General features: G+C 41.5%; 2 protein-coding genes across 6 annotated transcripts; one reads left to right on the forward strand and one right to left on the reverse strand.

The window, feature by feature from the left end:
* Window positions 1-25,036: 25,036 nt before the first annotated feature.
* LOC121760436 lies at window positions 25,037-27,289 on the reverse strand. Its single transcript, XM_042156104.1, has one exon. The coding sequence runs from the start codon at window positions 27,287-27,289 to the stop codon at window positions 25,037-25,039; it is 2,253 nt and encodes a 750-aa protein (XP_042012038.1).
* A 38,270-nt stretch (window positions 27,290-65,559) lies between these two features.
* On the forward strand, window positions 65,560-69,351 carry LOC121760310 (probable myosin-binding protein 4). Of its 5 annotated transcripts, none has more exons than XM_042155981.1 (4): window positions 65,560-65,678; window positions 66,068-67,380; window positions 67,479-68,603; window positions 68,948-69,351. In XM_042155981.1, the coding sequence occupies exons 2-3, from the start codon at window positions 66,132-66,134 to the stop codon at window positions 68,294-68,296; spliced, it is 2,067 nt and encodes a 688-aa protein (XP_042011915.1). In that variant the 5' UTR covers window positions 65,560-65,678; window positions 66,068-66,131; the 3' UTR covers window positions 68,297-68,603; window positions 68,948-69,351. The 5 variants fall into 5 exon arrangements, with proteins under 5 accessions (XP_042011915.1, XP_042011918.1, XP_042011917.1 ...); XM_042155984.1 differs by lacking the exon at window positions 65,560-65,678 and having other exon boundaries at window positions 65,693-67,116; window positions 67,222-67,380; XM_042155983.1 differs by lacking the exon at window positions 65,560-65,678 and having other exon boundaries at window positions 65,693-66,431; window positions 66,510-67,380.
* The last annotated feature ends 2,738 nt before the right edge of the window (window positions 69,352-72,089 follow it).

A 72,089-nucleotide genomic window follows, 5' to 3' on the forward strand; every position in this document is an offset into this window, starting at 1 on the left:
TTTACTACTACACCTGGGAAATTAAAACTAATATATTCTATATACTGGATCCAGATAACTGAAGGTGCTTCAAATGTAATTGCAATCATGATTTGAAACTGAAAATTAACTTTAAATCATTCACCAAATTTCCTGGGTCAAGCAACATAAGTTTCCTAAAACAGCTAGACAACAGAGCTTAAGAAAAAAGTAACAGAACAGATTTCCCTAAATAACTACCGACAAAAAAAGCTGCAACTAACAAACTAAAGCAGATCTGATTCTAACTATCGATTATTTTCATCTTCTTCATCAAACAAACATGAACTAGAACGAAACAGTGCATAGAAACAGAGCATACTTCAAATCGAACATTAAACGAGACGATTAAGCTAAACATCACAAGATCTAATCTACCAGGTCAAGCAAACCAACAATAACAGAAAATTCCATACAGATCCAAAAGTACGTACTCAGATTTAAACATTAAAGGGGAAATCTACACTAGATCCATCAGATTCGACACCAACAAAACTAGATCTACAACTTCCAACTCCCGATTCAACTCCGAATCAAGCCAACAACCACAAATCAACTCAGATCTCTCCGATCTTAACTTCAAATGAAAATTCAATTGCGAAAAGCATCCAAATCAGTAAAGTAAACACAGAACATCACAAATCAGAGTGAAAGCGAGAAATTAAACTAGATTAACCATAAAAATGTCGAAGTTAGTCACAAAACAGTCGCCGAATTTCTAGCAAGGAAGTAAGGAAAGTACGGGCGGAAAAAGTAAATGATAGTTTCTTTGCCCTTATCAGGACGGTGTTACACTTCCAACAGAACGAACACACCACGCTACACTACCCTGAATCGCCCATGAAACCAAATGCGTGAGCTAAGTGAGTGAAGATGGAGAGTGAGTCGAAAACGGCTAAGGAATTTTCTAACTAAAAAGAGAGCTGCTTCTTCAATATTTTTCCTCGTATTTATAGGCGTGGCTCCAATCCCTAGGGCAACGGTCTTTGCGAATTGACGTTTGTGCTCCTGAGGATTTCGCTCATTTTCTTCACTTTTTTTGCTCCTTTTTCCTCTGCCCTGGTAATTGATACTCATTTCTGGGTCTGGCAGACAATTCACGCATCTGGACTTACAATTATACGTTAGCACCATGGAAAATACAAAATTTAGATCCAAAATAGATGCATGAAATGAGCCTTATCAAACTGCTCACACTTAAACCATACTTGTCCTCAAGTATGAAAGACAAGAAAAAAAAAGAAATAAGGCGAGTTTCAATGCATGCTCCCCGTTTAACCGACCTAAAAAAAGAAAAACACATAAACTCCTAGACTTAGACCAAGAAACAAATAACACAAGACAAAGAAAAGAAACACATAAGAGCATAAACTAGTATTTTTCCTAGCAGTCATCCCCACAATTTTAAGGTCAATCCAAGCGTTTACAACCTCAAATTCTTCCCTCTCCCTTCTTCTATCTAGTCAAGCTGTCAGTTTGTCAAGATAGCCTTAAATTTTACCTCCTGTTTGATTCACTCGATCCCTCATTCCTCACCAGGGATGTTAGGATCATTCACTCTTCATTTTGCCATACCACTGATGCCTTAAGATCGATGCAACAGAATAGTTCCTTAAGGTTTTTTACTGGTTGTAATGGGGCTAGGGGATTACACTGTATACTGGTGCGAATCCTAAGGGACCTAAGTTTAGAAATATAAGCAAAAACATGACTCAGACATGTGAACTGAGGGATAAAACTTGGTAACAACCTCCCCGTGTATGATTTAATCTTTCCCAATATTTTGGAGATGTTCCCTGGCTAATTAGCCTTATTTTCCCTACTTTATTTTCACTGGGCTAGATAAATATATTTTTTTTCTGCCCTTCTCTTTTTTCTATTTTTTTTATATATCTATTTTTTTCTTGGGTCAGGTCACAACTGTTCCTGCCCATTTTCTTTTCTAACTTCTTTTCTTTTTCCTGGGCCTGATGACATGTATATCCATTTTTTTTGCCCATATTTTAACTACTTTTTCCCGGGTCAAGTTACACTTTACTTGCCCGTTTATTATTTTTAACTTTTTCTTATTTTCCCTTGTTTCTCAATCTATCTTCTACCCTTACCATCGAACTACTCCATCTCTGCCCCCTTGTTCACATGGCATGAAGGCAAATGGTTCCAAAAAAATGGAAAAAATTTAGTACAGGCCCAAAGAGTTCACTAAGGGGTGCCCTTCCAATGAGGCAGGTTCAGCAAGTTCGAAAGAATTGAGCTCAAATGGTTATCCCTATTGCCTTTAGTCCTTACTATCTGTGTCACTTTCCCCTTAGCATCAATGACAGCCACTCTATTTTTTATGCGTTTAGTAGAAAGTGTTCTACTATAGCCTTATAACTCACCTTTTAAAGAGGGATTTACAGTAAGCTTAAATTTAGGCATTTTCTATCATTCTCACTTCTTCCAACTGACTTAGATTTATTAAGGAAAAAGGGTTTCACAAATTGACATGTATTTTCTCTTCAATTACTCTCCCTAAGGGGCTTTTGCTATTTATTATACCAGTTATGCATAAAAAAAAACTTCTACTGACTCTTAGACCTAACAGAGTATGTACATGACACTAACTGCACTAATTGCTCGCCCCCTTCCCACTTCATTTATGCTTGTCCCTTGGAGGGTCTACTACGATCTGGTAGTAGCGTGGTTTCACACGGAGTAAGCAAGTGTGCACAGAGAAAACTAATGCAAGTGCTTGGTCAAGACTCCACGCTCCTTAAATCCACTGGATCACCAGGTCCAGGAACTCAAGAGAACACAGAGTGTTTTTGCCGTTGGACACACTTGACTCCCCTTAAAAAATAAATCCCTCAACCGAATACTATAAATTAGCATAGGGAAGCGGGGTCGATCCCACGAAGATGGATTCGTGAAGTAGTGCTTAGAGACTCTGGAAACAAGCGGCTGCTGCCACGCAAAAGGGTTGAGAATTTTAACTACCTCTAGATCTAGGCACGAAATGTAAATGCTAGACCTAAGACACAGAAAATGTAATAAAATCAGACTTCAACACTGAGAGACACATTTTACTTCCTAGATTAAGTAAACGACTAACTAACTAAGACTAGACAGGGAAAATAAAACAGTGGGGACCATGGCTCCAAATATAGGTACGGCTAAAGCTGCAAATAACAAACTCATGCTCCAGCTAACAACGACATGCAATTTCCTAACCGATTCAAGCACGCAAATGGAGAAAACAGAGCATATATCTAGATTCGAAAAGAATATAGAAATTGGGATGCCGAAAACTTGCTATGAACCGGAAATACATCAGATCTACGTAAACTAGGCGAAATGAAATGAAGACACGTAAACTAGGCATAAGATTAAATAAATCTTGTTCAGATTCACGTCGGGTGCTTAATCCACTCCGGATCCAAGCGATCCGAACCCAACAACAGACACAATCGACTCCATAACTCCAGTTTTCACAGATCTGCTCCGATCAACTCCGAATTCAAACAATCACAGACAACTCCACAACTCCAGCGAACTCAACCCTCCGATTCATCCACAAACAGACTCCGATCACCCAGATCCAACCACAAACCTGCATAAATTCAGAAAACAACTGCGAAACGCACCCAGTTCGAACAATCCAACTCCAAAATTCTAGAAGTCAACATGACAGACGTAACAGAAAATCAAACTTGCATTAAAATAAGGGAATATTCGGCAAAAGCAAACAGAGGTCGAGCTTCAAACAGCGAAGCTCGGCAAAATCAACAAAGTATGAAAGAGGAAATTAAATTGTTTCTTCGCCCCCACTGAACGACGGTGTTACAACCCAATCAAAAATATATGAAAGCTCAAGTAAACCTCAGTGCATGACCCCCCTGAATCTCCCCACAAAAAAAACCCAAGTGTGTGAAAAGTGAACTAAGCTACCGGCTGTTAGCGAGGTCTCCAACCGAGAAGATCCCTCCAGCGTGCATGCTTCTGCATTTTATAGACGCGGACATAGCCTTCTAGAGTCTTCGTAGAAATCTCTATTCTACCCTTCAACTCCGAGGTTTCCTCCGTCAAGCAATTTTCCGCATAATGTCCACTCATTCGCCTATTTCCTAGGTCCACGCAACTGTCTTCCTCCTTTCCTGGACCTGGCGAAAATCTTCACACACCTGGCTTAAAACGTACGTTAGACCCATAAATTTTACGAATTAAAACCCTAGACCTATGCATGAAATTAGCCTTATCATCCCCAAGCAATCCTTATGAAGTGGAAAGCAGGACAGTTAGTGGCAACACAAACTAGAAAAGCAAAAACAACAAACTCAAACTTCTCACACTTAGACCGCATTGGACTAAGTGTAAGAAGATAAAACACAACAAGATATATACAAAACAGTCTCCTCATACTTAGGCCAAGCCATGGGCTAAGTGGGAAGAGAGACTCAAGAACACAGAAAGCAAAACATGCCAGACATATAAGCTTCTCACACTTAGGCCAAGTCATGGCCTAAGTGGGAGAAGGCATAGAACAAATAACAACCTAACATGCATATTAAAGAAAACTAAAAACTAAAACAAAACAGAAAGTAAAATTTACTTGGTTACTGGGGGGTGGTGGATCAATTCTGACCCTGGTCCCCACGGGGACCAGGCTTCCTGGCTATTCCTCTGGGCGATGGTGTTGGTGCATCCTTCCTGGCCTTTTGCTGGCTTAGCCTTGGGATCACTTTCCTGACAAGTACATTGGTGGTGGTGGTTCTTTCTTCTTTCTGTCTTTTGCTTGATGTGCCGGCAGATTCACTGGTATTGGATGGGGTGAGATCCTTTCTCTTCTTCACGGGCATGGTCGTTGGGGCAGTTTGGACGGACTTCTGTGGGATAGTGCCTAGGGGAGAGCTTTGTTGGGGTTGAGGTGTCCTCTGTTCCACGAAGTTGACCATCTTCATCATCAAGGTCAGGGCTTTGGTCATTCTGTCGGTGTGCACCCCCAATGGCTCTTTCAGCCCCAGAAGAGTGGAAGTCAACGTGGATAACTCAGTCTTGATATCCCGTATATCGGTCTACACTCCCTCCAACTCCTTCTTCCACTCCAGCGTGGCCAGATCCGTCACTGAACTCCCCTCCGATTTAATGGCTGCCTCAGTCTGTCCGACCTCGTAGAAATAGACTTCACCGTCTTTCGTGTACAACAGCCCCTTGTTGAAGAAGAAATCCACATTAAACTGCTCAGGGGGGTCGCACATTTCTAGAGATGGTACTGACTTCGCAATCTTCATCGTGATATTCCGCTGCAGATATGCTCCAAGAAGATAGCGTGTATAAAGATGTCGAGAAGTGTGGGTGGTCATCAGATGGCATGCCTGAGCTAGCCAGTACCCGAGATGGACTTTCACACCTTTCAACATACACCAGGAGAAATAAAGCTCAGGTGTTGTTAGGGTGGAGCTGACCGCCCCATCAAATTATAGCCGATGAAAATCTAGGCGAAACGGAGTAGGTGGTTGGTGATGTGAACTCCCCGTGATATACTGGTCTTGAAACGCCCTCCACGTTTGTGCGTGATGAGCTCCCAACCTGCTGCGTGTCAAATCTCGGAGTTTTCCTAGGGGGTAATTTGTCTTTCATCCCAACCCCCGCTGATGTCCTCCTCTATAGTCAGCAACCCCAATCTCAAGGACCACTCTCTAACGCTCATCGTGGTGTCAACATTGAACATGCAGAATGATATCGAGTCAGTTTCAGTGTCCGTGGTGGACTTGAACGATGTGAAGAATTCATTAGCAAGAGCCACCGGCACCTCCGTTGTGCTGTGACTCAGTAGCCAATCAAATCCGATGGCGCTGATGTAAGAAAGGAACTCTCCCTCTGACTCTATATCTTGAAGGGATTCAGGATGGTAGCTCTTCCCTGACTTAGCCTGCTTGCCCTTCGTTCCACGTTCTACGTAAGTTCGGGCCTTTTTAGGATCACTGAAATAGGCCATCTCTCCCAAGAGTTTCTTTGTGACCACCACTTCTGTTGGTAAATAAATGGGCTCCTCGAAACCGTCATTCTCGGAATCTCCATCATCATCCCCTACACCTGCTTCGGTATCTTCAGCGAAAGGCACTTTGATTGGCTCGGTAGTGGGTTTGCTCGACTTCTCGGAGCTCAATGGTCTCTTGGCTGTGGCTATCGCTGGTTGCTTCCCTTTGTGATTGCGCTGTGTGCCATAGCTCTTGTCTGCATCATCCTCTGCCTCGTCTTCTCTCGCCGGAGGGTCAGATCTCAATTTCCTCGTGGTAGCTATCACTTCATCCATCTGTCTGTTATGTTATCCCTTCGTTCACTGGACTACCCTCACTCTCAGGTTCCTCAGTCCATTCCTCATTTTCTGCTTCTTCGATCACTTCCTTTTCAGTCTCCCCACCTTCTGCAACGAATCCTCTGGCTTCCTCACTTTTCCTTGCAGCATCGACACCACTTTCGTTGTCACTCTCCACTAAACCCTCATCCTCTGCAAAATCATCTCATTCGTCATCTGGTTCACCTTCAACATCCGGGTTCCTCTCATCGTTGATCTCTTCTCCCTTGTCTTCCTCATGTTCTTCCATCTCGTCTGCATGTATCGAATCTGGAGCTGGGAGTAATATCGTCGCCTGAGGTTCAGCGTGCATCAAGGGGGGGGGGGAACTCCTCAACCGAAGTTATGGCCATAGGTGGTTGTACAGGTTCCCCCACCTCTGTATACTCGGTGTGGGGAGCGGATGTATCGCAGATAGGAGGCTGCAGGGAGGTTGGCTAAGATGGTGTAGTGGTTGTCTCTCTTGTTCTGCATACTTCTGCCAGACGGGCGTAGATCGCACTGGCCTTCGCCCCACGACCAAATTTTTGTAGGAATTCTCTCACGATTTGTTCCTGGTCGGCCTTAGCGGCAAGTGTGGCTGGTAGATCGGTAAGTTCGGGTTAAGATGTAGGTGGGCGTTTGGCAGTGGGGTCCACCGGTGGTTTCGCTTCTTCCTCCAAACGAATATGGTGCATGCAGAGGTCAGGACTAATTCCCACCAGGTCTGACAGAGTCCATCCTATGGCCTTCTTGTTCCTCCAGAGGACTTCCAATAATTCCGCTTCTTGCTCCCTGGTTAGGTTGCTGTTAACGATCACCGGGAACATCTCGTTCTCCTCCAAATAAGCATACCTTAGGCCTGGGGGCAATGTCTTCAGTTCCTTCTTTGTTGAACTTGTCTCCTGAGGTAATGGATTCTTCTTCGCCTCCTTGGTGATTAATACTTCAGGCCCAGACAAATTTTCCACGTTAGCTGCGTAGGCTGATCCCTTAGACTTGGCAGATTCAAGACCTTTGCAGAATTCCAGAATTGTTTCTACTAACTCTTCATCTTTCATTCCCAGTGTGTTTATTGTCTCGCACCAATTGGCCACCTCCTTGTCAATGGAGTGACTCAACTCCAAATTTTCCACCTGTTCCTGCATCAATTATGTCTCAAGAAATTCTTGGACCAGGGGATTAATTACATCTACAACAAGCATATTTTCTATATACAGTGGCTTTTTTCACGGCCTCATCAATGTTAAAAGTAAATTTCTCTCCACGATAATCTAAGCAAATAGTTCCATCAAAAACATCAATGATTGTCTTAGCGGTGCGTAAAAATGGTCTTCCTAAAAGCACTTTGCTAGACTCAGCAGACTAGTACTCACTCATCTTAATAACATGGAAATCAGCAGGGTATAGAAAATCGTGCACTTTGACTATTACATTCTCTAACACGCCCTATGGGCTGATGCACGACCTATCAGCTAATTGAATTACCACTTTCGTATCAACCATTCTTACTCCTTCCAGTTTCTTATAAAGGGAAAGCGGTAAAACATTTATTGATGCACCTAGGTCGCACATAGCATACTTGACTTTAATGTTCCCAATTGAAATGGGGAGAGTGAACATACCTGGGTCAGTACGCTTAGAGGGCATTCTTCTCTTCTGAATCACTGCCGACACGGTGTCTCCAATCACTGTTTTGCCTCTGGGTTTGGTCTTCCCGGCAATAAACTCCTTGATAAACTTGCTGAAGATGGGCAGCTTTAGAGCTTGGAGAAACGGCAGGTTAATTTCCAACTTCCCAAAAATTTCCATGAAGTCCGTTGGATCCTCCTTTTTCTTCTTGAGTTCTCATCTGTAGGGAAAAGGGTTTCACTTGCTTTTCGTTGTTGCTATCGTCTCCCTTGGAAGATTCTCCAACCTCTCTTCTGATTTCTTCTATCTCCACCTCAACTCCTGGGCCTGAGAAGTGTTGGTCAGCTTCTTGGGGTACTGGTTTTTCACCGTTTTTGCTCTGGTCATCATCCTCTGTTCTGACCTCCTCTGTTTCAACTTCCCTTGTTCCGGTTTCCTTTTCCAGTGGAGTTGGAGTAGACCCTTTATCTTTCTTCGTACTTGGACCATCATATTCCCGTCTAGATCTTAGGGTGATCTGGCTGATGTTAGCCCTATCTGGTGGTTTCACCGAGGCAGGGATCCTTCCTTCGTTCCCGTGCATCTCACTCAAAGAAGTCGCGATCTGGGAGAGCTGCTTCGCTAACATGTCCATAGCTGTCTTCTGCTCAGTTTGCGCATCTTGAAGCTTATGCACCACGTCATTGTTGGACTGCATGTTGTTCTGAATGTGCTGCTGCGAGTTCACCAAATCGTTCACCATGTCGTCAATAATTTTTTGCTGTCTGGAGCTCTGCTAGCTGGTATTTGGACCTTGAGAATGGTTCGGAACATGTCTCTGATTCGGACAAAAGTTTCCTTGTCCTCCAAAATTGTTGTTGTACTGATGGCTCGGCCCTTGATATCCTTGGTTTCCTTGGTAGTTGGGATGGGAGCTTTGGTTATTGCTTTGGTAGTTCCTCTGGTGTGGTGGCACGTAGGAGTTGGCTGGGTTGTTCTGATTCCTATTTACCCAATTAGATTGGTCGCCTTGCTGCCGACTGCCCCAATTGTTCCCCTCTTGATTTCTGGCCACCCAGTTCGGTTTTCGCTCCTGAGGGTTTGAATAGTTGGAGTTTTGTTGTTGGGGTGGCAGGTTTGGGTCATTGTCGGACCATCTGAAGTTTGGGTGATCCCTCCAGGGGGCATCCCTCTACTTGCCTAGGTTCCAACTTCCATTCGGGTTCCAGCTTCCCATTGCATTCGCATGAGCTTGGATTTCTCCATCGCCTTGTTGACCATAGCATGAGTATTCCTCCTCTGGACCTGGTATTTGCTTGATCTTCTCGGCTGGGTCTAGTGAATTGTTCTTCCTTAAGGCGATCAGAATTGCCTTCTCCAGCTTATCCAACCTAGCGTCCATCCGATCTTCACTTTGCACGCTCATTGCTTCCACACTCGCCCTCTTAAGAATGGTGCGAGGGGAGTCATACGCCTTCTTAGCATCGTTCATCCTTCATAAGATCTCTCTGGCTTCACTCACTCGTTTCTTTGTGAAATTCCCCCCGCTCGAAGAGTTCAGTAAATCCTTGGATTCTGGATTCGCCCCTTCATAGAAAATGTTGTAGACCTCTGCTTCACACATCCGATTGTTGGGACATGAATCGAGCAATCCTTTGAACCTCGACCAGTACTGGCTCAAGGACTCATCATAGTCCTGTTTGCTTGCCAGAATCTCCTTTTGATGGCATTGGTCTTGTTCGATGGAAAGAAATAATCCAACAATAGTAGCCTGAAGTCTGCCCATGAGCTGATGGAATTTTGGCAGGTAACCTCAGTAGCCATGTGTTGGCCTCCCCCTTCAGCGCAAATGGGAGAGCTCGCAACCTATAATCCTCTTCTGTCGAGTTTGGGGACCTCTTCTGGATACTGCAGTCTGCATAGCTTGCAGAACTCGTGTAGAAACTCATAAGGGCATTCTATCTTTCAACTGTAGAAGAGTGGCATTACGGCCAACACATTAGTCTTGATATCGATCAATCTTTGGGCTGGGGTAATCACTATGGCTTAGGCTGGCTAGCCGTTCAGATGGGCGTTCAGCGAGCCGATCTTGGGATCATTGTCTGGTTCAACCGCCATTTTAACGGCTCCTTCTTCTGAGCCTGCAGTCGACTCAACTTCGTCCTTGATTAGTGGGGCTAGGTCGTCGTCACTTTCCGAACTCAACTGGATTGGATCTCCTGTTGTCAACCCAGATCGGGTAGTAACAGGGGAGACTGTTTTCTTGATATGCCAACTAGCTTGAGCGTCTCTGCAACCAAATGAGCTATTCCAGTGTCCAGACCATGTGCCTCAGCTCATAAACTGAAAAGAAAGGAAAAAAAACAACAGATTAAAACTATATACACCAAAATCCCTAAATGCAAACACTAATAACGCCATCCATCGCCGGCAACGGCGCCATTTGAAGCCACGGGAAATTGATTGTTGCTACTGCTAAGTAAAAGTAAACTCTTAGGTCCAAAGGATTCATTAGAGCACAGGGTCTAGGAGATCATGAACTCTCAGAATTCAGTCGTTGTCACAGCAATCCCGCTTCAAAACCTCAACCCTCTATACTATTGGCTAGTATAGGGAAGTCGGGATCGAATCCACGAGGATGGAAGGGTTTCGAATGCATTAAGAGAACTTGAGAGGGTTTGGCTGCTGGCACGCAACAAGAGGGTTGAGTTTTACTACTAGACCTGGGAAATTAAAACTAATCTATTATATCTACTGGATCCAGAGAACTTAAGGTGCTTCAAATGTAATTGCAATCATGATTTGAAACTGAAAATTAACTTTAAATCATTCACCAAATTTCCTGGGTCAAGCAACATAAGTTTCCTAAAACAGCTAGACAACAGAGCATAAGAAAAAAGTATCAGAACAGATTTCCCTAAATAACTACCGACAGAAAAAACTGCAACTAACAAACTAAAGCAGATCCGATTCTAACTACCAATTATCTTCATCTTCTTCATCAAACAAACATGAACTAGAACAAAACAGAGCATAGAAACATAGCATACTTCAACAATAACAGAAAATTCCATGCAGATCCAAAAAGTACGTACTCAGATTTAAACATTAAACGGGAAATCTACACTAGATCCATCAGATTCGACTCCAACAAAACCAGATCTACAACTTCCAACTCCCGATTTAACTTCGAATCAAGCCAACAACCACAAATCAACTCAGATCTCTCTGATCTCAACTTCAAACGAACATTCAATTGAGAAAAGCATCCAAATCAGTAAAGTAAACACAGAACATCACAAATTAGAGTGAAAGCGAGAAATGGAACTAGATTAACCATAAAAACGTCGAAGTTAGTCACAAAATAGTAGCCGAACTTCCGGCAAGGAAGTCGGCGAGAGAAAGTACGTGTGGAAAAAGTAAATGCTAGTTTCTTCGCCCTTATCAGGATGGTGTTACACTTCCAACAGAAGAAACACACCACGCTACACTACCCCGAATCGGCCATGAAACCAAATTGGTGAGCTAAGTGAGTGAAGATGAAGAGTGAGTCCAAAATGGCTAAGGAATTTTCTAATTAAAAAGAGAGTTGCTTCTTCAATATTTTTCCTCGTATTTATAGGCGTGGCTCCAATCCCTAGGGCAACGGTCTTTGCGATTTGATGTTTGTGCCCCTGAGGATTTAGCTCATTTTCTTCACTTTATTTGCTCATTTTTCCTCTGCACTGGTAATTGATACTCGTTCCTGGGTCTGGCAAGATAATTAACGCATCTGAACTTACAATTATACGTTAGCACCATGGAAAACACAGAATTTAGATCCAAAATAGATGCATGAAACGAGTCTTATCAATATTCAACAGCCAAACTAATAGACCAGGTAAATAGATTTCCAAAAACAGCCGGGCAATACGTAACATGTAGTGGGGACCATTTTTCCGAATTGGTTATGACTACAAAAAGCTGCAAAAAGTAAAAAACCAGCAGAGATCTGATTCCTAACTAACTTCTAACTTCATATTCTCCAACAATCTAACTTAACAGAAATAAAACAGAGCATCAAGCATACGAAAATAGGGTAATCACAAATCCGACTTTAAATATTACGATCAAATAGGAAATGACTAGATCTAAACTACTAGGCCGAGCGAAACAAGCAGAAAAACAGTAAACATCCATAACCATGCAAAATTCAAAACATCACGACTCAGATCCACAACTCCGTTTAAGAATTCAACTCAGATCAACCAAAAAAACAACTCCAATATGTCAAACCCATACTCCTTAACTCCGATTCAACCGATTCAACGACAAATCAACTCCGATCAAACCGATCTCCACTCCAAATCGAACAACAATTACGAAAAGCTTCCAAAACCACAAATATCAATAATCAAACATCAGAATCGGCTAAACGGAAAACAGAAACTTCCATAACTACGATGATTAAAGTTCAACATGGAAATAAGAAACGGCGAGCTTCAAAAACGTCGAAGTCTCAGCTCAAACCAACAAAAAACAGTAAATTATATATTCTCCCTTCACAAGGACGGTGTTATACCACAGAATCAGACTAGGCTACCACGAAACTCCCAGAATTTTACCCCATAGTTGCTTAAGTGCGCAGAGAATGTGTGTGAAGTGAAGAGCTAAGAGCGAAAAGTGAATGTGTTGAGTGATGATGCCTCTCTTCATGTTTTGTCTCTATTTATAGCTGAGGCTTGAACTTCTAGGGTAATTTCTCTGTTGATTTGTCGATTTTGCCCTCCTAGAAAGTCCTTCAGAAAGATACTTTTCCGCTCACAGCTGCTTCCGCAATCTCCTGGGTCAAGTTGCAGCTGGCTTCTTTATTCCATTTTTCTTCAGTTTCCTCTGCCTGGTAGATTTATCCTTCCGTTTCCTTGACCCGGCAAATTCTATACGCACCTAAACTTGAAACATGTATTAGTTCACATAAATCTTAGAATTTAACCCCATAACCGGTGCATGAAATTGTCCTTATCAAAATGCACACACTTAAACCATACTTGCCCTCAAGTATGAAAGATAAAATAAAGAAATAAGGCAAATTTCGTGCATGGTTATTATTAACTAACTTAAAGAAAAAACTAACATAACTCCTAGACCTAGACACAAAAACACTTAGACAACAGACGCAAATAACCATAAGAGAAAATAATAAAAAAACAAAGAAAAACAGAGATAAGCACAGATGTATAAACTGGTTCAAGTTTTAACAATCGTCCCCACAAGTTTAAGGTCACTCCAATCATCTACAGTCTCAGATTCCCCCCCTTCCCTTCGTCTACCTAGTCAGTTTGTCAAGATAGCCTTTATCTTCTCTAATTGTTGGATTCACCCGATCACTCACTCCTCACCAGAAACGTTAGGACCATTCACTCATTTATGCTTTTGCCATACCACTAATGTCTTGGGTTCTACTGACATAGGAAAAGTTCCTTAAGGTCTTTCATTTGGTTATAACGGGGCCATGGGATCGTAATATGTTTAGGTGAGAATCCTAGGGGTCTAAATTAAAAAAGTTTAAGTGCAAATATGCGACGAACATGTGAACTTAGGGACAAAAGATGGAAACAACCTCCCTATTTATAAATCTGACTTCCCGAAAATTGGAGCTGTTCCTTGGCCATTTTAGCCTTATTGCCTAACTTCCTTCTACTAGGTCAGGTAACAATTTTTTTTCTTCCCATCTTTCCTTTTTTTTGAATTTTTTTTTCTGGGTCAGGCTATACGCTTCCCTGCCTATTTTCTAAGCATATATATTTTTTCTCTCAATTTTTACCGGGTCAGGTTACAATATTTACCGCCCGCTTTCTTTTCTCTCTCTCTTTTTTTCGTATATTTCCTGGGCTAAGCCGTGTGATTTTTTTTTCTGCCCATTTTCAAACTAACATTTCTACCGGGTCAGGTTACAGAATCTCCTGCCCGTTTTAGTTTCTAAATTTCTACTTTACTCTCCTCTGTTTCTCAACCTAACTTACTACCCCGAATGGTGAGTTGCCCCCACTCCGCCCCCTTGTTCACATGACAAGAAGGTTGAGGTGCCATTAGTCCTAGGTTCTCCTATTGCCTTTAGTCCTCACTCCCCTATGTCATTTTCCCCTAAGCATCAAGTGGCAACCTCTCTTCCCTATTCTAATAGTAGAAAGTGTTCTACTCTAGGATTTTAACTCACTTTTAGAAGGCTTCACAACTAGACCAAAACAAGGCATTTTCTATCGTTCTCACTTCGTCCAAACTGATTTTGATTTATTAAGGAAAAAGGTCTCAAAATTGACATGCATCCTTTATTCGATCACTCTCACTAAGGGAATCTTGCTTTTATTTTGCCAGTTTATACTTAAACACAGAATCCTAAGGAAAAAAACAAAAAAAACTAATACTCTATTGACTCAAAACTAACAACCTATATGCATGCTTGACTGACTGCACTAACTCCCCCCCCCTCCCACTTCAATCCTGCTTGTCCCCAAGCATATCAGTGAAGTGGAAAACATGGTAGTTAGTGGGAGAAGAAATACAAACTTCTCACACTTAGACCAAGAATTGGGCTAAGTGGGAGAAGTAACAGAACAACAACCAACAAACATATGCACGAAACAAACTTCTCACACTTAGGCCAAGCAATGGACTAAGTGGGAGAAGAAACAATTACAGAAATAACAAAACACAATTACGGGAATCAAAAGCATGCTATATCAGTAAAAACTTCTCACACTTAGACCAAGAATTGGGCTAAGTGGGAGAAGACACAGAACACAAATACGAATAGACACCTAAAACATGCAAGAAACCAGATAATCATGCTAAAAAAAACCGAAAAGAAAATCACTAAAAAGTAAAATTACTTGTTACTGGGGGGTCTTAATTCTGTGTTTGGCCCCGGTGGGATTGGTCACTACTTCCTTTCTCTTCTGGGTCGGGGTACTTGCTGGAGTACTGGCGGCTTTCTTGAGAGATGAGGTCCCTGGGCCTAGTTGTTTAGGCTCGCTGCTAGGTCTGGGAGGCATCATTTGCTGGGCTAGGGGGAATCATTTCTCCATTGAGGCAATCATCTTCATCATAACATTTATGGCCTCAGCCATCTGTCCATTCTGCACTTCTATGTTCCCCGTGAGCCCTGCGATATTTCTGCTCATCGCGCCCATCTCACTTCGGACCTCTCCGATCTCGCGCCTCCATTCCTCAAGCTTAACATTAGATGGACCTTCAGAATCCTCCAACTCCCTTTTCACAGTTACCACATCAGTCTTTCCCACTTCATAAAACACAATCTCTCCGTCCTTCATGTGTATGCCTTGTTGAAGAGGAACGCCACATTGAATAGCTCCGGGGCGTCACAGACCTGAAGGCTGGGTACTGACTTCGCCACTTTCATGCTCACATTCCTTTGCAGATAAGCACCAAGGAGGTCGCATGTGTTGAGATGGCGGACCGTGTGGCTAGTCATCGAGTTGCACGCATAGGCCAGCCAATAACCGAGGTGGACCTTTACACCCTTCAGCATATACCAAGTAAAATAGAGCTCCGAAGTTGTGAGGGCAGCGCCTGTCTGGCCTAGCAGATTGTACCCAAAGAAGACCTGCGCGAAGTGGAGTACCGGCTTGGCAATGTGGTATCCCTTAGACGAACTCGTCTTGAATTTCCCTCCGCGCTTCCGGGTTATGAGTTCCCAGGCCGCCTGCATATCAAAGCCCTTAGTCTTCTTCGAGGGCCCAATCTCTCTCTCATTCCAGATTACTTCATCATCGTCTTCCTGCGTAAACAACCCCATTCACAAAGACCACTCTCGGATGCTCATTACAATGTCTTCATTGAAGAGGCGGAAACTGCTAGAATCGGCGTCAGAGTCCATGGTGGACTTAAACTTGTAAGAGGTGAAGAATTCTTTGCCAACGCGATGGGCACCTCTGCCGTGCAGTGATCCAGCACCCATTCGAAACCGATGGTGTGGATATACAACAGAAATTCTTCCTCTGATTCTATTTCCTGGAGGGATGGGGGTCGTACATCTTCCCAAGCTTTGCGAGCTTTCCCTTTGAAGCGCGCCCATTACAAGTCTCTGCTAGCTTCGGGTCATCGAAGTGGACCATGGCCTGAAGTAGCCTCTTCGTCAGTAATACTTCCATTGGCTCGTACACCGGTTCCACCTCCTGGTTTATTTCCGCTTCCTCTTCTTCTCCATCCTCTTCTGTTGGTTCGACAAATGAGACACTAATTGGTTCCAGGGAGGCCTCTTTAATCTTTACGGTTGAGGAGGCTTGCCTTTGCTTCTTCTTTAGGGGTGTAGCCTCTTGCTTCCCCTTTTGTTTCCGCTCCTCTGTATACCATTTCTCCTCGGCCTCAGGAGTGAACTCCTTTGTTTCGATTGGGTTCTCCTGGGCTTGGGGATATCATCCCCTGTCTCCTCCTCGCTCTCCGAATCTATCAGATGCAAATGCCTAGCCCTTGTAGACGTCCGTGTCTCCTCCAGTTTCTTGCTACGACGGTTATTCCGTCGATTTGTCCTCGCAATGGCCGGCGTGTCCTCCGACTCTGGCCCCTCGTTCGGTACTATGATGAATTTGGCCGCCTCAATAAGTTCGGGTCTATCGGACAGTTCGGGTCCGTCTACATCCATATCAACCTTCTCAGTCCCATTATCTTCATCATCGTCTCCCTCGAAGATCTCCCCTCCTCTGTCATCGGTCTTCAATTCCTCCGGGATATCTCCCTCAACAAAACTTTCCCTTTCTGCACTTTCAATAACACCACCAGTAGGGATTTCTCCCTCTACACCCTCACCAGTAGGTACTTCTTCCTCAACATCCTCACTCTGTTTAACAACTTTAATTTTCTCTGCAACATCCTCACCAGTCCTATCACCGCTACCCTCATTCCCAACAACCCCTTCCCCGTCAGACTCTCCCTCTCCTTCATTCTCATTCCCTGCACCCTCTACTCCCTCATCCCCCTCCGTCTCCAAATCACCCTTTCCTTCTTCGCGCGCATCCCCCTCGCTCCCTACTCCTTCATCACCTGTACTAATGGGTGGAACTGTAGGCGTGACAAATTGGGGTTCGGGTTGGGTGGATGGTATTATCGGTTTAGTTTCAGAGATTAGGGTTTCAGACGGAATTTTGGGGGTCTCTTTCTGGGTGGAAAGGGACCCATGATATCCATTCCCCACACATCGAAAATCTCACAAACAATAATAGGATCCTGCGGTATTTCATCCTTCGCAGTAATCCCCCCGGTCTGTTGGCATCGAACGCAACTCTGGCAAAATTCAAAAGCATCTTTATTCAACGTGGGCCAGTAAAACCCGCTGTCTAAAACTTTCCGAGCTGTCTTTCTTGGCCCATAGTGACCACCACATTCCAATGCGTGATAATGATTCAAGACATCTTTTTGTTCCCACTCGGGGATACATCTCCTAATCACTTGATATGAACCCATCCTCCAAAGCTAATGGTCATCTCAAAAATAATACCTGGCTTCACTCTTGAGTTTCATCCTCTAGGCCCGGGAATTTTTTAGAGTACTAGGCAACTCTCCCGTGACCAAGTAATTTTCCAGGTCCGCAAACCAAGGTTCTGCATTCAGCTTACACTTCCCTTTGACCGAATCTCCTGGGCCAGTTAAGCTAACACTGCCTCCCAACTAATAGGTCTGGGAGATTTCAACTCGTAGTATAGATGTTCCTCTGGGAACGCATCTGGTATATTTTCTTCATTATCTCCTTAAAGTATCCTGCTTAGGTGATCAACCACCTTGTTCTCGGTACCTTTCTTGTCTCTGACCTCCCAATCGAACTCTTGAAGTAACAAGACCCAGCGAATCAGCCTCGGCTTGGACTCCTTCTTGGCTAACAAATATTTAATAGCTGTGTGATCCGTGAATACAATCACCCTGGACCCTAACAGATATGGTCAGAACTTCTCGAATGAATACACAACAACCAACATTTCTTTTTCTATAGTGTCGTAATTCTTCTGGGCCTGGTTGAGAATCTTCGAGGCATAGAAGATCACATAGCTCTTCCCGTCAATCCTTTGACCTAGCACCACTCCAACAGCGAAGTCGCTCGCGTCGCACATCACCTCGAATGGGTGATTCTAGTCTGGAGCTTTAATGATCGGGGCCGATACAAGCTTGTCTTTCAAAAGTTGGAAAGCCCTTGACATGCTTCGTCGAAGATGAAATCTACATCATTCTGCAAGAGACGAGTAAGCGATTGTACAATCTTCGCGAAATCTCTAATAAACCTTCGGTAAAAACCAGCATGGCCCAAGACCCTCTTACTTGTAGGGTAAGGTAACTTCGAGATCACATCCACTTTCGCTTTGTCTACTTGAATTCCTCTCTCGGATACAACATGGCCTAGGACAATGCCCTCAGGAACCATGAAGTGGCACTTCTCGAAGTTAAGGACGAGGTTCTTTTCCTGACACCTTCTTAACACAACGTCCAAATGACCTAGGCATGACTCAAATGAGTCCTCATAGACAGTGAAGTCGTCCATGAAAATTTCTATACACTATTCCAGTAGGTCAGAGAAAATGCTCATCATACACCTCTGGAAGGTTCCAGGTGCATTGCAGAGTCCAAAAGGCTTTCGCCGATAAGCATACGTGCCAAATAGACATGTGAAAGTGGTCTTGTCCTGGTCTTCTAGGTTCACGTAAATTTGGAAATAGTCACTGTAACCATCGAGAACTCAGAAATATTGTTTCCCAGCTAACCTTTCCAGCATCTGGTCAATGAAGGGTAGGGGAAAATGGTCTTTCCGCATGGTTGTGTTCAACTTTCTGTAATCGATACACATTCGCCATCCAATGACTAATCTCGTGGGCACTAGTTCGTTCTTCTTGTTTTTCACCACTTGTATTCCAGATTTCTTTGGTACCATGTGTACCAGACTTACCCACTCGCTGTCTGGAATAGAATAGATAATCCCCAGGGATACAAGTTTCAGCACTTCCTTCAGGACCTCTTCTCTCATGTTCGGCTTCAACTTTCTTTGTGGATCCCGATGGGCCTTTGCACCTTCCTCTAAGCGGATGTAATGTATGTAGAGATCGTGGCTAATGCCTACCAGGTCCGACAGAGTCCACCCTATGGCTTTCTTGTTCCTCCTGAGCACTTCCAATAATTCACTCTCCTGCTCCTGGGTCAAGTTGCTGTTGATAATAATGTCTCATGCTCTTCCAAATAGGCATACTTTAGCCCTGGTGTAAGTGTCGTCAATTCCTTCATTGATGGACTGTCTTCTTGGGGCAGTGGATTCTTTTCCATTTCATGTGTAGTCAACTCTTGAGTGTTCATTGCTAGATAGGCAGATCCCTTTGACCTGGCAGACTTCGGATTCTTACAGAACTCCACGATTGCCTCTGCTAACTCCTCATCCGTCAACTCTTGAGTGTTCATTGCTTCACACCATCCCGCTACTTCTCTATCAATGGAGTGACTCATTTTTGAATTATCAATATGTTCCTGCATGAGTTCAGTCTCAAGATATTCCTGGACCAAGGGGTTAATAATATCCACGACATGAAGATTTTCCACATCTAAAGGTTTTTCATAGCCTCATCAATGTTGAATTTATTGAGATATGAAAACAAGAGTTGGGGGAGTATAATTGAGAAAAAAGTTGGTTGAGTTTGTACTTAAAAAAAAGCGTGAATGAAAAAAAGAAAAAGAAAAAAAAAGAAAGAAAAAAATTGTATATAGAGAATAATTTGAGGTCTTTGGAAGTTGGGAAGAAATTAGACAAAGTCTAGTTATTATCGAGAAGTGCTTTAAGAATGGTTGAAGTTAAAAGTTGATTGTTGTGATTTCTTGGGATTTTACGTTTTGGAATTTCAGTCACTTTAGCCAAATATTTCCTCACCTTACCAAAGAGCCTACATTATAACCTAAATAAAAGACCTTTCGGACTCTTGATTTATTGTCACACGAGGTAGAGGAGAGGTTAGACATTGAGCAAGCTTATGGTAAACCATGCATTTTTGCTTGATTTGAGTGACTACTTGATATCTTATACACTTTTTAGTGAGGTGAATATACACACATATATATCCTGAGTGAAGCATGAATCCAAGGTGATATACGAGTTAGTAGTAAAAGTGCATTCGACAGCTTAACTTGATGGAATTTGTATTATGATATGTTTTTATTATTCCGTATTCTTTGAGACGATGATGATGTCTAAAACCCCTTTAAATCCAAGTCTTCTTTTAGTTCCTTTCTTCATTGCTAGAGGACTAGCAATTATGTAAGTTTGGGGGAGTAGACATACTTGGATTTTACATGGTTTTAGAGGGTGGTTTTGTATGAATTTGATCATATATCATCTAGTATTAGGCGTGTTTATATCTACTTCTCTATTATGTTGGTATGTTGACCATTTTGTTAAGAATGTGTAGAAAAAGGTGCAAAATAGGTCGATGTGCAATAGCCTTGGTTTGAGACAGTTTACTGGAGATTTTTAAGTCCAATCAACCCCCAATGCATATCATTCACTTCGTCTTCGAAAGAGCTTCGCGTGGGTATCTTAAACACCTCAATCGGAGCCCCGTAGAAGAAGTTATGGTCGTTTTACGAACACTGCGCTGTCCAGAAAATCCCACGCGGCCGGGTGGAATTATTACCCTGTAAATTCCACCCGGCCGGGTGTCGCAAATTGAGCGCTGGAAGGTCAGAATCTGGCCGAAAATCATCACCCGGCCGGGTGATATTTACCCTTTATAATTCCACCCGGCCGGGTACGTTGTTTTGACGTATTTTGATGCCAAAAACGCGATTTTTGATGGGGATTAAAAGGAGAAGAAGTCTAGGGTTCATTGGATTCTACATTTTTCCACCAAATACACATTCTCTCTCTCTCCGAAGAACTCTTGGAAGAAGATTGAAGATTCAAGCTTCAATTCCTCCGCCAACTGTAATTCGTATCATGAATTCTATTGTTTTTCTTAGTTTTGATTTGTTTTCTACCATGAACATGAGTAGCTAAGCACCTTTCATGTAGAATTCTTGGTGAAGATGCATTGATTCATAGTTTTAATCCAATTGACTTCGTTTTATCTTGCTCTTGCAATTGTTTGAATTATTCTTGTGCTTTTTCCTATCAATTGCTTGATCACCAATTGAGAGTGTAGGGTTTCTTAGAGTAACCGGGAGATGAAATAATTAATCTTGAAAGAGGAATAATTCACACCTTAATTCAATAAAACTCGGGAGAGTTGAGATTATGAGTGGGATCTTTAATCTAATCAAACCTTTGGGAGTTAGGTCTAAGATTTAGAAGGGGACTTCACTTATTACACCTAATCTACAGATTTCTCATCTCGGGATGGGGTTCAATCTACAATTGTGATTGATTCAACAATTCTGGAGACTTTAAATGGTAAATCGGTTTTAATTGGGTTATGCTATGAGTTGTGCATCGGATCCTTGAATTCTGCATATTTCTCCATCATCTTACACAACTTGCTTAAGTGCTATATTGTTTAATTGTTCTAATTTAATCCTTGCATTTACATGTTTTCAGTAGTTGTTAGTTTTAAAACCAAAATTTCTGATCGTTTGGATAATAGTTGAAATTAGTTCGTGGTACTTAGGTTGACACTTAATTGTCTCTGTGGGATACGATATACTCTTGCTTGCTATTTGCTACGATAACCCCGTACACTTGTGGGTATTATTTGGGTAAACTAAAGTTGACTCAATGAATCCTCTGGACCTGTTTGATCTGCACTTAGCAATCTCGCACACACCAATTCTACCTATCAAATGGCGCTGTTGCCGGGGATGGATGGCGTATTTTATGTTTGTATTTAGAGTGATTTGGTGTATATATTTTTTGATCTGTTTTCATTTTCATCCTTTTATTTTTCAGTTTATGAGCAGAGGCTCGAGGTACGAGTACTGGAACGATACATCAAATTGGAGGGATAACCAGACTAGTTGGCAGGCCAAGGAAACGACAGAATCTGTCACCACTAGGTCTGGGTTGACCACAACGAACCCAACAGCTTCGAGTTTAGGAAGTGAGGCAGACCCAGTCTCACCTGAGAAGCGAGAGCCGGAATTACCTCCGGATTTTGAAGAAGAGCAGCCAGAAATCATGGCGGAGATAATTGATAATGATCCGGAGATATGATCACTCAACGGCCATCTGAATGGCTAACCATCCCAAGCTATAGTCATTACCCCAGCCCAGCAGACGATCGATATCAAAACGAACGTGTTGGCTGTGATGCCGCACTTCTACGGGCGGAAGATTGAGTGCCCATATGAATTCCTCCATGAATTCTGCAAACTTTGCAGTATTCAGAAAATGCCCCCTAATTCGACTGAAGAGGATTACAGGTTGCGAACGCTCCCATTTGCGCTGAAGGGTGAGGCCAACACATGGTTATTAAGGTTACCGGCCAATTCTATCCGCACGTGGGCAGACTTCAAACTGTTTTTCTTGGACTACTTATTTCCCGTGAACAGGACGAATGCCATCAAGAAGGAAATCCTAGCATGCAGACAGGATTATGATGAGTCCTTGAGCCAGTATTGGTCACGCTTTAAAGGATTGCTCGATTCTTGCCCCGACAACCAATGTACGAAGCAGAGGTCTACAACATCTTCTACGAATGGGCGAATCCAGAGTCCAAGGATTTACTGAACTCTTCGAGCGGGGGAAATTTCACAAAGAAACGTTTGAGCGAGGCCAGAGGGATTCTAGGAAGATTGATTGATGCAAAGAAGGCGTATGATTCCCCTCGAACTATCCTTAGGAGGGGAAGTGTGGATACAATGAATGTGCAAAATGAGGATAGGATGGACGCTAAGATGAATAGGCTAGAGAAGACGATTCTGACTGCCTTAGAAAAAAATAACCCGCCGGCAGAAAGGATACCATTGGCCAAGCAAATGCCAGGCCCAAAGGAAGGATACCATTGCTATGGGACTCAAGGGGAGATGGAATGCCAAGCCCAAGTGAATGCCGTGGGAAACTGGAACCAAAATAACTAGAATAGCAATTGGAACCCTTGGAAAATCAAAGATGCTCCATGGAGAGATCATCCTAATTTCAGGTGAGCTGATAGGAACCAGAATCCACCTCCTCAACAACATAACACGAATCCACCTGAAGGGCAATCTAACTAGCCCAACAGAAATTAGGAAGGGTAGAATTTCCAGCAGAATTGGTCCCACAGGAATCAAGAAGGACAAGGTAATTGGGGGAATAGGAATCAGGGGAGCCAACCCAACTGGGTCAACAGGAATCAGAACCAACCCTTGAGCAACTATGTTCCACCCCACAAGAGGAACTACCAGGGCAATAATTCTAACCCCCAGCCAATTACCAACAAAACCAGGGACCGCACACCCATTACAATTCGAACCAGGGGCAACAGGGGAATTTCAACCCGAACTAGGGATCAAATTCGAGTCAGCCATACCCAAAACAGCCAAGGAGTGCAGACGATATAATGGGAGACCTACTCAACTCACAGCAGCATTTTCAGAGCAAAATGCAAGCTAATAACGATTTAGTCCATAAGTTGCAAGATGCTCAGCAAGAACAGAAGGCCCCGATGGATATGCTAGCCAAACAGATGTCTCAAATTGCCACCTCTTTGAGTGAGATGCGCGGAAACGAAGGAAGAATCCTTGCCTCAGTGAAACCACCGGACAGAGCAAATATCAGTCAAATCACCTTGAGATCAGGAATGGAGTATAAAGGGCCAACGATGAAGACTGATGAGCAAGGGCCGACTGTGATGAGTAAGGAGACAGAGGGCACAGTTCAACAGAAGGGAAACACCGAAATAGGGGAAACCAGAACAGAGGATGATCCGACCTTCTTGAACCCAGGAACTGAAGTGGAAAATGAAGAAGTGAGGAAAGAAACTGGAGAGTTTTCCAAAGGAGAACCCATGTATGTTTACTCTACCCATTGAAATAGGTAACGTGAAAGTTGAGCATGCAATGTGTGACCTGGGTGCGTCAATAAATGTGTTACCTCTTTCGCTTTACAAGAAATTGGTAGGAGTAAGGTTAGTTGATACGAAGGTAGTGATCCAATTGGCTGATAGGTCATGCATAAGCCCAGAAGGTGTGTTAGAAAATGTAATAGTTAAGGTGCATGATTTCTTGTATCCTTGCGATTTCCATGTGATTAAGATGAGTGAACATGAGTCTGCTAAGTCTAGCGGAGTGCTTTTAGGTAGACCATTCCTACGCATGACTAAGACTATAATTGATATTTTCGATGGAATAATTTGTTTGGACTATTATGGGGAGAAATTCACTTTCACAAAGTCTAGGATTCCCAACCCACTTGATTAGCTTGACAAAAGAAAAGGCTTAAGGCTCAAACTTGGCTATCAAGGATGTTATATATTAAGGTTAGTGTTTAGGCAGAAATAAGGCTAACAACAATGGCCTAACATCTTCCCCTATCTTTAAGGTCACTATGTAGACTCAAGAAGACCAGGAGCAAGTTCTAGAAACATATGCACAATTGATGATAAAACACACATGAAAGAATTGAAGGCTCAAAAATCTCACTTGAGTAAATAGATGAATCAAGGCAAACAAGCAATTCGTTGCTTATGCACCCTATTACTCAAACTCTCAAGTCAATGGTCAAGTGATAGCTCAAAATGGATGATTCTTTTATCATAGGCGACTAGTCTTCACCCCAATTACTACCAAATTTTTTTTCAATTCAAGCCCAAAATTTTCAATCAGTCACAACCAATCAAAACGAAAATTCATGAATTTCTTAAACAAAGCAATTATATCCTAAAAAAACAAAAACAAAACCCAACTAATCAATCTAAAGCAATAAGATAAGTACCTCGTTAGTGTCCCTATCCACCATATCATCCCCCCAAACTTATTCAAAGCTATGCAAAGAATAAGTTTGAAAAGTTGGTGGAGAAGGGAGACTTACATGGTATGCAAGCAACACAAAACACACTAAAACAAACTGAAACGATAAAATTAAAAGTTACCTACTAGGGGTTACCTCCCCTACAGTGCCTTTGGTTATCGTCGTTGGCTCGACGTCCTCCATGAGCTGCATCATGTCACGCCATAACTGGTGATGTTAGACTTTCTGTCAATCTTGGAAGCATATGATCTGGCCAATCTCTTCTTCCACCAAGTATTTTTCAGAGCTCCATCAGAAATTTTGGTTTCCACTTTGGGTGAATTTTCAGCTTTTGTTTTCTTCTCTTTCACTTTAGGATTTAATGCAGTCTCTTCTTTAGAACTTGATCCACCACATGAACCAAACATCCATTGCGGCAAAGAAAAATCCCCAAATGTGGACTCCATTTCTTGTGCCTTTTGGACCTCTACAACATGCACAACTTTGCACTCATTCTTCATAACAAGTTCCTCTTCCTCACGACTCTTCATAGCATTGTAGATAGATAAGATGTGGCGTTTGTTGCCCATATGAAGAGTGAGCTCTCCTTTTGCTATATCTATCAATGCTTTTCCCATTGCAAGGAATGGACGCCCCAGGATAAGCGGTACATTCACGTCTTCTTCCATATCCAACACTACAAAATTGACGGGAAATATGAAGTCGTGTACCATCACAAGAACGTCCTCAACAATTCCTTTAGGATAGGTGACGGTTCTATCTGTCATCTGCAGTGTGATTGTTGTCGGCTTGAGAGTGCCGATCTTCATCTTTCTGAAAAACGATAATGGCATCAAATTTATGCTCGCCCCCAGATCACAAAGTGCCTTTGTCTGTCTGTCATTTCCAATGACGCATGAGATGTTGAAACTGCCAGGATCTTTAAGCTTGGCCGATAGCTTTTTCTGAATTATGGCAATACAGTTTTCAGATATATTCACCGTCTCATAGTTAGTCCACCTCTTCTTCTTGGAGAGCACATCTTTTAGGAACTTTGCATATGTAGGCATTTCTTGAAGTGCCTCCACCAATGGGATATTCAAGTTAATCTTCCTAAAGATATCTAAGAACCTTGAAAACTCAGCATCTGTCTTCTTCTTATGAACACGTTGAGGATAAGGGATCCTCACTTCAGCTGGAGTATGAGCTGTAGGTGGTGTAGGTGAATGTGTAGCCATTTTCTCCTTAGGTGGAGTAGAAATCTGCACAGTCTCATTTTCTTCGACCAATTCCTCCTCTTCAGCTCTCTTTTCTGCTACTCTACCCTCATTCTCGGATGGCATTGAAGGTCCCTCATAGCTTGTTCCACTCCTCATATGTATAGCTTTGCAGTCCTTGGGATTGATGATGGTGGTAGAAGGGAATTTTCCTGGTTGAGTAATAGTACTCACAGTCTGGGAAATCTGGCTTATCTGTATGTCAATGTTCTTCAAATGGGTGGACATACCTTGCACATCTGTCTCAACCTTCTCCATCCTTTGATTGTTCTGCTCTATGAGCTTGTTGGTCTGTAGCATGAAAGACTTGAGTATGTCTTCTGTGGTCATCTTCTTTGGATCATTAATCACTCCATCTGTAACTGTGAACCCTGGGGGTGGTTGCAGAGCATTATTGGGGTTCCCATATGAGAGATTGGGATGCCCCGTGTTCCCGTACTGATTATATCCTCCACCATGAAAGTTGGGGCCTGGATTATTGTAGTACCTGTTGTTGCCCCCTTGATTCACATAGTTCACGTCCTCCATACTTCCTTGGGGCTCTTGACACGGTTTTCCCATTATCATGCAATCAAATTTCATGGTCAACGCATCCAACTTGTCGGATAGGGCACTCATAGGATCATGATCTGTAGTAGAAGCCACCCTATGCACCTTACTCCTTTCGTTGCTCCATCCTTCGTCATTAGATACGAGCTCCTCAATCACTTCCATGGCTTCACTCACTCCTTTTGTGAGAAAATTACCGCCTGAGTTCAAGTTCAACTCACGTTGTGCTTCAGGCACGCATCCCTTGAAAAATGTAATGACTTGAACTGTCGGGGTTAACCCATGGTTGGGACACCGTTTCATCAAAGATTTAAACCTCCCCCATGAGTCTCTGATATTCTCTGCAGGAGTCATCTGAAAGGCAATGATCTCGTGTTGCCTCTTTATAGCTTCACTAGGGGGATAGAATTTCTCCAAGAATTTTTCCACCATAGCATCCCATGTTCTAATTGATCCTGGCTCCAAACTCTCTAACCAGTCCTTTGCAGAATCCTCTAAAGAGAAAGGAAACAGCCTTAGTCGAACCTGTTCATCTGTCACTCCATTCATCTTTGTTGTGTTGCAAATCTGAATGAACTTAGTGATATGCTTGTTAGGGTCATCTGTGGATTTGCCCCTAAAAGCAATGTTCTCCGCCATCTGGATTAGTCCTCTTTTCAGCTCAAAAGTATTGGCCGCGATGTTGCTATGAACAGTTGGATTTGCCTGGCCTTGGTATATATATTGATTCTGCAGAGGCACGGGTGGTCCACGGTTAATCTGTTGACGCAACTCCTCCAGCTGTCATAGAAGCTCTGCATAATTGGGATGAGGGGGTGGTGGACCGTTGTTACCCTCTTCGTTCTCCATCAGACTAGGAGAAACGGGATCAAACTGAATATGATCCTGAACTGGTGATCGGATGGGTGAAAGATCCCTCTGATCTGAAGATGCTCCTGCGCGGGTAGGCGAAGAGGTGTGAATTTTTTGCGTGAGCCTCCTATATGCGTTCCTCTTCCGGTTCGATGCTTCTATCTCAGAGTCGAAAGGTTCTAGAGGCAAACCTTTAGAACGTGTGTGCATACACCTGAATAAGAAACACAAATGTGAGAACTAAAAAAAAAGAAATTAAACGAAAAATTAAGCAGTAAAATCTGAAGTCGTAATCTTGATTATTATCACGATATCAAGCTATATAACACAAAATTATCCCCAACAACGGCGCCAAAAACTTGACTCAACATTATTTTACCCAAATAATACCCGCAAGTGTACGGGGTTATCGTAGCAAATAGCAAGCAAGAGTATATCGTATCCCACAGAGACAATTAAGTGTCACCCTAAGTACCACGAACTAATTTCAACTACTATCCAGACGATCAGAAATTTTGGTTTTAAAACTAATAACTACTGAAAACATGTAAATGCAGGGATTAAATTAGAACAATTAAACAATAGAGCACTTAAGCAAGTTGTGTAAGATGATGGAGAAATATGCAGAATTCAAGGATCCGATGCACAACTCATAGCATAACCCAATTAAAACCGATTTACCATTTATAGTCTCCAGAATTGTTGAATCAATCATAATTGTAGATTAAACCCCATCCCGAGATGAGAAATCTGTAGATTAGGTGTAATAAGTGAAGTCCCCTTCTAAATCGTATACCTAACTCCCAAAGGTTTGATTAGATTAAAGATCCCACTCATAATCTCAACTCTCCCGGGTTTTATTGAATTAAGGTGTGAATTATTCCTCTTTCAAGATTAATTATTTCATCTCCCGATTACTCTAAGAAACCCTACACTCCCAATTGTTGATCAAGCAATCGATAGGAAAAAGCACAAGAATAATTCAAACAATTGCAAGAGCAAGATAAAACGAAGTCAGTTGGATTAAAACTATGAATCAATGCATCTTCACCAAGAATTCTACATGAAAGGTGCTTAGCTACTCTTGTTCATGGTAGAAAACAAATCAAAACTAAGAAAAACAATAGAATTCATGATATGAATTACAGTTGGCGGAGGAATTGAAGCTTGAATCTTCAATCTTCTTCCAAGAGTTCTTCGGAGAGAGAGAGAATGTGTGTTTGGCGGAAAAATGTAGAATTCAATGAACCCTAGACTTCTTCTCCTTTTAATCCCCATCAAAATCGTGTTTTTGGCATCAAAATATGTCAAAACAACGTACCCGGCCGGGTGGAATTAAAAAGGGTAAAAATCACCCGGACGGGTGATGATTTTCGACCAGATTCTGACCTTCCAGCGCTCAATTTGCGACACCCGGCCGGGTGGAATTTACAGGGTAATAATTCTACCCGGCCGCGTGGGATTTTCTGGACAGTGTAGTGTTCGTAAAACGGCCATAACTTCTTCTACGGGTCTCCGATTGAGGTGTTTAAGATACCCACGCGAAGCTCTTTCGAAGATGAAGATAATGATATACATTGGGGGTTGATTGGACTTCAAAATCTCCAGTAAAATTGTCTCAAAACAAGGCTGTTGCACATCGACCTATTTTGCACCTTTTTCTACACATTCTTAACAAAATGGTCAACATACCAACATAATAGAGAAGTAGATATAAACACGCCTAATACTAGATGATATATGATCAAATTCATACAAAACCACCCTCTAAAACCATGTAAAATCCAAGTATGTCATTCACTCAACTGCTAGGCCTAGGAACTCCCTAAACTTATTTGTCTGTGTCGTTGGGATACTCTCAATTCTTATCAAAACCTTAACCCATTTACTATTGGCTAGCAAAGGGTAGTAAGGATCGATCCCACAGAGATGGATGGGGTAAGCAAGTGTTCAAAGGACTTGGAAGGGGTTGGCTGCTGTCACACAATTCATGGGTTAAGACTTGTTTAACTACTAGACTTGGGGGAAATTAAAAATGACTATCCTATCTGCTAGACCTAGGGAACAAAAAGAGAATGTACGCATGCATGGGTAACATAAATGAAGTTCTACTAGAAAATATTCAACAGCTAAACTACTAGACCAGGTAAACAGATTTCCAAAAACAGCCGGGCAATACGCAACATGCAGTGGGGACCATTTTCCCGAACTGATTATGACTACAGAAAAGCTGCAAAAAGTAACAAACCAGCAGAGATCCGATTCCTAACTAACTTCTACCTTCATCTTCTCCAACAATCTAACTTAACAGAAACAAAACATAGCATCAAGCATACGAAAACAGGGTAATCACAAATCCGACTTTAAACATTACGATCAAACAGGAAATGACAAGATTTAAACTACTAGGCTGAGCGAAACAAGTAGAAAACAGTAAACATCCATAACCATGCAAAATTCAGAACATCACGACTCAGATCCACAACTCCGTTTAACAATTCAACTCAGATCAACCAAAAAAAACAACAACTCCAATACGTCAAACCCATACTCCTCAACTCCGATTCAACCGATTCAACGACAAATCAACTTCGATCAAACCGATATCCACTCCAAATCAAACAACAATTGCGAAAAGCATCCAAAACAGTAAATATCAATAATCAAACATCAAAATCGGCTAAACATAAAACAGCAACTTCCATGACTACGATGATTAAAGTTCAACATGGAAATAAGAAATGCCGAGCTTCAAAAACGTCAAAGTCTCAGCTCAAAACAACAGAAAATAGTAAATTGTATATTCGCCCTTCACAAAGACGGTGTTACACCACAGAATTAGACTAGGCTACCACGAAACTCGCAGAGAATGTTTGTGAAGTGATGAGCTAAGAGCGAAAAGTGAATGTGTTGAGTGATGATGCCTCTCTTCATGTTGTATCTCTATTTATAGCCGAGGATCGAACTTCAAGGGTAATTGGTGGAGATGGAGATATTGAGTTTCGCGTGGGTTGATCAAGCTATATGGAAGATAACTGAACTGGATGGATCAGTTAGCAAATGTCGCCAGCCAACTAATGTAATTTATATAACTCCCGATTTGCACTACTTTAACAGTAAAGAGGCAAGTTCGGGGTCGATCCCACAGAGAAGCGAGTGTATCGAGTGTGTGCGTAGTGAATAGGGTTCGGCTGCTGCCACGCTTTAAATTTGGGAGTTTTAACTACTGAGTTTACACTAGGCACAAAGTAAACTATCTACCGGATCAAGTCACTGATTACTACTGGATCAAGTAAACGTCAGGCTGAGAATAAGAACTCAACTAACTAAGCATGCTACGTATAACATGAAACACCTTGCCACTCAACATGATTAAACACTTGGTCACAGATATAAAGCTAAAGTGAACTTGAAAACAGTAAACACGAGAACGAAAACAAAACAACTCAATTTTATACTAAAAACTCAGAACAGTACAACGAACATGCGGAATGTAAAAAGATCGAAACTTTAGCTACAATGCGAGAATTAAACTAAGCTAACTCTTTGGAGACTAAAGCAAGTAAAACCGAGAGGTCCTCGGTGAGAAACTTGAGATAAAGCCGACAGATATCGAGAATTCTGTAGTACTTCCTTCGTTCGCCCTTTCTAACTAAACATTTCTCTATCTAAACTATCTCTCGAACTGGGAAACTAAACTAAAACGTAAACTAAAACGTAAAACGAATGATTTTTTTAATACTGTGGCACATCCTCTATTTATATGTACTTCGCACAATCTCCAGCTGGATAACGATCTTGGCAGAGGATATTCGCTCACGTTGTGAGCGAGCGACTCATCGATTGCTACGTGCCTTCCTTCTAGAATGACGTCGCTTTTCAATAACAGATTCATGACTCAGCTCCGTCCTTGCGTCTCATGTATCAGCACGTGTCCTCTTCTAGAACGTCGTCCTTGCTAATAGAATGATGCGCACTATCCAGCTCATTAGTTTCACGTGTCCTTCTTCTGGAAGCTAGTGGTCCCATCCTTAACTGCTTGATTACTCCCCTTGATCAACTCCCTGATTTTGGTCCTTTTTGCCTGTTATACTTGCTTGATTAGTTTGGCCTTGTTGCCTTGGTCAAGCGGCATTCCTGCACAATTAACACTTGCTTTTGCGCGATAAACCGATCAAGTAGCGTACTTTTTACCCCTAAACCGATGCATGAAATAGGCCTTATCAAACTGCTCACACTTAAAACATACTTGTCCCCAAGTATAAAGAAAAAGAAAAGAAAAAGATAAGGCAAATTTCAGGCATGGTTTACTCATTTCAAGAAAGTAAAAGATAACGAAAAGGGAAAACAGTCTTTAAACTAAAACACATATTCACATAGATGCATTAGACCGAATAAACTTCCAACAATCATACCCGAGGTCGAGGTCAATCCATTTGCCAACAGCTTATGTTTCTTTCCTTTCGCGTATACTTGATCAAGGTGTCAGTTTGTCAAGATTGCTCAATTTAAAACAACTATTGGATTCACTCAGTCACTCATTTCTCACCAGAGATGTTAGGACTTTTCACTCGGTATTGCCACAAGTTTAATTTCTCGAATCGGACTGCATAAGATAGTTCCTTAAGATCTTTGTTTCGGGCGTAATGGGGCTTAAGGGAGTAATGTATTAGGCCATCCACAACGCTGTCACTAACCGTCCCTTAACCGTCCCTTAAATTACTATTCGCGGGCTCCACTGTACTTTTTTACTCCATCCCTTAGCTAAGGGACGAAACCTACAACCCTCCGTCCCTTAACCGTCCCTTAAATTACTATTCATTCAATTTCATTTTTTATTTTTATTTCCAACCAAATTCAATTAAAAAAACACACTTCATTAAAAATAAAATAAAATTACAACATAAAAAAAATACAACTTCAAATTAAAAAAAAGACATAATTAAAATCCTAAAAAATTAAAAATGACATAATTTAAAATCCTAAAAAATTAAAAATTAAAAAATTAAAATTTTTAAAATGACATCATCCCCCGGAGGAGGCGGTTGAGGTGCACCGAAGCCTTGAGGAGGCGGAATGTCAAGTTGTGCCACCATAAACGTAACCGGATAATCCTCCCGAATCTGGGAGAGTCACTGCGAATACCGCGGGGCGGAGGGACGAGTGTATGCATCCACATCAAATTGGGTGGTTGGTACCCCCCCGGCGCCGACGATCCCTGGGTGCCCGGCGTCGACGAACCGGAACCACCCAATGTGTTGTACATGTTCCCCCAGTCACCGAACGCGTTGAGATCCCACGAGCCGGAGCCGCCACCGCCAGAGTATCCTTCGCCGGACATTTTGTGATGAGATGTTAGATGAAAATTAGAGAGGAAATGGAGATGATTTGGGAACAATAGATGTGTAGTTGTGTGTGAAATGAGGATGAATTAGGAGTATTTATAGAGTAAAAAAATTAAAAAAAGGAAAAACGGCTATTAACGGTAATATTACAGTTTTTCACATTTTTTATTTTATTTTTTTTTATTAATCCGAATTTTAAAAATAATGAATTATTGCGTCAGCGTGACGATGCCCACTCGCGGGACGGCGAGTGGGCGTCACGCATGGCCTGGGAGCGCGCCACGTTGCCTCGGCTCGTGGCGAGCCGTCCCATGTTTCGTCACGGCGGAACAGGACTGGTGATGGGCTGGGGGCGAGCTGGTGACGGGACGAGACGCTGCAACGCGTCCCACCCCGGTTCCGTCACGCAGGAACGGAATACGTGCCACCGTCGTAACGCGTTGCGGGTGGCCTTAGGGTAAGGTCCTAGGGGTTCTAAGTTAAAAATATAAATTGTAAAAGGAAAAACACATGAGTCAAGAGACCAAACATTTTGAATAAACTTTTGATGGATCAGACGGAATTATTAATTCTGCCTCTAGATATTTCACTGGTTCAAGTCGCGACCTTTTTGGCTTATTCTCTAACTTTCGACTTACTAGGTTAGGTTACAACTTTTTCCTGCCCTTCTTTTTCTCAAACTTTTCTCAACTCTATTTCCCGACATATATTTTCCAACATATTTTTTTTTCGACTTGATGTCTGACTTGATCAACCTGATTGACTAACTTGCTCAACCCGGCTACTCTTTTATTTCAATTTTCTATTATCCCCCTTTCCTTTGAAATTGATTCACCTCTCTGACCCATTTTCCTCACGTGTTTATAAAAATATAATGATGCGGGTTTTGGTTTCAAAAGAACGGGTAAGAGTGTATATGGCTCAACTTGGTTAACTAGGGGGTGTCTTACTTGATGAGGCGGGTTCAAGAAACGAAAGAAGAAAAAGGCTCAAATGGTTAAGTCCTAATGCCTTTAGTCCTTACTTCTTGTGCAACTATCATCTAAATATTAAAAAGTAGCCTCTCGTAAAATTTTTCTTTGTAAAAATAGTAGAAAGTGTTCTACTTTGGCTTATAAATCACATATAGACACGCTTCAGAGATGATTTTAAAATTGAGCATTTCCATCATACTTGCGTCGTTCCAACTGATCAAGTTTTAGCAATCCAATTTCTTCATGTAAGCATAGTGAGTCATTTTTCTAACTCTTCCCAAAGCAATCAAGTCTTCCACTTATCCAATTTCATGCATATTGCCCTAATTATTACTAACAGATATTTGTAATTTTTTTCAAAAAACTTGACATGTATCATTTTACTGGAACTAACCCTCCCCCATCCCACTGCTTATGAACTCGTTCTCGAGGGACTGGATGCAGTGGAAAAGGGTTAGGTACAGGCAAACAAACCAAGGAAAACTTCTCACACTTAGACCAGACACTGGGCTAAGTGGGAGATAGTGCCAATCAATGAAAACATGCCAATAAACACAGAAAAACATAACCAAAACACAAGGGCAGACAGAAACGGAAACATGCATAACCTTCTCACACTTAGACCCAACAAAGGTCTAAGTGTAAGAGCAAACAAAAACAAAATAAATCAAATTTTTACAGAAAAAAATAAAGCATAAATTGTTTGAAATTGAAATGAGTTCAGGGGGGAATACTAATGCTGCATGGAGGGTTGACCGGGGGATGCTGAAGGTGGCCTGGAGGACGATGGGCGCCGAGTTTGAGGAGAGCTTGTAGAGGAAGGTGGTGGTTGCCTAGCAAGGGTCTGTTGGCGGCTCTAGAATCCTAGCCTGAGCGACCAGCTGGGCATGTGAGTTCTCCACCAGCTGCATTAGCATCTGCTCCATGCGGAGCTTCCATTCACGGTCAGCGCGTGCAGCCTCCTCTGGCTCTGTCGTCGTTATGGGCACCATCTCCAGCCTTTGCCTTTGTTGCCTCTCAGGGCTCGCCGGGCGATCTGCTGGCCTCCTCCTTTCCTCCTGCCTGGCCTCCTGCTGCTTCTTCTGTCTCTCCTGCCGAGCCTTTGAGTAGAAGCGAAGTTTCCCACCTCGTATCCGTTCAAGTACCTGTATTCTTACAAAGAAATCCAAGTCCACCAATTCGGGCTTAGGACAACGGCTGGGAACCTCTGCATCCTCCTGGAAAACTAGGGTCCAATTGCGCCTTAAATAGGCTCCAAGCAGGTGGTAGACATTGAGGTGGCGGGCAGGGCGAGTGGCAATCTGATTGATCGAGTAAGCAAGCCAGAAGCCGAGGTATACCTTCCTCTGCTCCCTCATGCTCCACATAAATTAGAGATCGACCAAGGCAATGATAGCCATTGTATTGGCTTGACCCAGGAGGTTGCACCCGAGGTAGACTTGGGCGAGGCGGAGGGTTGGATCAGCAATATGGGTTCCTCTGGACTAGAGGCTTTGAAGTCTGGGGCACGTCCGTTGCACGAGGCCTGCCAGACGGCCTGCTGATCAAAATCCGGCTTGCTCTGAGGAAGGCCAATGTCACGCCCGAACCACTCTCCACTGGCGACCTGGGCCTTTGTGTAGAGCCCCATCCTTACGGAGAACTTGTTTAGGTTCATATTCTGGGCACAACCGAACACCCTAAAGGAGACGTTCCTGACCTCTAAGTTTGTGCTTCCGGTGAACCGGAAGGATGTGAAAAATTCCTTGGCTAGGGCGCCTCCGGCACGAAGGTCTCCTCAATTCCCAGCAGTCAGTCAAAACCAATGCCAGTAAGGTACTGGGTGAACCTCATAGTCGCCAGGGCTGGCTAGTGGAGTTTCTTACCAGCCTTCAACCGCTTCTGTGCTGTCACCCTCTGGTGGACCTCCTCCTGCCACTTGGGGTTATCAAATTCCAGCATCCGCTGGTGTAGGTCCGTGGTCAATACCACAGAGGGCTTGGAATAGTCGGTGGTGGGGGTGTTGCAGGCCTTCCTTCTTACCTGCGGGATGTTCGGGCCCATCGAAGCTCTTCTGCTTCAGTTTCACTGCCCTCATCCCCCTCTTGTGGGGCGGCAGGTTGGTTCGCGTCAGCAATCACGATGCCCTGGGCAGTAGGGCGCATCCTCTTCGGAGGAGGAAGAACACTCTTTCCCTTCCTCTTCCTCTCTCTCTCGGCTCTTACTGGGGTTGTCCTCAACAGCCCCTCTCTCCTCAACGGCCTCACCGACCCCCTGGTTCTCCGGCTCCTCCTCGTCCCTCATCAGATTGGCCCTGCCGGCCTCTATCATCGCTATCATCCGCTCCATGTTCCTCCGGCGCGTCCGGCAGTGCAGCGGCTGCTCTTCCCTCTCCTCCGGCTCATTCTCCCCCGCTTGGTGGAACCAGTTAGCCTCCCTCGGCTGTAGTAGGATGTCGCTGGGAGGCGGCTGAAGGTCCTCCGTTGAGTCGTCATCTATGGTCACAACCTCTATCGGTTGTGACGGCCCTTGGAGGGGGGAGGTAGAACTCCCGTCACTCGGTGGTGACGGGGCGTTTGGAGCAGATGTGCCCTCTGCATGTAGCGGCGGCACGGATTCTTCTTCGTCAGCCGGAGTGGCGGCAGGCTGTGCCCCCCCTCTTCTTCGTCAGAGTCCCCACTGTACTGTACCAGTGGGAACGTGGGTGCAGGTTCAGGTGCATGAAGGGGGGCTTGTGTTTGGGAGGAAGATAGAGGGTTTTGGGGAGGATTTTGGGGTGCGGAGATTGTAGCGGGGTTCCTCGACCGGGAAATTCCAAGTCGGGCCTTAAGGGTGGAAATACTCCGGATCCACTTCAGGCAGTGGAGCGGCGGTACTTGTTTGTGGTGGGGGACGGTGGTTGTTGGTGTAGAAGGGCCGACGGATCTCCGGTCACCACTGTCGGTGCCGACATCGAAAGAAGATGATGAAGTGCTAAGTTGGGTGATCTGCATTTTTACTGGTAATGGTGATGGGTCTTGGTGGAGAAGATGATAATTTGGGCAAAGGTTTTGATTCTTTGGAGAAATCGGATGAGAGCAAATGTAAAGTACTGTAGGCGGTTTGGATAAAAGTGATATACGGATCTGAAAACCGCCTTTATACTGATATCCCGACTGTTGAGATCCCTGACTGTTGAGATCCTCGCGACTTCCCACGTACAGGCGCGCCTTTTTAGAGTACCAGCTGGCTTAGCTTCTCCGATACGCCTCTTCTCTCCAGTACCATTTTGTCTAATGCAGCAGTTAGTTCTTTCTTTTCAATGACTGCGCACGTCCTATCATCACCTGCCCTGATCAAGTGGTCAATTAATTCTAGATGACAACTCAAATAGTACCACTTGATCAGTTTCTTCCTTCCTTTCAACTTTTATTTTCCTAAGATTTAAAATTTAACATATGAGTGGTGGAATTTCGTCCACCACAAATGCCTCCATTCCTTGGTTGGCTTGATCAATCCCTTCCACTTGGTTGATCCACTGACATTCAGATGTTGACTTGATCAGATAGAGATGCTCCTCGGGGAAAGCATCAGAGATAGCCTCTCCGTTGTCTTCTTGCAAAATTGGGCTCAAATGGTCAGCTACTCTGTTCTCACATCCCTTTTTATCCACTGCCTCCCAGTCGAATTTATGCAAGAGGAGGACCCATCTAATCAGTCGCGGCTTCGATTCCTTCTTTGCTAGTAGGTATTAAATGGCCGCATGGTCAGTATACATTATCACTTTCGAGCCTAGCAGATAAGGCCTGAATTTTTCGAAGGCGTAGACCAGCGATAGCATCTCCTTTTCAGTCGTGTCATAATTCTTCTGTGCTTGATTTAGAGTTTTGGAAGCATAGAAGATTACGTAACTCTTTCCTTCGATTTTCTGACCTAATACTGCCCCCACAACATAGTCGCTAGCATCGCACATCACCTCAAAGGAGTGAGTCCAGTCGGGGGCACGTATAATTGGAGAGCTTATCAGCCTGTCCTTCAGCAGTTGGAACGCGGTCTTGCAATCATCGGAGAATTCAAACTCCACCTCATTCTTGAGTAGCCTCGTTAGGGGCTGGGCTATCTTCGCGAAATCCTTGATAAATCTTCTATAAAACCCAACGTGGCCTTCGCGATTCCTTCAGTAACCATAAAATGGCATTTCTCAAAATTCAAAATCAAGTCCTTTTGGCGGCATCTTTCCAGCACTCTGTTCAGGCTGTGCAGCCCTTGATCGAATGTATCTCCGTAGACAGTAAAATCGTCCATAAAGATCTCAATGCAGTCTTCTAACAGATCAGAGAAGATGCTCATCATGCATCTCTGGAAAGTGCCTGGGGCGTTACAGAGGCCAAATGGCATCCTCCTGTAAGCGTATGTGCCGAAAGGACATGTGAACTCGTCTTTTCTTGGTCATCCGGATTCACTGCTATCTGGAAGTAACCACTATAACCATCCAGGAAGCTGAAGTACTGCTTCCCTGCCAACTTTTCCAGCATCTGGTCAATAAAGGGCAGAGGGAAGTGATCATTCTTCGTAGATGTGTTCAGCTTCCTATAGTCAATGCACATTCTCCACCCAGTAACTGGCCTTGTCGGAATCAATTCGGTTTTCTCATTCTTTACCACTTGGATTCCTCCTTTCTTCGTTGATTTTTCCCGCCAGGTAGTCCTTGATGAATTTACTGATCGGGGGCATCTTTAAGGCCGTCAAGAGCGGCACCTTCACTTCCATTTCCTTGAACATATTAGCCACGTCAATCGTAGTGTCTCTTTTCCTTGTCACCATTCCCCGATACGGATATGGCTTTACTTTCTCTGCTTCTTCTCCCTGACTTCCTTCTGAGGATTCACCTCCCACTTTCGCTTTGCCTTTGTCTGTCCCTTTCGCTTGATCCACCCCACTGGATTCTCCTTCCTCTTCACGACTTGGTCCAGACATTGATGCTGGAGACATCACAGGTGGGCTAGGGCTTTGGTAGACTTTCCCTGATCTTAGGGACACTTCGCTGATGCTTTCACGACTAGGTGGCTGCACAGTAGCATGGATTTTTCCTTCATTGCCCCTTAGTTCTCCCAGCGACATCGCAACTTGAGAAAGTTGCTTTGTAAGCATATCCAACGCCGCCCTTTGCTCCTTCTGGGCCTCCTGGATTTCCCTCATTGCATCATTGGGTTGGTGCGGGAACATAATATCTCCAGGTCCGTCGTTGGGGTGTCGATTATAACGTTGATTCGGCGGCCCCCCTATGTGGTTGGGTTGTGAGTAGTCAGACTGTCCGCAGTCCTCTTGCTGGTATGGCGGCTGTTGGTTGTCTCTCTGGTGTGGCGGGACATAACTCACCATCTGGTTACCCGGTTGCCTGCCCTGGTTGCTTGACTGGGGGCCTTGTTGTCTGTACCCCCAGTTTCCTTCATTCTGTCTACTTAACCAGTTGGGCTGTCCTCCACTGGACCAGTTTCCTTGAGGTCCACTTGACCAGTTGCCTTGACCTCCCTGCATTCTGTTCCCTCTATTGTTTGATCTTTCTGGGTTCCGAGCGGGCCTGTTTGGTTTCCCTTCAGAGGGTTGTATCTGCTGTGTCGATGGTTGAGGCGGATGACTTTGATTCTGATCAGTCCACCTGAAATTTGGGTGGTCTCTCCACGGTGCGTCCCTTTGCTTTCCCTGGATCCAGTTGCCATTTGCATTCCAGTGGCCGACGGCATTCACCTGGGGTTGCGGCTCCGCCTCAAGGGGAAACTCGCAATAGTAATAGTGATACTCTTCTGGAGGCAGCGGTGGCAGCACATATTACTTTTCCTTCGGTACGGGTGGCGGAGGTGCTCTAGACTTCTCGACTGCCTCTAGCAGCTTCTTCTTCATTTGCTCGAAACGAGCGTCCAACTTCTCATCGTTGCGCTCTTCTGTTGCGTGCACTGCACCTCTCCTGTACTGGCCACGGGATGTCTCGTACGACCGCTTCGCTTCGATCAACCTCTCCAGGATGTTTTTGGCTTGGCTGAATGGGGTTTTTGAGAAATCCCCCTGAGCTGCTAGGTTAAGATCGTTCTTGCTATCCACTATGAGTCCGCCATAGAAAATCAAGTAGATCTCCCGCTCTCCCAGCTTGTGGTTGGGGCATGCTTGGAGCAACCCTTGGAATCTATCCCAATATTGACCGAGGGGCTCATCGTACTTCTGTCTGGCTTCGGTAATCTCCTGCGTAATGGCACTCGTCTTCGACGCTGGGAAGAAGCGATCTAAGAATATCATCCGGAACTCAGCCCAGGTTCTGATGGATCCTTCTAGCAACCTTGACAGCCAGACTCCCGCATCGCCCTTCAAGACGAAGGGGATAGCCTTCAGCCTATAATCTTCAGAGGTTGATCCAGCCGGCACGGGCTGGATATCACAATATCTGCAGAATTCCTCCAGGAAGGCGTAAGGACACTCCTTCGAGAGGCCATAGAAATGGGACAAAACGGTCAGTACTCCTGATTAGATCGCGATGGTCCGCATCCCAGGAGTGATGGCGATGGCATGGGTGGGCTCCTTTTCGTCATGCGCATGCAGAGAGCCAATTCCTGAATCGTTGTGGACGAGGGTCATCTTTGCTTGTGCTTGTTCAAGTGGTGGTGGTTGGAGTGGTGTGTTCTGCTCTCCTTGTTCGCTGGTCAGTTGATCAGCGGTTGCTGCTGCTGCTAATGCGGCTCTGTATCTCGTGGTAACAGCACCGGCTTCCTGGACTCTCCAATGAGAGTTAGTATCTCTGCATACGAAAGGATGATTCCAGTGTCCACCGCGTTGGTACCTTCTCATGAACAGTAAGAAAAACAAATGAGAAAAGAAAGAAAACAAAACTATTTACACCTATGCGCTACACACAAACATAAAATAACACCATACTTCCCCGGCAACGGCGCCATTTTGGTGGAGATGGAGATATTGAGTTTCGCGTGAGTTGATCAAGCTATATGGAAGATAACTGAACCGGATGGATCAGTTAGCAAATGTCGTTGCCACTTGATCAAGGCGATCTCGCTCTCGCCAGCCAACCAATGCAATTTATATAACTCCCGATTTGCACTACTTTAACAGTAAAGTGGCAAGTTCAGGGTCGATCCCACAGAGAAGTGAGTGTATCGAGTGTGTGCGTAGTGAATAGGGTTTGGCTGCTGCCACGCTTTAAATTTGGGAGTTTTAACTACTGAGTTTACACTATGCACAAAGTAAACTATCTACTGGATCAAGTCACTGATTACTACTGGATCAAGTAAACGTCAGGCTGAGAATAAGAACTCAACTAACTAAGCATGCTACGTAAAACATGAAACATCTTGCCACTCAACATGATTAAATACTTGGTCACAGATTTAAAGCTAAAGTGAACTTGAAAACAGCAAGCACGAGATCGAAAACAACACAACTCGATTTTATACTAAAAACTCAGAAACATGCGGAATGTAAAAAGATCGAAACTCTAGCTACAATGCGAAAATTAAACTAAGCTAACTCTTTGGAGAATAAAGCAAGTAAAACCGAAAGGTCCTCCGCAGGAAACTTGAGATAACGCCGACAGATATCGAGAATTCTGTAGCGCTTCCTTCGGTCGCCCTTTCTAACTAAACATTTTCTATCTAAACTATCTCTCGAACTGGGAAACTAAACTAAAACGTAAACTAAACTAAAGTGTAAAAGGAAGGATTTTTTTTGTTATGGTGGCGCATCCTATATTTATAGGCATTTCGCACAATCTCCAGCTAGATAACGATCTTGGCAGAGGATATTCGCTCACGCTGTGAGCGAGCGACTCATCGATTGCTACGTGCCTTCCTTCTAGAATGACGTCGCTTTTCAATAACAGATTCATGACTCAGCTTTGTCCTTGCGTCTCATGTATCAGCATGTGTCCTCTTCTAGAACGTCATCCTTGCTAACAGAATGATGTGCACCATCCAGCTCATTAGCCTCACGTGTCCTTCTTCTGGAAGCCAGTGGTCCCCTCCTTAACTGCTTGATTACTCCCCTTGATCAACTCCCCAATTTTTGGCCTTTTTTGCCTGTTGTACTTGCTTGATCAGTTTGGCCTTATTGTCTTGGTCAAACGGCATTCCTGCACAATTAACACTTGCTTTTACGCGATAAACCAATCAAGTAGCGTACTTTTTACCCCTAAACCGATGCATGAAATAGGTCTTATCAATAATTTCTCTGCTGATTTGTTGATTTTGCCCTCTTAGAAAGTCCTTCAGAAAGATAATTTTCCGCTCACAGCTGCTTCCGCAATCTCCTAGGTCAGGTTGCAGCTGGCTTCTTCACTCCATTTTTCTTCAGTTTCCTCTGCCTGGTAGATTTTTCCTTCCGTTTCCTTGACCTGACATATTCTCTACGCACCTAAACTTGAAACGTGTATTAGTTCACAGAAATCATAGAATTTAACCCCATAACCGATGCATGAAATTGGCCTTATCAGTATGTTCTAAAACAAGCTCCAATGTAGTGGTACTAGAAGTTTGATCAATTCTTGATGGATATTTGCTATAAAAGATGTCACGCTAATCTTTGTTGTTACTGACTCAACTTATTTTAATACAAGTAATACCCGCAAATGTACGGGTCGTGTAGCAATTAGCAAACAAGAGTATCGTATCCCACAGAGACAAGATTGTATCAACTTAACTACCACGAACAAATGTTAACTACTATCTAGACAATTGGAAAAAGTTTGATTTGTTCAAACACTATTGAAAGCATAAAAAAACAAGTAAACAAATGATAATAAGTAAACACGAAGTGAGAAGATAATATGGAGAAAATTGTAGAACTCAAGGATCCGATGCACAATTCCAAGCTCTTATCCAATCAAATTGTCTTACCTTTTGGTGTCCCTAGAGTTACTAAGTCGACCACAATTATAGATTAAACCCCCTCCCGAGGTGAAAAACCTATAGATTAGGTGCTAGGATTTAAGTCCCCTTCTAATCCTAAACCCCTAACTCCCAAAAGCTCGATAAGGTCAAAGACCTTACTCAAAACCTCAACTCTCCCGAGTTCTATTGTATTAAGGTGTGAATTATTCTTATTTCTAAATTAATTATTTCATCTCTCGATTAATCTAATTAATCCTACACAATCAATTGGTGATCAAGCAATTGAAAGGAATAAACCCAAGAATAATCAAATAAAAGCAAGGTAAGAACAAAATTAATTGGATAAAAACTACGAAATCAGTGCACCATCACCAAGAATTCTACAAGAATTGTTTAACTACTCATGTTCTTCATAAAAACTATGTTTGAAACAAAAGATTCTATGAAATACATGGAGAAAGGATTAAGATACTCTGTGAGAATGAATCTATGGAATGACAACTTCTATCTTCCGATTGGAAGTCTTCAATCTTCAATTTCCTCTCTCCAAGGTGTTCTTGGGGTGTGTCTAAGTGTTGGAGGCGGTAGATCTAGAATGAATCCCCCCTACTGCAACCCAAGCCTTTTCTTCTTATTTTTTCCGTCAAAAATCGTGTTTTCTGCGAAATTGAGTATCAAACATAAGTACCCGGCCGGGTGGTATATTTATGTAACATCCCAAAATATGGTATTGACGGCATCCAGTATTCCGATGAGGAAATGCTCGACTTGAAATTATTTTTCGATAACTAATTCAATATCATAAACAGTAATAATTAAATTGGATAGATATAATTTGACTAATATTTTATGAGAACTAAAATTCTAGAATTAATATTGGAGTAAGATTAAAAAGAAGATAATAATTTAAAATCATGATTGGAAATTAAAATAATAAAGAAAATAAAAAGAAAATGAGGGAGAAAGATCAAGTTGCTTCTAGAGTCTTAAAGGAAAAAAAAGGGGGTGGGGAAACGAGGGGACACACCACCGCCATACCTCAACATTCCAAAAAGTGTCCCTTTAACTTTCGCTGGGCACTTCTCTCTCTCGGGGGTTTTACACACATACACCTCTTGGCCTTCTCTTCTCAACTACAAACTGATCGGCGGTCGTGGTCTCTCTTCGTCGACCACCGGTCTCCGCTGCAAATCGCAAACACCTTGATCTTCGGCCTGACCACTGTTGTTTTCCCATTGGTATTCCTTACTACACCATTCGCTTATATACATATGGGTGTGGTAAGAAACTCGCAGAATGGGTATATATATATACACGTATACATTTATGACGAAAGTGTTGCATAACTCATTTTGGAAATTCACCTTGTAGGATTTTCCTCTATAAGCAATAGAGTACAATTTATATACATGTATGATGTATGTGTGTGAGAAAGTGGGGGAGTATGAGGTTGGAGCGGAGGGGTTAAATATTTGAATATTCAAGACTTTGTAGTTACTAGAATTGTGAGCATTAATTAGTAAAGACTTTCTCCATAGTTATACATCCATAGATACACATATATATACATTGCTAGAGGAGCATTAGCGTCATATTACCTCTATAATGTTAAGTATCAATTTAATATTAACCATTAGATTATGATGTTGGACAAATTAGATCTGTAGGAGATGTGATCGTCCGTTTTACATGATTAGGTGGAATTCGTACATTATAGGGGTAGAAATGTAAAAACTGCAATAATATCTTCCGTTTCTAAACTGCAAATCTTAATTAAGCGTGATTTTTAGAACAACAATTGGTATTCCAATTCCACTCTCTCTCATCACAAACATCTCCCCCAATTCCTCTCTCTACCAAAACCCTAGCTGCCCCAAATTTGCTGAGAAAAACCGATTGCTCCATCGTTATCGCCCTAAAGAGGAAGTGAAATCTACACTAGTTCGTCCTCTCTGTATATCACATCAGCCTGCGGTGTTTTTTGTGAGACCGACCAAATAATTTACCGACGTTTTCTACAAAAGGCAAACAATCGACCGACGTTTTATACATTCTGGTATTTTTCGACCGACAATGTTTTAAAAAGGTCTATTTTTTGAAAATTTGAGGTCGTTCTATTCGTTATTGAGGTTGGTATGTTCATTATTACTATGCATTGTTCATTATGTACATTATCACGGTCGATTTTCGCTGTCAAAACATCCCAAAGTCGACGATTCGCAGTTGTTGTCGGACTCCATCAGCGGTCGACGGTGGATTTTCCATTGTCAACTACCCAGGTTTCAAAAGCCCCGATTTTTGTTAAGAGATGTTCCGATTTTTTTTCCTAAACAATGTCAAGTTTTTCACAAACCAGTGTTCGAATTTTCCCTATATCTGCAAACCATGTTCATTATTGTTAGCTTTCTGTTCATTATTGGCGAATTTTGTTTAAATGCTGCATTAGATTTGTGTATTGGTAAATTGTGTCGAGGAATTAGTTGTATGACCTTATGGGTTTTGATGGTGATGTCACGTTTTTCACAAACCAGTGTTTGATTTTTTCCATAAATCTGCAAATCGTGTTCATTATTGTTCGATTTTTGTATACTGCTTATTTAACATCGTTACTGTTTCATTTTGTGCTACATTATAAGTTCCTATTTTTACATGATTTAAGAACCTCTGTTTATGTTACATTATGTAGGGAGTTTAGTACATGAATAGCTTCATATTATATGTATTTTTTTGTGTTACATCATGGTAGCTTATCTATACATCATTGGTTAATACATTATTATTTGATAAATGTATATTATTGTAAACCAAATCTGTTAATTTATTCCTACTACCACTGTACATTGTTTCTGTGCAGTATTTTGGTGAAAAAGCTACATTTAGGGGTTGTATTTGTACATTATTTCAGTAGGAAATAATGCTATATTATATATGCATACTTGTACATGACTTTAAAACATCATTTACTGTCACATCATTTAGATAGATTGGTACATCATTTCATGCTAATTTTATGCATCATGTTCTGTTACATCATGTAGCTAGATATGTACATCATGTTCTGTTACATTATTTACCCATAAATGTACATTAACTGATACTGCATTGTATTTGTTTCTAAATAGGTTTAACGAGTGCAAGAATCGATTAAAGGATGACTTTGACGATGATATGTTCATTGCATTAACGCAACGACAAGCTTTAAAAATGTTCAAAGATGTGCTGCATTATTATTGTGTTGTAGATTATAATGTGTGAAAATTGTATTTTAATGTAGACTATAATTTGTATGATGAGGGACAGAAGTTATATCCATTCCCCAAGGGTTTAATAGTCCATGGGGCTAGGGTGTAGTACCAACCCAGTTGCACAACGTTCACTAAGGGAAAGAGTTAGAGCCGTTCTTGTAGGATTTAATTATTTATTGTTTTGTGTAGTAGTCTTTCTGGTATTCTTACACTTATTAGGGTACATTATTCATGTTAATTGTTACATTATTTGCTACTAATGTACTGTACATTGAAACCATAAATATGTACATTACCAAAATGACTGAAACCAAATTGACGAAAAAAATATACATTAAACTACTGCTTTCGTACATTATTTACTGTTAGGCATATACATTATAAGACTATATTCGTATCCAAAACACACATTAGAAAGCGAAATTTTATGCATGTTATGGTATTATACCCTAGCCTCATGAATTGTTAAACCCTAGGGGAATGATTCAAATTCCCTACCCATGGTGATGGTTTCATTTTGTGAGTCGGTACTACAACCTAGCCTCATGGATTGTTAAACCCAAAGGTATGGATTCAAATCCCACCAAATATTTAATCCTTACACAGGTACATCATTTAGTATGATGCATGTACATTAAAGCCAATTTTTCTACATTATTTACTGTATGAAATCCTAAATACACATAAAAAATGAAATTCAATGCATGTGGTGATACTATACCCTAGCCCTATAGATTGCTAAACCACTAGGGGAATGATTCAAACTCCCTACCCTTGGTGATGATTTCATTTTGTGTGTGGGTACTACAACCTCATGGATCGCTAAACCCAAATGGTGTGGATTCAACGTGTTGCAAGACGTTAAACTACTTCTTACGTACATTATTATACCGTTTACGTACATCAGAAACAAACAATAAAAATAAAAAGTATAGGTACATTATTCACTTATACGAATGTACATTATTAGATACTATTGGTACATTATTTACTGTACAAAATCTAAAACACATATTAAAAAATAAAATTTAATTCATGTGGTGGTACTATACCCTAGCCTTATGGGTTGCTAACCCCAAGGGGAATGATCCAAACTCCCTGCCATTGGTGATGGTTTCGTTTGTGAGTGGGTACTACAACCTAGCCCTATGGATTGCTAAACCCAAAGGGCATGAATTCAAGTTCATTTCAAAATTATTCTCTTCAATTTGTACATTATTCACTACTACAAATGTACATTATTAGATACTATTGGAACATTTTTTACTGTACCAAATATAAAACACACATTAAAAAATAAAATTTAATTCATGTGGTGCTACTATACCCTAGCCCCATGGTTGCTAAACACAAGGGGAATGATTCAAACTCCCTGCCCTTGGTGATGGTTTCGTTTGTGAGTGGGTACTACAACCTAGCCTCATGGATTGCTAAACCTAAAGGGTATGAATTCAACTCTCGACAAACATTAAATACATACACAAGTACATCATTAAGTATTACACATGTACATTAAAGGCCACTTGGCGTACATTATTTAGTTCTACTTAGCCTAAACATTACTCCCTTAAACACGTACATTATTCAAATTCGGACTATCCATTATTAGATGTTAGGCGTACATTATTTCTTGTAAGAGATATATGCATTACTCAGAAACTGACGAGAATATTGAACTCCTATTTCTCTAATATTTTTAGCCAAATAGTTGGAATTTGAGTAAAATCGATGAATCATAGAAAGAAATAAGCATATTGTGATTTAATAAAGGAAAAGAAATAAAAGATAAGTAAATATGCAACAGAAGGCGTTAATCAAGGAAATGCAATAACTGCTGATTTTTTACTACTCCCCTAAATGCCCTTTTCGAATTTTTTTATTAATTTATTAAATTCATGTGGCATAAAAATCAGCCATTAGATCTTCAAATTGTGGGGCTGAGATTTAGGGAGAAGATTGAATAATAATTAGAAAAAGGATATGAATAGATCCACTAAGTGCTTAATTGACAATTACTGACATTTTATGGAATTAGTTACATATAGTTGATTTAGTTCAAAAAAATAAAATAAAATATGGAATAAATAAAAGGTGTAATGGAACTCCATATTAATTGATTTTGTTTGTAAATCTAATATTATAGTTTATTTCTCTGGAGTGGATTCGAATTAAGACTCTAATTCCTTATTAGTAATAGATTCCTACATAGTCAAAAATAGGTACATTGCACTAAATGTGTAATCCTTATGGGGGTATTTCAGAGAGTATAATATATATAAAAGTTTGGATGAACCTAAATTTTTGGTTGGCAATATACGATGGTGATGATGTAATAACCATAAGAAAAAGTTGAGAATTTAAGCACCAAAATTTAAATAGGATAAGGACGAAACTAATGGAAGTAAAGTATCAAGAAAATGTTGATAATTTAGAAACATCCAGTCTAAATATAATTGGGAGCACATGGGTATTTAAGATTGATTATATTCATGATTATGTGTTAAAGGTAAGAAGGAAGTAGAGATCCAAGCTGCATCGTGAAGGGAAAGGAAAAAGGTGTGTGATCGCTAAGTTGGGCAGCTCATCTGGAGGTATAGCACACTCATCACTTCAAGGACTGATTTTGTATCAAAATAACATGTGTGCATTATATGCAATTAAGTAATGGTATGTTAATAAAGATTATGTGAAAGTAAATATAAAATGCTTTGTAATGATTCGTCGCCCTATATGGGCTATCGTCGCCCTATACGGGCTATCGTAACTCTATATCCAAAACTATAGGCATGTCGACGTGGGTCTGTATAATTTCTACACTTTTCAATATAATATTTTGCGAGAGTCGTCTTACTTGGTATATTAAATCGATTATTTTTATTTTTTTTATTATTCGTGAAGCACCAAAATTGTTTCATTATATATTCGGTCGGGCATGGGGTGTTACAATTTACACAGAAAATATACCGGGTCGGGTGCCTGTTTTCGACCCCTTGCTGCCTCTTCGGCGTAATTTCCATCATACCCGGCCGGGTGAAATTAATGTGGGTAAAATTCACCCGGCCGGGTGAAGTTGTTTTCTTCACACTGCTTCGTTCAGTCGCATTTTTACCTCCTTTTCCATTTATTTTTCCTAAAACACTCAACAAACACATAAAACTCCAAAAGATAGAATAATTGGCTTGACAACCAATGGGAGTACATGCAGAAATGGCGTGAGGATAATCAGGTATGGATGACCCAGCAGGAGTCCCGATTAGAGTCATGTGAGACGCAGATACAACACCTGCAGGCTTAGGGCGATGCTAGACGGACCGAGGAGCAGGCTTTCGACCGGGCTTACTATGCGACGTTTTCACCACCATCTGAGTAGAGGTAAACCCACACCATCCACTTCTCTTCAAACTTATTCATTCCTTTGCATTGAATAAGTTTGGGGGGTCCGAAGTGGACTGGTGATGCTCTCCCTCCTCACTATCTCTGTTGATGATGAACTTCTGGAATGGTTGATGATTTGTTGAACTATTTTTATTTTGATTTTTGTTTCTTATTTGATTTGTGTACGTCCCTCCCGTGGAACTTGAATATGGGGATGTAATGATCATATATTTATTCATATTGTGAGGTGTTTATTTTCAGGCGCTTATGATGATTTCTTGTGTCGTCTAAAAAAATGTTTTGTGAAAATGGCGGGAATATGCTTAATTGGTTATGATTTGCTTTTGAGTGAATTGCTTGTCTATGCCGATTCCCAGTGAGGCTTGAGCCAAACTTTTGTTTCGGTGTGATTTTTGAAGGGGCTGGCAGCGGAAGCGTGCGTTCAAAACGGATCACATGAAATTGATCTATTTAGCAGATTATTTAGACAAAATCTATTCGCGTAATTATCACATGTATCATGCTCATAACTTGAATTAAAACATGCTTTAGCACATAAAATTCCTAAAACATGCTTACTACGGAATTAGCCAATTGACCTCGTTGATTCAATCAAGAATCAATGATGGCTTGCTCCGTCTCCACGTGAAGATCTTCAATACAAGACCTCGGATCTTCTGACTGGTGTCCCGGACTATACGCTGATATTTGTGTGGGTAAATCTCACCAACGTACTAGGACTCGAATAATGGAAGACAGAACTCAGCTCACGGAGGGAGCACAATTTTCGAAAACTCTCTCAAGAGGGGGGGGGACGAAAATTTTGTAAAATAATTGTTGTGTTTTTTTTGTCTCCTTTATTCTCCTATTTATATAAGTCACATATTTGGCCCAGTTAGGGATCTAAGGAAGAATCTGGAACAGGCCTCACCCAATTAGCTTTTTACTAATCAAATTGAACCCACAATTTAATATAAACTTATATTGGAATATTACGAGGAGCCACTACAGAAGTAATATTGCACTGCCTTCCAAATCCGAAATTACAAGTATTCCGGGTTTCCTTTAATTGTATTTGATTTATTTCCCGCGCTTAAGATGGAAACATCCATTAATTAATTAATGTCTGCTATAGACTTAATTAATTAACATATTTCGAATTCCAAGAATGGACTTAGCAAGAAACTCTTATTTATTATTCATAGAGTAATCAAACTCCAACTAGCTAGGTTCCGAATAATAAAACCTCGTTTCGAGCTCCTCTTGTGGATGTTATCAAACGAGACTCTCCTCGCGCACGTTTCAACATAATAGCAATCCTAGCACCTCTAGATAATGATCACCACTACCCAATATACCTTGATCGTTGGGTTACGAAAAACCCGCACCTTTGGTAAGTCAAAGTAGTGGATACTCAATATCGTATGCTCAGTGCTAACGTACATTGATTAAGAAATTAATTCTCAAGACCTCGTCTTTCAGTAGATAGCATAAAGACTCGTCTTGCTGTTAGATCCATTCAGTGCTATACCACACTAACGTCATCTTATTTCAATAAGGTTTAGAAATAATCGGACTGACATTGCAACCTTTCGCGATAGGTAGTCTAAGCCTATCTAGGTTGTGAAATTCTTATTTTTCTTTGTTTAGAACTGACCGTGTTACCTTAAATTGGACGACGCCCACAACCGGTCTACTAAAACAAAGACTTAGACTTTGTTACGTTTGTTCATACATTTAAATATGCAATAAACAACCATTAAATGTAAAACATAACAACATTATGACAAAAATAATCTGTTGCATTTATTGGAAAATAACCATTAGAGTTTTACAGTATCCAATCACTCGAAAGGTGATTTCTAGTATACAAAACCCTAACAATTTTATCATATGCTTGTTGTTGTTTCTAGAACTTGCTCCTAATCATATTAAGTCTACATAGTGAATGTGAATTTTTGAGATGACGCTAGACATTCTTTGTTTTCCCTTTCACAAGTGTACATATATTTGTCTTAATCCCTAGTTAGCCCTCCTAGCCTAAAAAGTTTTCCAATGTTAAATAATTGTTAAGTCACCCTCAAAAGTGATAAGCCTACAAGCTTGGAAGCACATATGGGGCGTTGTTAAAAAAATAATGGAGGTATAAGCTAGACGAAGTCTAGAGAAAAAAAATAATAAATTTGTGGAGGTGTAAGCTAGATGAAGTCTAGAAGAATTCTTGGTTGGGTTTCTAAATAAGTGGGGACCGGATAGGAGGAAGAAGTTTGACAAAATCTTACTTATCTGAGATTTGTTATGGGAAATGATCTTTTGTTGGGAATTGCAATATGTGGGTACTTGTGCTTCTTATTCTTTTCAGCCACTTTAGCCTAAATATTCCCTACCGTCCAAAGAGGCACATTTCTGATTTTATAGTCACTTTCACATTCTAGTAGAGGAGATGTTTGATTTTGAGCAAGCATATGGTAAACACTACTTGTATTTTGATTTGAGTGATTATTATTGAGTCTCTATATACTTGAGAGTGAGAGAAGCATAAAAAATTACATTTCATGAACCTGTGAGGGCATTGAAACCAAGTGATACACGAGACAGTAACTCAAGGTAATGTTTGATTGATCTTTGTATGTTTCCATGCCACTGTCTTTTTAAATTTATATATGAAGCAAAGCCCAATTTCACCTCTTGTGTGAGTTTATTATTGTGATCTTCTTCTTCTTATTTGAGGATAAATAAGGTTTCAAGTTTGGGGGAGTTGACAAAATCATGTTTTTATCAGTTTAATTGGTCTGTTGAAGTGCTAAATACCGAGTTTATCACTAGAAATTGTCATTGTCCAGCCAATTATTCTATCTTTTGGAGTTTTATCTGTTTGTTGAGTGTTTTAGGAAAAATAAATGGAAAAGGAGGCAAAAATGCGACTGAACTAAGCAGTGTGAAGAAAACAGCTTCACCCGGCAGGGTGAATTTCACCCACATTAATTCCACCCGGCCGGGTATGATGGAAATAACGTCGAAGAGGCAGCAAGGGGTCGAAAACAGGCACCCGGCCGGGTGTATTTTCTGTGTAAATATCCCACCCGGCCGGGTACTTATGTTTGACACTCAATTTCACAGAAAATACGATTTTTGACGAAAAAAATAAGAAGAAAAGGCTAGGGTTGCAGTAGGGGGATTCATTCTAGATCTACCGCGTCCAACACTCAGACACACCCCAAGAACACCTTGGAGAGATGGAATTGAAGATTAAAGACTTCCAATCGGAAGATTGAAGTTGCCATTCCATATATTCATTCTCACATGAGTATCTTAATCTTTTCTCCATGTATTTCATAGAATCTTTTGTTTCAAACATGGTTTTTATGAAGAACATGAGTAGCTAGCTAAACATTTCTCAGTGCATCATCACCAAGAATTCTACAAGAAATGTTTAGCTAGCTACCCATGTTCTTCATAAAAACCATGTTTGAAACAAAAGATTCTGTGAGAATGTGCATCAAAACCATGGAGAAAAGATTAAGATACTCCCGTGAGAATGAATCTATGGAATGGCAACTTCAATCTTCTGATTGGAAGTCTTCAATCTTCAATTCTCTCTCTCCAAGGTGTTCTTGGGGTGTGTCTGAGTGTTGGAGGCTGTAGATCTAGAATGAATCCCCTCTACTACAACCCTAGCCTTTTCTTCTTATTTTTTTCGTCAAAAATCGTGTTCTCTGCGAAATTGAGCGTCAAACCTATGTACCTGGCCGGGTGGGATATTTACACAGAAAATACACCCAGCCGGGTGCCTGTTTTCGACCCCTTGCTGCCTCTTCGACGTTATTTCCATCATACCCGGCCGGGAGGAATGAATGTGGGTGAAATTCACCCAGCCGGGTGAAGCTGTTTTCTTTACACTGCTTCGTTCAGTCGCATTTTTGCCTCCTTTTCTATTTATTTTTCCTAAAACACTCAACAAACACATAAAACTCCAAAAGATAGAATAATTGGTTGGACAAAGACAATTTCATGTGATAAACTCGACATTTAGCACTTCAACAGACCAATTAAACCAATAAAAACATGAGTTTGTCACAAGAGGTTTGACAAAAGCCATCATATCATTTTATTATATATTGATGATATGTTGATTACAAGAGGTAATGGAAATGAGATGGATAAGTTGAAAATGCAATCGTCTTAATGATTCTCTATGAAAAATCTTGGAGAAACAATTAGATTTTGGGAATGTGAATTAAGTTTGACAAGGTTGCATGTAAATTGTATATTTTGCAAGTTGCTTACATTGGACGGAACCAAATTTTCTATATAAGTGGGGTAAAAATATACTCCCTATGCCCTCTAAAACTAGAAACATTTGAAATAACACGGGTCTTAATGCGTAATTAGTAAAGTAAAAGAGAGATAAAAAGATAAGTGTGTTAGTGAAAAATAGGTCTCATCTTATTAGAGAGAAAGAAATTTCCTATAAGGAAAAGTTTCTACTTTTAGAGAATGAAAGGAGTATATAAAAGCGTTTTATGGATTTGAGAATGGGCATATATAAGGGTATTTCAAAAAATATTTAAAAATATGTTCAAAATGACACAAGTGAATTTTAGGCGTTTGTCACTTGTGGAACTCACGTAGCTTCGTCCCTGTCTGCAATATAACCCGAATAGTTTATAGAACTTCCACAAATATATAATAAATACACCCTCGTTCTCTAATATGCGTCCCACTTTGATCCGACACGAGTTTTAAGAAATGTAAAGAAAAATGAATAGAAAAAATTAGTAAGTGGCTCCTATTTTTATAGTATGTTAGTAATACTATAATAAAATTTGAGTAAAATGAATAAATGAATTTATGTGGTCTACTATAAAAAAATGATAAAATAAAATGAGATCATTAATAAAACACGAACTAAAAAGACAACCGTGACCCATAATATTGAGGGATTGGGGGAATAACTAAAAGTTTATAAAAAGTGAAACAAAGGATATTGATGGGCGTTTTTTTGTTTTATGAAAACTACTCCGTCCATCCCACTTTAATAGTCCTAATTTTCTATTTTAGTTTTTCCCATATTAGGAGTTTAGTTAGAATCATCTATAAATAGTAATAGACCATACATTCCACTAACTTTATTTCACTCGCATTTTATAATAAAATTAATATATTAAAATAGTTTTTTTTCTCAATTTTCTTTTACCTTTATTAAAATTTATGTACGACTTATTCCATAATGCTAAACTTTTAGCAGAGAGAGTAGTAATGATTCAAACATGTGCTCCCACGCCTAGGTTAGTCTGACATGGGCATCTAATTAGTACAATTTCTCCGATTACACGTTAAACTTAAATGCATTTTTGGAATTTTTAATGAAATAACACCAGAATTTTTAAAAGAAATAACACCAAATATAATTGCAAAATTTTTGTGAGATATATAATTAAAAATATTTAAATATAGTGTAAATAGTTAAAGTAAAACTATTTTTTAGTGTAATGTATACTTAAAAATGAATTTGAATTTAGTGCAAATAGTTGGAGAATACCTTATATAATTGGAATACCCTAATATAGGAGAAGAAAATTAAATTTGCTCACCACATTTTATTCCACATCTCACAATAATAAACAATTGCTATACTTTTATGACTTGTGGTAATCCCATGGAGTATTTAATTACTTCAACATTTCAAATTGCGTGATAATTTCCTTATCTTGTTATTAGAGTGAATATTTTCAAAGAGTTGTTTTGATGTTTTTTTTAATAAAGAAAATAGGCTAACCCTGAGTTGAAATTAAACTAAAGATAATATGAAATGTCTAATCTATCATGAAGGAGTCAAATATTAATACCTGATGGTGGTTAATCCAAAGCATGCACCCCGTGAGCAAAGTTGTGTTGGGTTCTGGGATTACAAAAGATAAAAGTCGGGCGTAATACAACTCAAAGAAGGAATTCAAATGAAAACTGAACTGAAATTACAACTACACATCGAAACAACTAAACCGTGAAATTTGTTAGCCGAGTCGAGGAGTCCTCTTTCCGCAAGACGAGATACGCCCCGGTAGTGCTCTTCGGATTGCCGTTTCGTCCCCAAAGATAAAACGGCTACGTCTCTGGTGAAGCAGCACCGCAATCAACAGAGCTCCGACGAACTGGATGGAGGAGAGGGCAGAGCTTTCGACAGAAAAAACAATGCAGAGAGAGGGAGAGAGCTTATGATGCAAATGCTTGTGAATATTGTGTCTAATGTAGTGGATTGGCTAGCCTATTTATAGGCCAAGCCACCATGCAGGGTCAACCAAGCCATGAAGGCTCATCATGGCAGAGTCGTAACCGTCGGCGGTTACAAGCGTGTGGCAGGAGTGTGCCTTTCGCGTGTGGAGTGTGTGGATTTCTCACGTGGCAGCCTTATAGGCTTTGACTGTGCCACGCTTGACGATGTGTCAAGCCACTAGGATTGCTGACTCAGCGGTAGTCTAAAAAGATTACTACGGGTCCAGACCCAAGCCCAAAGACCACCCAAAGATCCAAGATCCAATTCCAAGTCCAAGATTAAGATCAAGATCGAGATCGGGATCATTACCGGGCCCGCGGCCCGTGACCACGAGCTCGGGCGGCGGCGGCGGCGGCGCGCGCGTGTGCGCGCGTGTGGGCTCTTTCACCCATCTTGGTCCACTATAATTATTAAGTAACATAAAGTCACTTAATTTAAACACATTAAAAGATGTGTCACTTCTCCAATGTGGGATAATTAACACTAGTTAATTATTCCCTAAGCTCCAACCACAAGCTTTAATTAAAAGCTAATTATGCCCAACTTTAATCCATTATTTCTCACTCACCGGAAATCGGATTTGAGAAAGTGAATATACTACATTTATCTACGTAAAATGTAGATCGACGCTATATCATTTAATTTCACAAAATTAGATGTCTCATCACATTTATTATTTGGTCAAAATCCATTGACCGGGCATATTTACTCCATGATTTCTACAATCCCCCACGTGAGTGGAAATAGCCAAATGCATATGTATGCAGACACAAGCTCAACCCTCGAGAGGTATATAAGCATAAGGATAGGTAGTTGTTGGCTTTGAACCCTCCATAGTCGACACCATCTGATACACAGGCGGCTTAGTAGCGCGATGCTTTGAACTAATCCCCCACGGCGTGCACCGAGACAATGGTGTTAACGCTTAAACACCTCAACCTCATCCGTTCTCACATTTTGTGTCCATTGCGGTCTTGGACACCACTTTGGATTCGTAAGTGCGTTTTATGAAGCGACCACACTTCGCACTTACATGTGTGATTCTTAGTCAAGCACCTTGTCATACTTGGTCTCTTTGAGAACTCCATCTCTTTGAGATCCTTAAGAACCATTAAAAGTCATAGACTTATCCTTTACCACTAGGCAAGTTCTCCAACACTCTATTGCTCTTTAGGGAATAGATATATTTGAGTGTTTTTCATGAACTCTCATAGCTTAGTTTTCCCATTGAACCAAGTTCTTGGGATCTCCAGTCATCATGGTTGGGTTACCACTATGACAATTCTCTTATTTGTGGGTTTCAAACCCATTCCCTCTAGCAACTTATTCATTTGATCACGGTTTAACCCTTTGGTTAGCGGATCCGCTAGATTATCTATTGACTTCACATAGTCAATTGTAATCACTCCTGTAGTGATCAAATGTCTCATGGTGTTATGTCGTCGACGTATATGTCGAGACTTACCATTATAGAAACCATTGTTTGCCTTTCCAATAGCCGCTTGGCTATCGCAGTGGATCAGCACTGGTGGCACTGGCTTAGACCAACATGGAATATCTTCAAGGAAGTTCTTAAGCCATTCGGCTTCCTCACCAGCCTTATCTAAGGCAATGAATTCCGATTTCATTGTTGATCGGGCTATACATGTCTGTTTGTGGATTTCCACGATACAGCACCACCCCCAATAGTAAAGACGTATCCACTTGTTGAAAGTGAGCCTCTATTATTGGATATCCAATTTGCATCACAGTACCCTTCAAGTACCGGGGGGTATCTCGAGAAGTGTAGCCCATGATTTTGAGTATGTTTTAAATATCTCAAAACCCTCACAAGAGCTCTCCAATGCTCCTTGCTTGGATTGCTCGTGTAACGACTCAACTTGTTCACGGCACAAACAATGTCAGGTCGAGTGCAATTAGTCAAGTACATGATGCATCCGATGACCCGTGCATACTCTTCTTGTGCAACGGGCTCGTCTTTGTTCTTGCTCAAGTGAACGTCGAGTTCAATTGGAGTCTTAACCGGCGCGCCATCATAGGCTTTGAATTTATTCAATATCTTCTCATCATAATGAGATTGTGTTAAAATGATTCCATCAGACGTTCTTAGAATCTTCATTCCAAGAATTACATCGGCTAGACCCATGTCTTTCATGTCAAAGTTTCTCTTTAACATGGCCTTTGTATCGTTAATTACTTGAGTGTTGCTACCCAAGATTAACATATCAACATATAGACACACAATAACATGACCATTATTGGTGCTCTTGATGTAGACACATTTGTCGCACTCGTTGATTTTGAACACATTTGATAACATCACATTATCAAACTTCAAGTGCCATTGCAATGACGCTTGTTTCAATCCATATAGAGACTTTACGAGCTTGCATACCTTTTTCTCTTGTCCAGGTACTACAAACCCTTCGGGTTGCTCCATATAAATTTCATCTTCTAATTCACCATTTAGAAACGCAATCTTTACATCCATTTGATGAATCCCAAGATTGTGCAATGCAGCAATAGCGAGAAGCACTCGGATAGATGTAATCCTTGTTACAGGTGAATAGGTATCGAAGAAGTCATGTCCTTCCTTTTGTTTAAAACTCTTTACTACTAGTCGGGCTTTATACTTATCCACTGTTCCATCGGCCTTAAATTTCCTTTTAAGTACCCATTTGCAACCTAGAGGTTTCGCACCTTCAGGTAGATCTACCAACACCCAAGTGTGGTTTAGCAAAATTGACTCAATTTCGCTTTGAACAGCTTCTCTCCAGTGTAGCCCGTCTGGGCCATTGAAGGCTACTTTTATAGATGTTGGTTCTTCATCTAACATAAAAGCAATGTAGTCAGGACCAAATGTTTTTGGTGTTCTGACTCTAGTACCACGTCTTAGTACTGTATCCTTTGGATCGGGCCTTGCACGCTTGCGCGATTCAGGTTCCTCATCCGCTGATTTAGAACTAGTGGCTTCAATCTCAACTGGTTTAGAACTAGTGGCTTCCTCTTCAATTCTTGTCTCAGAATTGGTTAAGACTTTTTCCTTGTCTTTGCAAGGAAATGTATTTTCGAGAAATACAGCATTTCTTGACTCAATCGTTGTTCCTACTGTAATAGTTGATATTTCAGACTTGTGAACAACAAATCGATATGCACTACTATTAAGTGCATATCCAATGAAGATGCAATCAACCGTCTTAGGTCCGATTGTAACTTCTTTGGGCGGAGGAACCATCACCTTTACCAAACACCCCCACACTTTGAGGTATTTGTAGGATGGCTTCCTTCCCTTCCACAACTCATAAGGAGTAACATCTTTTCCTTTGAGATGGATTTTATTCAAGATATAGTTAGCTGTCAATACAGCTTCCCCCCACATGTTATGTGACAATCCTGAAGTCAGAAGCAGTGCATTCATCATCTCTTTTAGAGTTCGATTCTTGCATTCTGCGACACCATTAGATTGTGGTGAATATGGAGCAGTTGTTTGATGAATTATACCACTTGCGTTGCATAACTCCTCAAACGGGGCTACATATTCGCCTCCTTCATCGCTTCGAATCGTTTTGATTTTACAACCAAGTTGATTCTCAACTTCGTTCTTATAATTTTTGAACGCTTCTATTGCTTCATCTTTACTTCTTAAAAGATAAATGTAGCAATACCTTGTGCAATCATCTATGAAGGTGATAAAGTACTTTTTACCACATCTAGTTTGCACCATCTTTAAATCACATACGTCTGTGTGAATTAATTCAAGGGGTTTTGTGCTTCGTTCAACCGAGTGAAACGACAACTTAGTCATTTTTGCTTCAAGACAAATTTCACATTTATCTTGGGTATCCACTTCATTAGCCTTTACTATATCTAAATTCACTAGTCTTTTAATGGATTTTGAATTTACATGTCCTAATCTGCATGCCACAAATTTGAACACTCAGTCAAGTAAGAGGAAGTAGATGCTTTATTATTATTAGCCAACGGCTTTGCAACACTGCGAGTTGCTACACTAAGCTTGAAAAGTCCATCGGTTACATAACATTTTCCAAGGGATTTTCCAAACTTGTACAATGCAAAGTTTAAACCCCTTATTAACTAGTATTGATCCTGACACTAGGTTCTTGCGGATGTCCGGGACATGCAGCACATCTTTCAAAGTGATAGTGACGCCAGACGTCATCATGAGAATCACGTTGCCAACGCCGAGGACTTCGGACGATGCTTGATTCCCCATGTTGATCGTTCTCCCTTCAACAGCAGTGTAGGAGGCAAACTTGCTCCTATCTGAGCAAACATGAGCAGTAGCGCCGGTGTCGATGTACTAGCCACCCTTGTTGTCAACAAGGTTAACTTCTTCAGTGACCACAGCAATGAGGTCGTTTTCATCCCAGTCCTTGAACTCCTTCTCAACGACGTGGACACCCGACCTCTTCTTCTTGCTGCGGCAGTCCTTTGCAAAGTGGCCCGGTTTGCCACATTTGTAGCAATCGCCTTCAAACTTCTTTGTAGGCTGCTTTCCCTTCCCTTTGTCACTTGGACGATTTGGGCGAGGGCGTTTGTGGGAGGGACCGCCCCGCTCCAACAGATTGGCTTTGGCTTCAACTGGGGTGAAGCCTTTAGCCTTTTGGTCGCTTTTGCGTACATCAGCCTCAATGCGCAATTTCACGATCAAGTCGGTCATCTGCTTTTGCTTGTGCTTGAGATAGCTCTTGAAGTCCTTCCAACTAGGAGGAAGGTTGTCGATGATCGTCCACTTTAGGAATTTGTCCGCAAGGTCATCCCTTCTGCCACTAATGCGTGGATGATCATTTGGAGCTCTTGGACTTGCTCCATGATGGGTCGAGAGTCGACCATCTTGTAGTCCATAAACTTGGATGCTACAACTTGTTCAGTACCTGCAGCATTATCTATGCTATACTTCTTTTTTAGGCTTTCCCACATTTGTTTAGATGTGGTTACATTGGAGTATACATTGTAGAGGTCATCATCTAATGCACTTAAAATAAAATTTTTACATAGATAATCTCATTTCCTCCAAGCATCATAGTCCGCCATGACTTCGAGCCTAGTCTCTTGATCACTTGGCGCGGGCGGTTCGTTTTCCGTGAGGAAGTTGGCGACGCCCAATGTTGTCAAGTAGAACAACATCTTTCGGTACCACCTTTTGAAGTCAGATCCTCCAAACTTTGGTGGCTTCTCGGTAGGTGACATCATTCTTGGTGCCAACGGTGCCGAACTTGGTCCATTGAAGGAACCAATTCTGTTGCCCCCGAAGGAGCCAACAACATGGTTGGGCATAGAGCCCCCACCATTCATGTTGGGCATAGAGCCCGCCATGATCGTACTATCCCCGAAGGAACTAGCACCCGCGTGAGACCTGAAGGCCCCAGCATTCGTGTGAGACCCGAATGCCCCAGCACTCGATCCATTAAAGGATCCGAAGGAACCACTAAAAGTGGAACCAACCGATCCACTCGAGGTGGATCCACCAGTGGGCCCAAGGGGGTTAACAAACTCTCAAGGGGTTGTTGATGAAGATGGATAGCGCCCGGGAGTGGGCATCATCGTCGGGATCGACGAAGTGTTGACAGGTCCAGTGTTCGCCATGGTGGATGGAGTTACAGCGGCGGTGGTAGCAGCGACAGTGTTGGCTTCAGTCGACATCTCCAGCAAAAGGTGTTTAGAGCATCCACAATGGTTTTCGCCCAGCCATAGCCTAGCCACAAACTCCTCCTGCCACATCATCAGCACTAAAAATCCTCCTGCCACATCATCAAAACAAGCAAATAGCCCAGCCATAGCCCAGCCATAGCCCAGCCACATCACTCAAAATTATATAAAACAAATAATGAACAATCACACAAAATACGGAATTAAATTTACGCCACAGAAACGGGAAAATGCAACAATTTTATTTAAATTTTAAATAAATTACATTTTAAAAAATTACATAAATAAAAAAAACTAACTCCGAGTAGTCCTCCGCGCCCATAACTTTTCAATTAAATCCTTTTGGAGTCGAATATGAGCTTCCGTTTGGCGCATGTCGGCATGTGCTTGGAGGAGGCCGGCTTCATCGTGAGGTACCCCACTCCGTGCGTTGGGGACGGCCATGCCGTGGCTTGGACCGGCTTCATTATCGTCGTTGGCCCAATCCGTCAGTTGTACACCTTCATCTTCGACAATCATGTTGTGCATGATAATACAAGCGTACATTATATCAGCAACGCATTCGACATGCCACAAACGCGTTGGACCCCTAACCGCCGCCCATCGAGACTGGAGCACACCAAATGCACGCTCCACGTCCTTGCGCGCCGACTCATGTCGTGCCGCAAAGTAGGCCTTCCTCTCATCTGATGCGCATCGGATCGTCTTCACAAACACGGGCCACCTAGGGTATATCCTATCGGCCAAGTAGTAGCTCATATCATGCCGGTTGCCGTTGGCGACAAAACTGATGGCCGGCCCGACGCCCTGGCACTGCTCGTTGAAAAGGGGTGACGAGTTGAGGACGTTGAGGTCGTTGTTCGACCCGACTATCCCAAAATACGCATGCCAAATCCACAGCCGGTAATCAGCTACGGCCTCGAGGATCATCGTGGGATTCTTTCCCTTATAGCCGGTCGTGTAGAACCCCTTCCAGGAAGTGGGACAGTTCTTCCACTCCCAATGCATGCAATCTATGCTGCCTAACATTCCCGGGAACCCATGCTTCTCCCCGTGCATCTGCATCAGATCCTGACAGTCTTGGGGGGTAGGGCTTCGAAGGTACTGATCACTAAATATTTCAATCACGCCCTCACAGAAATACTTCATACATTCTAGGGAAGTCGTCTCACCGATGTGGAGGTACTCGTCCCACATGTCTGCCGCGCCTCCGTAGGCCAACTGCCGGATTGCAGCAGTGCACTTTTGAATAGGTGTGTGGCCGGGTCTGCCAGCCGCATCGTGCCTGAAGCGGAAATACATATATCGCTGCTCCAAGGCGTTAACAATACGCATAAACAGGGATCTGCTCATCCTAAAACGTCGCCTGAAAAGGTTGGCGTTGAACCGCGGCTCCTCTGCGAAGTAGTCTTCGTATAGGCGCTGATGTGCAGCTACGTGATCACGATCAATAGCTTGTCGGCGATGGACAACTGGCCGAGGTCGAGGTACCGCCGACTGCAAGGCTCTTTGCATCCATTGGTCTATCCCGCGGTTGGTATATGCCTCAAACGCTTCGGCCATTCGACGTTCGTACTCCTCAGCGTCCCCCCCACTACCTCCACTACTATCACCCGCGTTACTCATTTCTCGGTGTTGATCTTGTACAGAAATTAAGATAGAGAGAGAGTACTCGTTAATACAAGTGGTGCGAATGAAAATGAAGTGCAAATCGCGTATATATAGTGTTTAGAAAATTAAAAAAAAACCGTTGGGCTATGCGCTGGGCGATCCGGGCGCTGCAATGGCGCCGAGCGGATCGCCCAGCGCATAGCCCAGCGGATTTTGACCGCCTAGCGTTAGGCGAAATTCATTTCCGAAAAACCGCTCGGCGGTTTTCGGCTCCTGCAATGGTTCGCCTAGCGTCAGCGCTCGGCTAGGCGGTGCGCTAGGCGCCATTGTGGATGCTCTTAAAGTTTCGAAAGTTTTAGTTCAGTTTATGGTCCAAATTCCTTCAAAGGCAAGTTATATCTCGTCTTGCGGTTGTTGGGTTCTGGGATTACAAGAGATAAAAGCCGGGCGTAATACAACCCAAAGAAGGAATACAAATGAAAACGGAACTGAAATTACAACTAAAAATCGAAACAACTAAACCGTAAAATTTGTTAGCCGAGTCGAGGAGTCCTCTTTTTGCAAGACGAGATACGCCCCGGTAGTGCTCTTCGGATTGACGTTTCGTTCCCAAAGATAAAACGGCTACGTCTCTGGTGAAGCAGCACAGCAATCAACAGAGCTCCGGCGAACTGGATGGAGGAGAGGGCAGACTTTCGACAGAAAAAACAATGCAAAGAGAGGGAGAGAGCTTATGATGCAAATGCTTGTGAATATTGTGTCTAATGCAGCGGAATGACTAGCCTATTTATCGGCCAAGCCACCATTACAAGCGTGTGGCAGGAGTGTGCCTTTCGTGTGTGGAGCGTGTGGATTTCTCACGTGACAGCCTTGTAGGCTTTGACTGTGCCACGCTTGACGATGTGTCAAGCCACTAGGATTGCTGACTCAGCAGTGGTCTAAAAAGATTACTACGGGTCCAGACCCAAGCCCAAAGACCAATTGCCAAGATCCAAGATCCAAGTCCAAGATTGGGCCCGCGGCCTGCGAGCACGAGCACGGGCTCGGGCTCGGGCGGGCGGCGGCGGCGCGCGTGTGCGCGCGTGTGGGCTCTTTCACCCATCTTGGTCCACTATAATTATTAAGTAACATAAAGTCACTTAATTTAAACACATTATAAGATGTGTCACTTCTCCAATGTGGGATAATTAACACTAGTTAATTATTCCCTAAGCTCCAACTCCAAGCTTTAATTAAAAGCTAATTATGCTCAACTTTAATCCACTATTTCTCACTCACCGGAAATCGGATTTGAGAAAGTGAATATACTACATTTATCTACGTAAAATGTAGATCGACGATATATCATTTAATTTCACAAAATTAGATGTCTCGTCACATTTATTATTTGGTCAAATCCATTGACTGGGCATATTTACTCCATGATTTCTACAAGTTGTAGGCATGGTGTGATAAGAAGTCCGCCGCAAAATTCCCCTCATGATGCACATATCGCACCACTGCTGAGTCAAACTCTGAGATTAATTTACAAATCCTTCCAACTACATCCTTTCAACTAGCATACACCTCAAACTTTCCCGGTATCATAGGAACAGCTACAAAGTTATCACTTTCTACCTCCAACACTCTTAATCCAAGTGTCTTTGCAAGCTCCAACCCATAGAAAATACACCAAATTTCAGCCAAAAGAATAGAACATACCCCGATATTCACAACAAATCCATGTCTCCATTGCCCCGTATCATCCCGAATCACGCCGCCACCAAATGCTTGTCTTGATTCACTCTCCAATGATGCGTAATTTCGATATACTCGGCGGAGGGGGCTTCCAGGAGACTAATATCGGCTCTCTAGGAATTTTCTCATCTACTATGGTAGCAAGTCGTGCATCCTCAATATTTTTCGCCATGATAATGGCTAGAGAGCTGACACTTACCGGCTCCAGTCGTTCCCCATTCAAGACAAAACCACATCTTCTCTTCCAAATATGCCAACATCTAGTTCCAAAGACTGTGCACCATAGCACGCCATTTTTCATTCTAATCTTGGAGCTCGCGTGATGCACTAACCACTCATTAAATTGCATGGAAGTATTAAAGAACCCCTCAACCCCACCATACTTGAGGATTCCCACCCACGCCCTTCTCGCATCCACACAGTCTCGAATCATATGCATCCGACTCTCTCTGAAGCGGCCACACACAGCGCAGATTGCACTGGCTGAGGTGTGTCTTCTAACTCTCTTCATTAATCAAAATCCCATTATTCAACAACAGCCAAAAGAAGATCTTAATCTGTTTGTGGTCCATACCAATTCCATACGTTTTTCTTTTGCAGAAACTCACTTGAGCACGGGCTACCCATTATGTTATCATGCGACTAAATTATAATGACATACTCTCTCCATTCCATTAAATATGAAATATCGACACGAGATTTTATTTAGTGTTGTTTTGTGAGTTAACGAAGACATGATAAGTAAGAGAGACGAGATTTTATTTAGTGTTGTTTTGTGAGTTAACGAAGACATGATAAGTAAGAGAGAGGAAAAAGTAGGAAGAGCGTTGTTTTTATTTTTAGTAAAACAACTCAAAAAAATTGAAAATGTTTTATTTATAACGAGATAGAGGGAATATTTATATAATGTGAGTAATTTTTGTTAGGAAATCCGAAAATCAGTTGGTTACAAGTTACAACCGTCAATAGAATTTGGATGAGGACCCCTTCGTAATTTCAACCATAATGATGATGATCTCACGATTTCATTTTCATGGCTGGTGAAATGGCGATCATGATTAACTTCCTTTCTACTGCTTTTCTCTCTGCCTCCCATCCGGTAACTTTCTTCCTTCTCCGTATTTCTCATTTCCCCTTTTTCTTCTAATTTGATATTTACATGAATGTTTTCAAGATTGTTCTGATTAGCTGTTTGTTTATTTATTTATTGGAGATTGATGCATTGCTGATTGATCTAGGGTTTTTTTTTTAATTGGCCTATGTTTTTTTCGGTTGAGATTGTTGTTTGATTTGTGAATTAGGATGCGAATGAGCCTCGTGGTGGTGAATTTGGAAATGTTCTACATTATTGTATTTTGTTTCTCATGCATTTCGTGATCCTACAATTGTGTGATTGTAAATGGATGATTTCATGAATGGGCTTTTGTTCATAATTGATGCCAGTTTACTTTTTTGTTTCCGTTTATATTGACAGTGTTCATTGCATAGATCGATTACAGGTAATGGAAGGGAGAAGAGCGTTTGTCGTGGGATTCGGTTAGCTACGAAACGAATGCTAGGTGATCCTGTAGGTCATATTGTTGCCATGGCTGCTGGAATTTCTTCTCCGAGGAAGATAAAGATCAATGGATTTATGAATGTCTTGTCATCCGCTTCATGTGAATGGTTCTTGATGTTCTTGCTGTATGTTGATGCAGCATTTTGGTATCTGCTCCTAAAATTCGCGCGCTATTGTGAACTGGAAACGCCTTGCCTGTTATGCTCGAGGCTTGATCATGGTTTGGAAAAAAAGAAACATGCATTGTGTTGGAGCTTATTGTGCAGTGAGCACAGAGAAGAAATATCTTCACTGGTGTCTTGTTCTGTCCATTCTAGATTTGCTACTGTTCATAGCATGTGTGAAGAGTATCTCACATCGATTGCTATGCAGAAAAAATCGAGTTCCCCTGAGTACATGACCTGTTCCTGCTGCAGCATCATGGTGAAGTCTAAATCTTACACTGGAGGATTGCTACAACTTGACCCCCTTGGTTTTGGGGCTTCAAGGGAAAACATTATGCTGCCTCAGCCTCATACACCAAGTTCGAGTAATTTCAGTCATAGTGATAGCCTAAAGAGGATTAGAGAAAAGTACGCAGGCACGGTGGTGACAGATCAACCAGCTCAAGGAAATAGTGTTGATGCTGACACAAGGTCTACTACTGTAGCCTATACGGAGCTAAAATTGTCCTCTGATTCCGAGTCTGAATTTGCACATTCAGAAGATGATGATGATGATGATGATGTTAACACGGATATGGAAAAAAGCCTGCACGAACCACCATCTGATAGCGATGCTCTAAAGAGCCGGAAGGGTCAAGGTTTTGATGTGAAATATATAGCTCTTGATCCACCTAGTATGATTAAAACAAGCGAGCACAAGAATGAGGACACTTTGTCATGTAATGCCAATACAGAGCATTTTGCGGATCTTGATCAGGAAGAAGTGTCTTATTATAAACGCAGTTCATCTTTAACACAGAAGCAATTTTCTTTAGGTGACAGTTTCTCACCACGCGATGGTGGTGTTGGTCATTTTACAGAGACATCTGAATCCAGCGTTTCTCTCCCTCACATGCCAACCATCTGTGTACCATCTTTAGGTGACAGTTTCTCACCACGCGATGGTGGTGTTGGTCATTTTACAGAGACATCTGAATCCAGCGTTTCTCTCCCTCACATGCCAACCATCTGTGTACCATCTGAGGTTATTTCTGTATGCAGTGTTCCTCCATTGTCCAATGACACAACACCAGAAAAAGGTTAGCTCTTCTTTTCCTCCAACACCCCATCCTCCTTTTTCCATAGGTCTATACAATCATTCACACTTCATATGCTGACTTGTTTGCTGACATTGCAGCAGAAGACACTGGGGAAAGCAGTGAGAATGAAGAACTATCTGATGCGAGTCACGCAGAAGCTACTGTAAGGACTAATTCAGATGATACTCGTCTGTCAAAGAAAAACGATACACATCATATTGATGCTTCAATTCGTGGTGATGAAACTCTACAACAATTATCTAGGAGTGCTTTTGAACCAACTGATACCTGTGATTATGCTAAAATTGAAGATGCAGCTGCAGTATCCACTTCTGATGTGGGCTTATTAGAAGAAGAACCCAGTCATAGAGTCCATCATAAACGTGATGAATTTAGAGTAACAGAAGGTCCTTGTTCTAAGGCACTTCCATTTCCAGCCTCATCAGAAACTGAGGACTCCTCGTATATATCTGTGGATGAAATCACTGTGAACGACATTGAAGGTGAAAGTGGTGTTAATCAACTACAACGACAGATTGAGCATGATCACATCTGCCTGAATTCTTTGTATAAGGAATTGGACGAAGAAAGAAATGCTGCTGCTATTGCAGCAGAAGAAGCAATGGCCATGATTACAAGATTACAGGAGGAGAAAGCATCATTACGTATGGAGGCACTAAATTACCTAAGGATGATGGAGGAGCAAGCAACATATGATGCGCAGGCATTGGAAACGGCTAATGATCTTCTTGCTCAAAGGGAGAAGGAATTGCAGGACTTGGAATATGAGTTAGAATCTTACAGAAATAATTTCCTTGATGACCCAGATGAAGATGATATAGAAGAGACCTCGGATCTGGATACTCAAACTGCAGCCAATACAGAAACAAGTCTAGGGGCTTCTAGTAATTCCTAATCTGACAAAATCTTTGAAGATGATATATATGTATACTCTGGGAATGTTTGAAGGAAGTTGGAGGAGCTCCATCAAGCTCATTTTAGTTGAAACTTAAATGAAATGCCTCATGGCCCAAGTTCTAGAAATATTAAGTAGAGGCTACCAATCCCAATCACAACCAACAAGCACAATTTATATCATTAGAATGAAGAGAATACCTCTGTTGTGCAAAAAGTTATTCTGAATCTTCTACTAGAAAATTGCACAAAAAAATCACGCCGATGGTAATGACCAACCAGCTAGATCTACATCTGTCGATAACAATGTAAGTATTTCCTTTCGATACACTATTTGCTAAATATATGCACATCCCCATTCCAATATACTAGTATTTTATTACTACAATGAAATGGGCCTGGCTCGAAGGTTTAATTCGTTTCTCTAAAACATATATTATCATTTTGATTAACTTTTCTGATTCTGATTAATAAAAATACGTAGGTCACAGAGTACACAGAAAGTTCCTTATAGGCTATAAGATCTACGATTTAACTGGTAGTTCCACGTTAGTTCTTTGTTATCCATTTTGAGAACACTGATTGAACTTAAGATTGCAAAGAATGATCATTTATTAAGATAATTATGTACATGCATTATGCTGTTTTGCAGTTATGCCAGAAAGTTTTCCACACAAATGACTGGAAGGGATTTGCAGCATCTGTCAAAATGGATATGATCAAGATGTTCTGATGGGTAAGTGTCTTCCTAACGATGGATGTGATTACAAGAAGCTTCAAAGGGATCTACTTGAACCTCCACTTAATCTTCCCCAGAAGATCGAATCACGCTTTAGGGGTGGAACATGTATAGTCAATGTAATCTTCATTTTTTTTTTCTTTTAGTTGGAGATTCGACTGCAAGGTACTCGTTCTCCTTTTAATTTTTTACAGTTTCAGGTTGATTCTATACTTTTGACAAACTTGTAGCACGTAGCTGATCATGTAAACTGTGGATACAAGCTTGCAAGTCCGTTCACCTTAGTGCATAATGTAGATTGCTTACCTTAAGTATCATCGCATCTTTCTTGTGTTTATGCAATGAAAACTTGTTTGTTATCAAGTTCAACACTGCATCTATGCAACACTACTGGATTTCTTTGCATTAACTTAGCTTTTCAAAATAGCACTTCCCTCCGCCGCAAGTTTGCATTTGCATTATGCAGTGTGTTTGAGAAATTTATTTAAGGTCCGTTCGTTACACGAAATTCGAATCGAATTGGAATTGGAAATCTATGAATTTGAATTGCCAGGAATCAAAACTTAAAATCCATTGGTTGTAATATGAAGTTGATTTATATGGAATTGAATTTGAAACAATTGTGCCATACAATACAAACTGCACGCACAACACAGACACTACCCACATTGCGCACGCAAACTTCCTGTTATGTAGGAAAGCAAACTGGATTTTCTTGATTAATTAAAAAGGGAATCTGAGGGTTCTTTTCCTTTCTTGTTTTTCGCATCCAATGCATGAGAATGAGATAATTTAGATGTTATATCAAGCATTAATATAACAAAAATAGCTAGCATTGATTTATTTTAACTTTTAAAGGAAGTCCCAACTCTATCTTGCTGCAATGCAAATAATCAGCTTATGCACAAAACTATTCAAAAATAATTAACTATGTGCACCTCATTGTGTATTGTGTGGGTAGGGTTAGGGCTCCCAAGTCCCAACTTGTGGGAAAATGACCCATATGGTATTGGTTCATTTATTTACTTAAATAGGTCAAATGAGAACTTATAAATACCTATCATGAGTGTAGGAGCTCTCCATATTGAGAGAAGAGAGATAAAAATGTGTAGAAGGAAGTAAAAAAGAAAAGAGTGCGTTCTCCATGTTTTTGCACCGTGCAGTCTCAGTTTTTGTCCCAGTCGGAGGTTTAAACTTTGTCCAATCAACTTGAAATTTTAACTAGAGGTAGAGGAACTTGGAGCTTCATTTTGACCTAAGGAAATTGAATTTGAACAGTTAGGTTTTCAGTTATGAATTTTTTAACATACTTGCAGTTTCTTGAGATATTTATTTCATTTGCTATGAAGTTGTGTTGATTATCTATTGTGTTGTTAAGGATTAGGTATCATTGTGAACTTCTTCATTGTATTCTCCCTTTGGTGATAGTGGATTTGGTAGACCGGTGGGTCTCGTGGTTTTTATCTCCTCACAATGAAGAGTGTTTTCCATGCAAAATCTTGGTGTTGATATTTTCTATTATTGCTTCTGATTATCATATTATTGATTCGTCCACATTAGGTGCAATTATATTGTTCTCCTATCATATTCTTGCAATAGGGGGAGGTTTATTTATCCGATGCGCCCAATCCTCCCAACTTTGTGTGTGTCAGAGAAGTGTGTGTATGTCTTGTGTATTGTGTGTTTGTGCATGTGTGTATATAGTGTGTGTTAGTGCATGTGCATTTTGCATTGCGTGTGTGCACTATGTGTGTACGTCGTGTGCATTGTGTGAGCTTGTGCATGTTATGTATGTGTGCGATGTGTGTGCGCAATGGGTGTGTGCAGTGTTTGAATATGCACCGCTAAGTGTGTGAAGGTATCTAATTTTATAATTATTTGGAATTACAATTATTTGTTTTAGATACATAATTTAAATTGTAAAATTTAGAGATTTGGAATATTTTAATTCTTAATTCAAAGATTTTTTTTTATAATAAATTTGGAATTAAAGAATCCAATTTCAATTCCACACCAATTTCATGAAACCGAATAGGTCCTTAGATAAAACTTGATAACTCAATGACATATAGGTTAACCAACAGAAACTATAGATAAACTATACAATACCATACATATAAGGTGGTGTTTGATTTTTAAGATAAAATAGTAGCAAGACACTCCTACGATTTCGGATTAAGTTGTGAGATTATTTAGTAGGAGGTTGGCTATGACTAATTATTACATTACTATCCATCTATGATTTAGTCATGAGATTCAATCTCATGAATCAAACATACTACAAATTTAATAATGAGATATATATAATCTTGCGAACCGAATAACCGTAAGTGAATGCCATATATAAGTCCCATATATTTACTCCGAGATATGAGAATGGAAGTTGCTGATCACTCTTTTGTTTTGGGTTAGGAGAGAGTAAAAAGTTGGCTAAGGGATTTAAATAGAATGTGAAGGAAATGATATTTTGGGCCTAGTGAATTTATTTGGCCTACGTCTCTTTCTTGTGCATTCCTTCCATTTCTATGGACTTCCATTTTTTCGTTTTCATCTATGCACTTCGCATTTAGGCACACCATAAAATGAATTTAAGAGCACCCGCAACGCGGTGCCGTCGCCGTTCCTATGCCGTTCCGAAGGAACGGTTTCGCGGCGGCACGCGTTGCAGCGTGCGTTCCGTCGCCATTCCGTGCCGCCACCGTTCCCATGCCGTGCCGCGTTTCGTTCCTCCGGAACGCGGAACGAAACGTTCCGCCACGCGCCGAGGCGACGTGGCGGACTCCCATTCGACGCGTGAAGCCCACTCGCTGCCCCGCGAGTGGGCTTCGTCCCGATGACGCAATAATTCATTTTTTTTAAAAAAAATTTCGAATTTAATAAAAAAAAAATAAAAAATTTTTTTATTAACGGTAATGAGACCGTTAATTTTATAGCCGTTTGGTTTTTTTTTATTATTTATTTATTTACTCTATAAATACTCCTATTTCATACTCATTTCAATCACAAACACACATCTATTCCTCTCAAATCTCTCTATTTCCACCCCAATTTTCAT

Source organism: Salvia splendens, chromosome 13, assembly GCF_004379255.2.
Source record: "Salvia splendens isolate huo1 chromosome 13, SspV2, whole genome shotgun sequence".
NCBI lineage: Eukaryota > Viridiplantae > Streptophyta > Magnoliopsida > Lamiales > Lamiaceae > Salvia > Salvia splendens.

What these genes read in the sequence shown, in the direction of transcription:
- LOC121760436 (XM_042156104.1), bottom strand. Translation starts at nt 27,289, where the DNA reads ATGGCGGAGAACATTGCTTTTAGGGGCAAATCCACAGATGACCCTAAC.
- LOC121760310 (XM_042155981.1), top strand. Translation starts at nt 66,132, where the DNA reads ATGCTAGGTGATCCTGTAGGTCATATTGTTGCCATGGCTGCTGGAATT. An exon ending in TGACACAACACCAGAAAAAG is followed by an intron (nt 67,381 to 67,478) that starts GTTAGCTCTTCT and finishes CTGACATTGCAG; the next exon opens with CAGAAGACACTGGGGAAAGC.